Consider the following 51,267-nt stretch of genomic DNA (forward strand, 5'->3'; position numbering starts at 1 on the left):
TGGATGGAAGTGGATTGGAAGGGGGGTAGTTTTAATACAGAATCGTTTTTAAAGAGATTTAAAACACAAGCTGATTATTCTGATCACATCCAGACTTAGACAGCAGCAGTGGCAAAGACATGTCTCAGTAATGTGGAAAGATTAAATAACACTTCTGGCTCACAGTTCATGGCTGTGATTAGAATTACGACTGATTGACACCAGTGGCATGAGCCATCAAAATGCTGACTTCACGATCAGCAATGGAACAGCGAAAGTGTTTGTGGCAGGGTGAGGTCACAGGATTAGTTTTGTTTTGTTGTAGTTCAGCAGGGATCAGGTTCAAATTCCCTGTCCCTGCATGAAACCAGTCACTGACCCCCTCCATTCCAGTCATGTGAGAATGGAATGGAGGAAACTGGAGCCTTGATTGGTTAATCACTTAATCAAGTATGGACCAATCAACAGCTGGTGCTGTGCAGAGCACTACAGCATGGGGCACTTCTTATCTGTGAACCCCTTGATGGAACTACAGCGTTATTAAACACTACTCACCACCTATTATTCTCTATGCAGTGCACTCATGCTGCAGATGAGCCTGCGTTTGCATTAATCTTATTTATCTCCACAGCCTGACGTTGTTATTCGATCTCTTTTAGGATGATCCATTTTTTATTGGCTGTACTGGTTGTAAAAACAGAGACAAACAAATTGATTTGAATAAGCCTGTCTACTCAGCTGGCTATAATGGTCATCGAAAGAGCCATGAGATATGTTTGCTTTCCCTCATTAATTGATATGCAGGCTTCAAAGCTGATGTCCATCAGCTCCTGAGTTCAAGTCTTGTGAATTGGGGACACTAAAACATCCCTGTTGCATCTAGTTGAATTTTCTACAACAGGGATTCTCATACATTTAGATCGCCTTTTTAAAAACTACTTGCAATAGCGACCCCAGCTGGAAACTGAATAGTGGCTGACCTCAAACAAAAAAAGTTAAACCATACCGCAGTGAAAATAAAACAATCAAAGGGAGACTAATGACGACAGATAGAGGGCGCTAATCATCTAAAAAGATAGCTGTAATGCGCCCTTTAGACTAAACTGAAGATGAAGAAGAAGAAGAAGAAGAAGAAGAAGAAGAAGAAGAAGAAGAAGAAGAAGAAGTAGAAGAAGAAGTTGTTTCATGTACGGTATAGTATCACAAGAGGTTACATCAGTGAAAGAACATTTGAGTTTGTGAGTGCTCTCTGCAGTGCTCCGAAGCTGTGGAGTGGAGTGATCCTGCAGTGAAGGTGAAGCTGGCTGTACAGAAGAGAGCTGCTCATTAGCTAGCGCATTCCCCATCGCTGCCCCGCGTGATCACTCCCTGCCTCTGAAGGCAAAACAAACAGTGTGGCGCTGGAAAATCAGGATTGATTGTTTATTTCCTGGAAATAGAGCCTTCTGTAATGGAACCCTTCCATTAATTACTGACTTTTTACATGGAACAGTGCTGATAAATGAGGCGGCATGCTTGCAATATTTGTCACCAACGTAATTGCTATTTATTGTGGGCCTGGGCAGCTCAAAAATGTAATTATAATAAAAAGGACTGGTACAGTTTTAACTTCATACGCTACAAGGATTGCTGTTAACTTCATACACTACAAGGATTGCTGTTAACTTCATACACTACAAGGACAAGTGAAAACAGACAAGCACAGACAAGTTATTCCATAAATCAGTAGCAATTCCAAAAATAATATATACCACATAACTGCCACTGTTTTTCTCGTAATTATTTGATTTGAGAAAATGTCATTTTTCACCATTGCAACTTGCTCCCCGTTTTTCACAACGATTTAATAATACAGCCATCCCATTTACCAACATTGGCTAGTGTTCTGACATTATGATAACTCCATATATCATGATTATGTACTTATGAAGCCAATGACTAACAACTTTTTGTTCAAACTCAGTCAACCACAATGCTTTAAGCTTGCATTCAGAATGGGATGCAAACTTTCCTCTTAGTCTGCTTGCTGTTAGATTTATTAGCTGGTTATGAATGGAAAATTGTAGGAGAGTTGCTACATCTCAGTCCTTGGGGATCATTTCCTAGCTGTTGATATCCAAATTGCTGCCTGCTCTCTGCTTTCTTTCTGTGCATGTGTCACTTCGAGGCAGGCCAGACTTGGGAGATGCACTGCTGCAGTGGAAAATGTGGCGAAGGGGCTTGAGTAAATCATACCTGAGAAGTGAAGGTTATTGGACTGAGATGACAGGGAGGAAGGAGGAGGGCTTCGCTGAGGAAAACACGGGCAACAAGGCTGCTAATATGAAAAGCATAAAATAAGCCAACAAGCTTGCTTCACAACTCAAAAACATAAAAGCAAAAATTATTTAAGTAAAAACCGCCCTGTTGGAAATGTTCTGACCACTTGGGTATTGGAAGAATATATATAATCACAGACAAGGTTTACAGCATTAATGTAGATAACAAAAGTTAATATTACAGCAAATTGACCTACAGTTTAACCAGCTCCTCAACCAACACCAAGTCTCCTGAGCCAGCCTGACCAGCTCAAAACCAAAGCAAACCAGCAGCTCTGACCAGCTCAAAACCAAAGCAAACCAGCAGCTCTGACCAGCTCAAAACCAAAGCAAACCAGCAGCTCTGACCAGCTCAAAACCAAAGCAAACCAGCAGCTCTGACCAGCTCAAAACCAAAGCAAACCAGCAGCTCTGACCAGCTCAAAACCAAAGCAAACCAGCAGCTCTGACCAGCTCAAAACCAAAGCAAACCAGCAGCTCTGACCAGCTCAAAACCAAAGCAAACCAGCAGCTCTGACCAGTGCAAGTCATTGCTGGAATATCCCTTAGGCTTTGCTTTACCTTCAGCAGACTGTTTTTTTCACGTTCTAAAACAGAATGATTTTGAAAAGCTCCTGTGTGCTATCTCAATAAGGATATTGTACATCAACAGAAAAGTACAATGTAAACAGGCATGGAGACAGCAGGCCTCTGGGCAGGCACTAATTGAGCTAGTTCCCTGACTCCAGATTAGAACAGGAACAAACCCCAGGCATCTTAAGAGCCAAGTAAACTGCTGTTATCTCAAGAGGCCTCCATGGTGTCTCATTTGCAGGGGGCTCTGAGTCTAGTCTGGCCATCGCCAGGGAAGTTTCAGTGGGAGTCTGCCGCCACCCTGGCAGAGTGGCCTGCCATATTTCTGTCAAAGCCATGAAGAAAAATGGTGCTGATGACAAGTTATTCCTGTTAAAAAATTTCACGAGGCCCTTCAGTTTTTTTTTTTTACTTGATAATGTTCAGGCTGAGGGGTGTGGGGTATGTGTGTGTGTAGGGGGGTATACTACACTGGGGGGGGGGGGTGGGGGGCACTACACTAACTCAGTTATTTTTGCCATTTTGTGGTTAAGAGCTGGGTCCCATGGTGTCTTTTCCTGTGTGGAACGCTTCTGCTGATATGCTATCGGCCAGTTGCTTTAACGGGAGCCATCAGGATTGCTCGTCTGGCGGCTGCCTCTCTTATCAGGCTTCAGCGCAAGATAAATGCGGAGTCCTAATGAACGCACAGCCGCCTAGGAGCTTGGTATGCACTGGAAAAATATTTTGGGTGGGTGTAGTACAAATAAGGGAGGCACTTTGCTGTCGAGGAGGCATGCAGTTTTTACCTCTATGTGAGACACTGCTATTGCTATTACTGGACTATATTAGAGCCCACATAATTTCCAGTTAAATAAAAAGCAACAAATTAATTTTAGCCATGCTTCCAGTGCATCTAACAGAAAAGAAGCTTTCTGCATGATCAAACTCTTTAAAAGAATTAACAAGCAGTACACAGTGAAAACGACTTGCACAACTGTTACAGTTTAAACTGCTTAGTGAGTGCCACAAATTGGTCTGTAACTAATTCCATATTATGCAGCAGGGGGAAAAAAAGACATTGATAAAGAACTGGTGTTATTAGTTTAGATCTATTTGCTGTGAGGATGCGATAAATGATTATGTCAAGCTTTCAGTGTTTTGGATAAGTTAGGGTTAGAGTTAAAGGTCATTATGAAACTGGCAGGCTTGCTCCTGATTGGCTGGTGCTGGTGTACCAGTATGCAATGATACAGAATGCTTGAACCGTTGTACAACTCTTTACCAGATTAATTTGCCAAGTTTTCAGTTGTCTGTGAATCTGCTACTAAATGCTACAGTAAAACAAAATCGCATGAGGGATAAAGACTCAGCCTACACTGTGAAATAGCAGTACAGTAAGAAGTAAAAGGCAACAACTTGTCTGCCAATTGCAAATCCATTCTGCTGTGCAAAGCACATGAGGAAATGGTATAGAAACTGGTCAGATTAAATAATAATAAAATGAATCATAATTAAAAAGGAAACACGTTTCCTAACAGATTAGAAACATTTGCACATTTGCACTGCTTGGTCACTTTGGGAATAAACTCACAAGGTCCTGGAAGATGTCTGGATGAATCACAAGCTTTACAAGCCTTTCTAAGTGTCTATTCACTCTGTCTGTCACCAACTGTTTTTGGCCACAGCTGTCTCTCTTGGCCACCTTCCCTTGCAGTGTCTTCACAATTACGATCATAAGAACATAAGAACATAAGAAAGTTTACAAACAAGAGGAGGCCATTCGACTCATCTTGCTCGTTTGGTTGTTAGTAGTTTATTGATCTCAGAATCTCATCAAGCAGCTTCTTGAAGGATCACAGGGTGTCAGCTTCAACACCATTACTGGGGAGTACTTTCATATCGCAAGAGGATTTTCTTTAAAGAAAAACATAAATTGAGTTGTGCGTTTTTGTAGGACTCATGGCAACTGATGATTGTTCCTTCAGCACTGGTGGGCTTGCGTTGGGTGTGGCCGCTATTAGATGCAAAAGTGGAGTCCCACATGGACCGAAAGCCACAAAACCTACAGCAGGACTCTCAAGGGTAATGAGTCCAGCTGCTCTAACCAGAACCCTCTTTATACATATTTCCAACATTCAACCCAGCATAAAAGAAAGAAACGAAAAAGCTCAGCTTCATCTTAAACCCACTCAAGCAAAAAGGTTTACACGGTCATTCTTCATTATTTAGTTACTCATTTCACTGGCTTTAAAGTCCCACTCTCGCTCTCTCACACAAATGGGTATGGGATTGGTCTATGTTTAATCGCTGCTACTATGATTAGAAAATGTCAGTGATGTTTTAGGAGTGTCCATACTACTTGCACAAACTGCTCCAACTCATCGCATCGTTGCTGATGACAAAGATAAATGTTTAAGTCATTCCATTGAGAAGGGCCTGGGCGATTGGGGCAGAAGTTCATTACAGCCACTATCCAGTCTCAGACTGTTTCATTTACAGCTGCTGAAAAAAGCTTCTAGTTTTTCATCAAGCAGTTGAAGGATTGTTCGTGTTTTCCACAAAGAGGTGCAATGCTATTGATACTTTAGTCCAGCATGGGGTGGTACAATAGCCTGGCAGTGTTAAATCATTAGTGTTTCTGTCATAGTCCTTCTTTTTTCTTGAATGAGCCAGGCCAGCTCTTGACGTACAGGCTCTGTAGCATTAACACTGGTTTACATTTTGAGTGTCCATGACAACAGCTCTTTTCATTTTTGAATGTCTCCCAACACACCACAGCCCTTGACATGCCCCTTATATCACTAAATATGATAACGATGGCTCAATCTGATATTAGGGAAAGGTCTTAACAAAGTGGCCAAGCAGTAAAATATTATTTCCTATGGAAGGTTATAATCAATTCATGATAAAATCATCACTTCCAGTTATGAACACGCGGGTGAATCATTCAGGAACTCTGGTAAGGTTATATATATATTATATTATACACAATGGGCCGTAAAAGCCCGGGTATTCCGAGGTTTGATTTCACTAACACTTTTATGTGAAAGGGCATGTCTTCGGCAGAGAGTATATATAATATCATATATATATATATATAATATATACGATATATATATATATATTTATATATATGAATATATATATATATATATAGGTTTGTGCCTTTTAAAGTGTTTTACATTTTAAAAATGTAGGTTATTCCAAAGTTAACAAGTCAACAAAAAAAAAAAAAGAAAAAATGTTCTGGCGGATGTTAAGAAAAATAAGCAGCAGAGTTCTGAAAATACCACATGAAGCCCACTGTCACTTACACAGGATCTGGCGATTGCTTTTGGTAGCTATAAAAAAAGAAAGGCGCTCAGCTTGTTACGAGGTTGGGTTTTTGTCAAAAGTGCTGAGCAAAGTATTTTTCTGGTCCTGCTCAAATTCTGCCAAATGTCTTTTTTTTTTTAAAGATGAAAAAAATATATATAATCTAATTTGCGTGTTTTGTGATTTTTTTATTTTTTTGGTTATGCAAAAATAAAAAGTAGAAGCAAGTAAGGTGAAGTCATGTTTGGCAGCAACGTTTCATCATGATCTTTAAAGGATAGATTTATTGTGGCTCGGAACTATAAAAACATAAGCAAGTCACACCATCTGATATCCGTACAGAACTGCACTGTAATTCATCCTGACGTTTTCATTCCACACCCCACAATGTTTTGCACTTGTTTTTTTATTTGAATTATAATTAATAAAGAGAACTCATCACAAGCTGGACCAGGCTGCTATGTCGTCTATCACTTTACACATCTGGTTTAAGGATCATTTACTCAGTTTGCACAAGGTTTAATTGTGCAATGTCAAATATGTATTCTTCTTCTCTGCCACAAGATTGAATTAAAAACTGCTCTGCCACAATGTAATGGTGTGGGGTTTACTGTATATAGTACTGCATGCATATTATTAATGCAGGTTACACTGTGTCAGGCCAGGTGAAATTGGATGAATTGATTTCGAATTTAACCTGGCCATCTATGCATAAGGGTGATAGCTAGTCTTGTAGCTTGTTTCAACCTGGCCCTAAGCTGAACCGGGTTCTCCCGCATTTCTCCTGAACCCCGCCCAGAGAGAGTGGAATACATTGTCTGTGCTACGTTTTGATAGGTGTTGGCGGTTCTTTCCCAGCAAGCCTTGTGGCTAAAGACACTTTAATGTTTTTACAAAACCGAAAGAATGGATGTTGTTGCTTTGCTTCTGATAACAGTTCTTACGAGAATATTAAAGCATGGAAATACCTGCTCACCCTGCATGTGGATTAAAGGGTTACACCCGCTTGTCACTTGATTGCTCAGTGTTGTGATGCACTTCCGCCCATCCCACTTTGGCCCGCTTTGGGAAAGGATCATGAAACAATCCGGAGCAGCTCGGATCGGCTAAATGAACATGGAAACAGAGTATGAGGAGCAGCAGGGTTTTCAACCCGGGCTGAGTGGTGTGCGGAAACGAGGTAAACGAGAGCAGCTGTTCCAGCTCCTGGTCACCAAAAGGTTTAGTTGGGTGTTTCGATGTTGCTCCTGGACCAGCCTAATGGGTCAGAACTTTTGTTTTCCATTTTAGTTTTTGACTATTTAAAAAAAAAACCTTGGAACACTTCAAACAACACGGATAAAGAATAGAAAAGTGTGGTAAAACCAGAAAGCATGGTAAAGCATAGGCAAGCATGATTTAAATGCTGCTACAGCTTTAAGATGGATTACTTCATAAAGAGCCTCTTGCCCCAGCAGCAGGAGTCAGAGTGGCTGCCCATTGTTAGTCACCGCCGTGGGATGTAACCTCAGGGAGGGTCCAGCGCCTGGCGACTGGTGGCCACTCTGACTGAGTGGCCAGCCTGTCTCCTCTGCTCAGACAGCTCCCAGAGATCAGACGGGCTGCATCAAGTGCAGGGCAGGGCAGGACAGGAGAGGCAGGGAAGCACAGTGACAAGAACAGTTGCTGGCAAAGATGCCTTATGTTTTGAAAGGAAAGCAGTGGCGAGCTAAGGTGACACATTTCAATAGCACAGTGTTAGAAAAAAATGTAACAGGTCTTCGAATGCAATCTATGTCAAGGCGATAGAAATGTAAAATAAATACATTGAAAAGACTTTGTGATTGGGGTTGGTTCCAGACTGACAATCCTATTGTAAATCAGCAGTTAAGCTTTACAATGAATGTGTCTTTCCTATGATTCCCTATGATAAAATAAACCTTACTTTGTTTTGTTTTTACTTTGTGTAAGCAGAGCCTGTTTGAACTAATCATTAAAGAGCATGCACTATAGTCTTCTTTCTCTGTATCAGAATCCAGATTGCTTATTTGAACCTGCAGAGTCCTAGCTGCCAACTCCTTTTGAGTACCTCCTGCTTCCAAAGAAATCATATGATGTGGTGACCCCATGTTCTTCATACTATTACTGTAGCCCAGGTGGAGTTCAAAGGTCACGGCAAAAAGTGCTGTTTTTGGAAGCAACTGGTTTACTTTGGTAGAGGCAGGGTAGAATAGGAGTGCCATTTTATAAGCACAGTAACATGTGCGGATATTGAACTATATTAGAGAAAAAAAAGACCTCAGTTAGTAGTGTACTTCTTGAAGCATGGTGGTTGCTTATTCTGTAATAAATTATTGACGCGTTGTTGAAGTACTGAAGTATGTATATGAATCTGTTGAGTCACATAACAAGGAAACAATAAGCCCTGACTGGCTGAACTCAATCAGGGGGAGTTCTCTGCCGTGCCCATTAGACTTTGTCAAGAGATTTGTAACACACAGGGGTAATAAAGAATGCATTTGTATACACGTTTCAATCAAACTGGCAGGCACTCTATTAGAGTGAAATTATAACTTTGGGTTTGTTGTCTGGATCTCAAAGACAGACTGTCTCCATAACCCACTGAACAAATGCTGATAAAAGAGGGAAAATATTATTCTTCATGTTGGGTAGGACCTCCTGTAGCTGGGATCCCTTTGGTGGTTCCTGTGATGGTTGCATCGTTGTTTATATATATATAAAAAAAAAACCTGACGTACTGTGCATCAAAGGAAGAGTGTGCATTCAAATGGGATTCATTAGGTGGTTTTTTAATGGCCCTTTTACAGTGCTACAGAAATGATGAGAAGTACGCAAGAAGAGACAGTTTTCAATAGCAAGGCAGTTGAAACTCTTGTAGTTGATAAATGGGTAATAGAATATTGCTTCTATCTTTAACCACCTTAGATAGTAGTTAGACTGTAGGGATAGATTCTCAAAGCTATTTACTCCAAAACAATAGCAGGTTTTTCTTACAAATCTAAACGCACCTAAAGAAGTTATTAAATTTGAAAAAAAACAAAAACAAAACAGAGATTTAATGGAGGTGACGGAGTTGTTTCTTGTTTGCTTTGAGCTTTCATTGAACAACACCAGGCATTACCACTGTGGTTTCGATTAAAATCAGGCAGGTTTCATTTGAGAGATACGCAATCAGAAAGAGGGACACGAACAGACAAGACATCATAGTAATTTACAAAATGACATGTGAAGACAGACCCTCCTGGGTTCCTGGTCCAAGTCTAATGCAAGACTCCTTGATGTGCTATGAATTCATTTATTTCATTTATGGGATTTCATCTAGATGACCCGTCTGTGATTTTTACAGAAACATTGCTGAATGAGAGATGTTCCTGTGCCTGCCAGTAAAAACAATCTGGATGTTGAGTAAGGTAATAATTATTAGGCGGGGGTGAAATGGTGTGACGCGTTGCTTCACAGATGCACACTGGTTATTGGATGATAATGACAGAGATAGGAGGAATGCAATTATGGAATCTTTTGACATGTTGGCTCTGGGGCATTGATTATACACGGTGATACAAAGACAGCATGACCCAGTGTTGCCTTGAGCAGACTCTCCCTGGAATACAAGTCTCCAACAGCAGAGAATTCATTAAATTGCTTCTAATTAAGGATTTAACTGGTTTGTTTTTTTGGAATGTTTCCTATGATGAGATGTACTATAAATATTTTTAGTCAGTCAGACAGGATTATGTAGTGCGGCCAAATTTTAAATGGCAAATCCAGAGGGTCACATTTGCTTGATTTTAAATGATTTATAACACTCAATAATTGAGACGTTTAAAACCCATTTGTTTCAGTTATATATTACATTTAATGTTGTATGTAAGGTTTTACATAACTTTAAACATTCAATCATAAGATATATAGAGGCACATTTTTATATATTATATCTTGCATGTCAATAGCAAGATTACTCTGCTATGTAAATTGTAAGATGGTATTCCCTTCTTCATTACTTCAGTACAGGAAAACTCTAGTCACATAGAACTGTTCTGTAGTCTCCCTGGGGTAAAATAAAATCATTCTGTAGCACTAGATTATGGGGTATATACGAACCATTGCAGGAACCATAAAAATTAGCCAGTTATTCAAATGTAACACTGTGTCTAATGGTTGTTTGTTTGTTTGTTTGTTTGTTTCAATAGGAAGCCGTTGACCTAGCTATGGACCTAGGCTCCCAGTTGTAGACTTCTACAAATATTACTGTTCATAACTTTGAGAATATGCACTCCCTAACTTGGAATCTACATCAAGTGCATTATAAAAGCTGTGATTTGGCTTTTGACTTGAGCCAATATATATATATATATATATATATATATATATATATATATATATATATATATATATATATATATATATATATATATATATATATATATATATATATATATATATAAAAGGGGCAATATATGTAATGAAGAGAAGTTATTACCACTTGGAACTGCAGCAGTCTCATTGCACTCTTTGAATGATGTGTCCACTGTCCAGATTTGAATAGCTGTGCATTTAAACAGTTTTTTTTTCACCCTGACCACACCTCCCAGCCTGGAACATTATCATCAAAATGTTTTGTGCTTAAACATACATTCCCTAAAAGTATGCTTGTTCAGAAACTTTGTTCGAGCTTTCTGTGGGCACTCACTGGCATAATACTCCACAGAGTTACCAGTTTTGGGAGAATTGTTTATTAATGTCAGAACAAGAAATGTGACGTCAGGGATGAGGGAGGGCAGACAGTGCACCATAGTCTGCCTCCACCCTGTCTCCAGTCTGGAGTCTGTGTGCTGCCTTCTCTCTTGCCCACAGACATTCCACTTCAATGCTACTATTGAGGGCTCCTCACTAGCTACAGATAGTAATAAATACCCATTGAAACACATTAGGCAGCTACAACAGAGGTGCAGACTGGGGAACAAAGGAAGTACAAGAAAAGAACACAAATAGTCTGAAGTGTAGAGTTAAAGGGAAAAAAATGAAAGGAGAAGGTTTTGAGACAAAAGCTGAAATGCATTCTGATGCAAATATATTCTGATGTGTTGTGAGGTATTCCTGGATAGATAATCGCCCTGTGTTCAAACCCATGTAAAAAAAGTTGAACTGGAAAGTTGCAACAGAACCCAAAATATTATTAATTTACTACCAAGAATGACTAGACAGCAGGACATTGATTCTTTACACCAGGCAAATGATTTCCTGCAATGGAGATTGGTGCAACACATGGACGGTATATCGGAGACCCAAACGTGTCCAACAAGCTCTGCACTGCAGTCCTGAAAGGGTTAATAATCAAAATGCCTTTTAAGCAGGGAATCCAATTCCTCGCACTCCTGTCGGCCAACATCTTTCAGCTGCAAGTCATATTTAAGTTGAGTTTGTCTCCCCTTTTGAACCGGGGAGTCTCACAACCAAGCCAGTATGACCATTAGATTATTGCAGATCCTCTCTTGGGGGACCAGTCTGGCACCAGTCCCACCACAGAGGAAAGAAATCTCCTGGAACAGCTGTGATAATGGATTATTCTGCAGCAGCAGCAGCAGGAGCAGAGTCACTCTACGGCGGGTACATTCCTGTCCAGTCTCCCTCTCCTCCTCCCTCAAGAAACCCAGTAATGGACAGGCAATCTAGCTAATCATGAAATCAAACCACAGCTGAACTGGGGAGTAGCTTTAAGACGCTGTGTTGATTGGTATTGCACAGCTGCAACAGGACTTTTATTAAGATATCAAAAGTTATTTTATAAACTTTGATTCCTTTTGCGGTAATTTAGATTTATATCATAAGGTGACTTATCATCAGCGTAAATATTGCCCTTTTCAAAACCTTTTGCTCTATATTTTTTTATATAAAAAAACACCCTTTTAAGTTACAAAATGAAAAATAAACCTCAATGTACTTCATTAGTCTAAATGCCAAATTTGTTTATTTCTAGTTTTGTAACTTTTCCAATTGGAGTAAAATAAAGATGATAAGAACATAAGAATATAAGAAAGGCTAGTCCCTTCTTAGCACTCCCCTCCTTCTCTCGGTGCTAAATTTTAAGTTGTGTCTCAGGTTAACTTTATCTGGACCATTTACTATTTTAAAGACTTCAATCAAGCCTCCCCTCCTTCTTTTTTCCAGGCTGAAGAAATGTAGTTATTTTAACCTGTCCTCACAGCTCATGAAGTCCTGGGATCAGCCTGGTTGTCCTTCTCTAGTTTAGAATCCAGCAATATAAATACTGTGTACTGTAGACACACTGGGAGCAGGAACTACGCAGTGGCTCACTGGATAGTAAATTCCTTAATTTTATTCAGTAAAGATAATAAAACATATGTTGTCATTTATTGGCAACATCACAATAAAAAACAGGCTTATAAAAACAGCTTTCGGTATTCCAAGACTGTAGACTGAAAGTACAGTGAAAGAGAACGCCACAGTGGAGTTAATTGCAAAAAATCCTTTAATAACTAACATTACCCTAAATTACACAGACATTATCATTGGCACAATTACCTTCTCTGTGCCTTTCCCCCCATATTGCAGCAAAAAAAAAAAAACACGCTTGGGGAAAAAAACAAAACAATGCAGTATTGTTGGAGACGGTCTCCGTACAGTGTCTTGTGTCAAACTTTGAACATGACTGTTGCATACCAGCCATGGCACTTAGTGCTGCTGCTGTAAAAGTCACATTAGAGAGGTACAGTTTCAAAAACAAACCCGCCGGCCCCTTGTAATAAAGTGATATCTTTTAAAGTGCGTCAGGTCTGGCTGTAATTAGTGAGGGTCACTTAAACATAAAAGTTTCTCTCGCCATTTTTTTCAGCCAATTTGGTGAACATTGTGAACGTACTGAGAGAGTATTTATATGTTTTGAAACCAGATCGAATCAATGATGATTAAATAACACTCCAGCAGTAACAAGTCTGGCTGGAACAGCAGTGGCTGTAACCGTATAGCATGTTATCTTTATACTGCAAAACATTTTCTGTTCCACACTGTGATGCATTGATTTATTTCTTTTTTTATTAAGATGATTTGTGTATTTCTTTTAAATGTTTTTTTTAAGGGTTTCCTATAATAACCCTCTTATTTCTCCTGTTATGGAAGCATTCCCTGGTGAAGAGAGAAGGAAGTGATATAAAAGCATGGTAAAGCACAGGTAAAGCACAGGTAAGACAAAGCATTGGGAATGTATTTGGTTAGTGTTGGAAACCACAAAATAGGGAATTGGATCTGGGGTTTGAGTGAAGGACTCATACGAGCCAGGGTGTTAACCCCAGTGTCCTGGTTAAATCCCAAAATATAATACATCAAACAGGCCCCTGCCTCTACCCTTATAAAAGTGTCCCCCAGAAAAAGCAAAGTGTAATATAGCAGAGTGAAAGCGTGGCCAAGCATAGGGAAGCAAGATAAAGGTATGGTAAAGCATTTTAATAAACATGGCAAACCATGTTATCCCATTCATTTTCTTACCTCTAATTAGTTTATTAGCATTATAATTGCCCCCTTTTGACGTATATCAGCGTGTTCAGAGTAGAAGAATAAAATGCAAGCAAAGAACCACCTGACCTTCCCCTGAACTAAAGACAGTAATTCTTTACCTATAGTGACCAGAAGAGGTAAGAAGTATGATTGTAAGCCATGGTTAGCATTCCTTTGGCTGGAGAATGGCAGGTTCGCACTTGTGTAATGGCTGAATTTGTTTGATTTTGATCAGTCTCTGAATATTTTATAGCAGATAAATCTCTCTCTAATGTAGTACATTATAAATAAAGAGTATAATGCAGCAGGTATATTACAGGTTGTTTCTGAACAAAAGGGGCATTGCTATTAATGTATTTATCTTTTTGAATAAAATCTGTAACGGTTTAAGCTTGTGAGGGCTGTAGTGAAATAAAGAACTATAAAAGTGCAGCTTTGCAATAACAGTTTGCTTTGCCCTGAGTTTCCCGTGCTAGAGTTACAATGGGAAATGTATTTGAAACAGGTGTCTGCCACACTGTACATACAAGATGCCTCTCTGAACAGCCCCGCTGACCTCTCGATCCCTTAGGAGTAATGTGATTCCACGTTACACAGCGGCACAGCAATATGAAATCACAGCCGTCCTCCAAGCTTCTATCCAGGCAACTTCACTGTAAAACAAGGAAAACGAAGGAACGTCTACCAGCACTCTCTGATTATTGATCAGTGATCTGTCTGCAGTAGTGAAGGCTGCATTATTCCAGCACATTTGTTAATGTTTGATATAAATGTTTAATAGTGTATTTGTTAAAGGTGTGTATATTAAATTTTGAGCCGAGTTTAAAATACTTCATTTTCATGTGAGAATGTGGGTCTTGATTGATGTCCTTTGTCAACCCCTTCTGAAAGCTGGATTTCTGAAGTGAGGCGGTTTGACCACTAGGGGTGTGCAGCTATCATTCCTGCCCCCCTTTGACACCGTATTGCTGCCGAGATGATTGCTATCGTGCAGTGGCCTCCGTTCCCCACCCGTAGAAATCATTTCTAAAATACAACACAGAACAACGCCTCATTCACACACACACACACACACACACACACACACACACACACACACACAGCGGTTTTAGAAGCTGTTGTTAAAAGTCATGTAATTTTCTAGGCTGAAAGAACCAAAGAGAACAGCAGAGGACACGTGTAATAGGATTTGAATTATCAGTTGAATATTCTGACAATGTAGATGGTAAAAAAAAAAAGTGTACCTTTCATCACCAATAATAATAATATTAATAATAGTTTTGTCCCAGTGACAATGCAGTGAGAGTATTGCTGAGTTGAAGGGAATATACGTATATGGTGTGTTTTTCTTGTGCAAGCAATACTTTTTCGCTATGTATATGCTTCCCTTGGTCTCAGCAGATACTGCCGGTAAACACAGCAGACCACTTCGGCTGCAGGAGTAAATTGGCATTAATTTTCATTCACTGTCAACTTTTAAATGGGCGTGGCTATTTTCTTTTCTAAACCAATCATCAATCTAGGGGGCAAGGCTTTTAATTTCGAGGGCCAATCACCCGCTCCTAGGCCTGAACTTTTGCCACTCTGAGCGCGTTGATACATCCAGGAGGCGTGGTCGCGCCTCTCTGACTCCGGGTGCAGCATGTTAACGCTTTCCGTGCTGGATCAGTTACGGGTACACAAGGTTTTAGTTGAAGCTACAATGTATTTATTTGATTTTCTCAGATTTGGATCACAGACCATGTTGATATACATTCTGATTCTGTTTTTATTCAGTAAAGGAACACACAAATAAAATTGTGACACTGTTTCAATTACACAAACCACATTGTAATTAAATTCAAGAGAGGCAGAGTTAAATAAGTAAAATGCAGTCCAAAGATATTTCAAGATATTTTTAATAATACAGATTTCAGACCCTTTCACATATATAATGTGTTTTAAGTAAACGTAAATATGTTTTTTATTCTTATTGCGGATGTGTATTGTCTAGCAAATGCAACAAAATGATCTTTTATTTAAAAAAAAAAAATGCAAATAAAATAAATCATAGATGATCTGGAAGACCAGATATTATGTTTCAATCATAGAAATTCTGAATCGTGATAAAACCGTTCTAAAAGCAGGGCTATATTGGATCACAACACGAACAGGTACATTGCTCTTCAGAGTAATTTCATTGTTGTGCGGTGTGAGGTCATCGTGTGGACTCTACAGGTACACTGCGCTCCCCTATACTCTGGGTTTGGGGTTCAAACGAGAAAACCTGGCCAAGTGCACCCCAAACCAAATGTAAAAATTCATACACGATGTCAACATTATATTCCATCGACATGTTAAAAAAAAAAAACATTCTTGTTTCCAACAATGGAGGTGTTCTCTAAAAAAAAAGTTAGTCTAAAAGTGGACGATACGCCTTTAAGAGCTAAGAAACCTGAGACCCTGTTTGCGCAACAACCAGCTCAGCACAGAGTCGCCAAAGTGTCTAGACAAGCACGTGACAGGAGGCAGCCAATGACTCCAGCTCTCTCCTAGGGGGCCCTGTGTGTGTGTATGTGTGTGTGTATGTGTGTGTGTGTGTATCAGAAAAAGAAAAAAAGAGAGAAACGGAGAAAGAAAGAATTGTAGAGCTCTGTTTATTGAGGTTGGGACACACGGAGCCGGACACGCATTTGCGTGCAGGGATCGTTCTCAATTTAGTTTGGGGTTGTAGCAACGAGTGCATTACTGTCTCCGAGAGCACACTAGGATTCTAAATTTCTTTTGGAATTATTTTGCAGCGGAGTAGTTCCATTCATGTGCCGATTGCAGCTTCAAAAGGAAAGATCAGAAGGTGTTTCAAAGTCCAAAACCCTTAAGAGAGCACAGTAGCAGCTTTGCATATTGCTGCATACCATGTGTGTTCTTCACAGGCAGCATGAATGAAAGATAGATTAAAGGGACAACGTTTGGGAATTCCTGTTAAAGTATTTTATGCATGTTCGTATTAAGAATAAAAAGGAAAAATAGAATATTGTCTTCTTTTTTTTGCAAGGTTCTTAGTAAGTGAATGCATTTTGATTTCAATGTAGCTGTGTGCAACTGTGTTCGTGCAATTTATTTAGCAAGGTATTGTATTTGCCCCAAATCTAATGTTGCAATCTGGTTGCAAATACACTGCATTCGGCTGTGCAATCGTTGCACGGCATTTGCAAAAGCTTCATGTTTTACGGCGACCTTGGAACTAATTGGTATCCAGCAGGATCTGAACTAAAATAAAAAAAAAATATACATCTATAAATTGTCGTATGTTCAGGTCCAAACGCTCGGGTCTTGTGCGGCGACTCTGGAGAACCCGTTTGATTCCAGATAGAGAGGGGGGAGATGGAAGCAGTAAAAATAGCGAGGTGGATCGGGACGATCGGTGCAGCAGAAACCCGGAGAAAATCCCCAAAACGGAGCTCAGACCGATGACCCTCGGCTCGCCCAGGGACCGAGGTGGGGGTTGCATGAGAAATCCTGCAGAAAGCGCCAGGACAGGCATCACTTTGGATCAAGACAGAGATGCGTTTTGCATCCAGGGTCAGGATCAGGAAAGCCCCAGATCCTCGCAGGAAAGCGATTGCAAAACGGTGACCTGCTGTTTGTTTAAGAATCGGGACCACTCTGGACCCAAAACCCCAGACACGGCTCGGGATAAAGAGCCCAGGTCGTGTCACTTCGCGCCGAGGAGCCACCAGCACCGGCAGGACGCGCTTTCTGTGAGCAGTGAGGATGCTAAACCCCGCTCAGCAGTGGAGCAGGAGCTGAAATCCGCAACCTATTCTCTATTGAAAAGGCTAAAGGAGAAATCCTTGGATACTCTGGTGGAGGCCGTGGAATCGAAAGGGGGTATGCCGACCGATTGTGTGATGGTATTTCGGACAGAGGTGCGGGTGGGCGGCCAGGCGGCTTCCCCTCAGCTACTTCTGTGCAAACTCTACCGCTGGCCCGATGTGCAGCACCCGGCAGAGCTCAAACCGCTTTGCGACTGCGAGAGTTTTGGGGTTGTGGACAGTCCAGCGGTGTGCTGCAACCCCTATCACTTCAGCAGGCTATGCGGGCCAGGTAAGGACATGTATTATTATTATTATTATTATTATTATTATTATTATTATTATTATTATTATTATTGATGCATAACATAATTTACAAACGCCATCGTATCCGTGGAAGCACAGTCCAGAAGATATTCAAGCATTGATTTTTTTTTTTTTTTTCCCCAAACAGTAATTGTTCCATGTCATGAAGTTGGAGTAACTTTTCGGTACGAGTTTAATGATGATTTGTTGTATGTGTACAGTATTCACACCAACTTGCTTTTTTTTTTGTAACAGTCACGAAGCTAGCTAGCCCAGGAGAAATCTATTCCCCCCCGGGCAAGTAAATACTGTACACAAGCAAAGAATGGGTTTACTACCTGGGGATAATAATTTGCGAGTGCAATTCAAGCGGCATAGGACACGCATTCCTATATCACGTTCGCATATTTGTATTACTGTGGGATACAGAACCTAGTCACGTAAACACCAAGTGTGCGTGGTTCTTACCTCCGGTATCTGAGTAACCTTGAGATTAGACGGTGGTTTTAGCAGGACTGCCCTGCAGTGGTTAGAAAACCCGCAAAGCGTTGCACAACGGACTGCATGTAGACTGTACGAGGGATGATTGCCAGGGTCAAAGATAAGAGCCTGCTTGCCTACCTGCCCGCCTACCCCCACTTGGAAAAGCATACCTTTTAATCGTGAGAAGCAAACAGCTCAATCACCTTATTCAAACAACTCGGTGACGGTGCGGTCCAGAATGAGCAGGTCAAATTAATCTTGTAACTGGTGAGGTAATGATTGACAACCGAATGAAAAAAAATAAACATGCGCTTACTTGACTGGGTGGGGTACGTGACTGTGACCGGTTGCTCTTGGTATATTCTGTTCTTTAATGGTGCATCCTTATGCTTTAGCAATATTAACTTCGACTTTGAATGGTTTTCATCCTGTAAAACCCTAATCTGTGTTCAGGAACTTGGGAAACGTCAACATGATCAGTAATATTCTCCACATTATCAAAATAACATTGGGTTGAAAACTCGCATATTGAAAGAAGTAATACATTTCAGTGTGGTTTAATATTTCTGTGCGCAAACTACAGCGCATTGGAAAGCATTCTACAAAAGCATGGTATTGACCTACTAAAAGCCTTCATGGAATTCTTCTGTGACACGTCTGACTGGGGGAAGGCGTTTCTGTCCTGTCACCCGTAACCAAGTTTGATGTTACTCTTAACATCATTGCTCAAATGAAGCGATCATCTGTGGCTCCACTTTCCTCTTCGAAGCCTTTCCCTTGCAGTTTTGTGCACCGCTTCCATTGTGTACACCGCGATCTACTCGGAGTAGTGAAACACTTCAAAGGTTTATGTGGACATCTTGTTAGCGGTTTTATTTGATCCTTATTATCTAGAAAGATTAAAAATACTTTAAAGCAATCTGGATTACAGGTCTACAATGTGAGCGCCAGTTGTCTGTTAGCGGCCCGCAATCACGTTTTATTTGTAAGGAAACCATCAATGAAAGAAAAGAAACATTGCTCCTGTTGTTGTCAAAGTATCATTCAGTTTTAACCACACGCTGTACCAAGCCCCTAGCAAGCAAGAGAAGTACATCTTCAATCGTTGGTCTTTGATGCATTTAGCACATCGCTCATACGCACCGATGCATGACCTGCTAATGTAGTATTTATTTTACGTCACTGATGTAGAGGATTTAGACTCTTCCTCGGACTACATGAAGCATTACAAGGCACATGGTGAGGTTAAAGATACACTTGTTTTATTGCTCTGTTGGAAATGTGCTATATGAACTTAATTGAAAACTGTGCCTCCTATTCATGACATTTTATTACAATAAAACCACGTATATATATATATATATATATATATATATATATATATATATATATATATATATATATATATAGTATTTATTTTTTAGTATGTGTTTTGTAATTAGAATGTGTAAATTGGCGTTATATCAATTACATAGGGTATACGTCGTAGAAGCGGTTTACACCAACATTACTTTTTAGAACTGAGCAGTAGCGTGCAAAACACACACGCACGCACGCACGCACGCACACACACACACACGCACGCTAATGCTTTGTTTCAGCAACGAGAGCTAACATTTAAATAAGCAAAGTTTTTTCTTTCCTTTTTCTTTTATTTGGCCAGGCATTATTCCTTTGAAATGAGATCAGTTTCAAGTTGTGCTTTAAAAGCCCTTTTTTTCCTAAGGAGGTCCCCTCTGCTATTTAGGTAAAGGAGCGGTGATAATATGCAGTTTGCATACTGCTGGCGCCGGCCGGACTAGCTGTTTATCTGACTGACTGCGGATCCAGGCAATTACTGTTCCCTTAAAGCTGCAGCCGCTCTATTATTTCTTGACATGTCATTTCATAGCCTTTTGCTCACGTACCACATTTTCCAAATGCTGCAAGCTATTTTCTGTATAGAAATCGGATTGAAACGATTACTTTATTAAATGTAATTACTTATGTTGCACGTCAACACATTTTATTTAATAGGAAAATTACCTCTTGTGTTGCAATAAACAAGAAAAAAAGCAAACATACTAAAAATGGTCTTTTATTTTCAATGTACTAATACAACCTTATCATAATGCTATGATAATTTGACCCAGTGCTGTTGTAATTTTAGCCATGAGAAAATACTGCTATGTACAAATGATGTTTCACTAATCAATGTTCAGGTGCTTATAGTGTAGTAATGGGATTTTATAATTGATCGGTTTGTTCTTTTTTTAGAGTCTCCCCCTCCTCCATACTCCCGGCTGTCTCCTAATGAAGAGTTTAAGCCACTGGGTAAGTAGAAAAGTAGCCTATTTCAATTACTGTATCATACTGTTCCATCATGGCCATCTGGTCGCTTTCATTTAACGGACTGTGTGAAGAAGGTGATGTCACTCTAACTTTGATCCAGTGTGACTGAGAATGGCAGAACCAGTGAAGAGTCCCACTCAGAGTGTACCTGCAGGTCTGCACCAATCAGATGCATTTACTGAAAAAAAAATTCTATTAATGTAACAAACCCACATGGTGAACTAGCGTTAATATCATTGTGCTGTTGATATTATACACACTGTGAGGGACGTAACGTTGCAGGAAAGGGTTGCATAGTTTTACCTTTTTCTATTAAATCATATTTGGATGCACAACCTTGTGATGCATAAGTTCTTTCACATTTTTGATTCCCACGTACAACAACAGTCACTTAACATTTTGAGTGGATGATAAAGTTGTCATAGAGTATGATACCGGGTGGTTGTTTGTTAATAAGAGTAAACTGATAAACATGCCGTTTAGTTTAATTCAATGTGCTTTCAGCTAAGTCCCAAAGCAAACCGCATTTAAAGTGTTGGAGTGGTTCGGCTAGCCAGGGAAACAATGGCTGCTTACTTGTTATCACAAAGTTTTGCTTCAGTTTGAACGCAAAGGAAGGAAGCAAGGAAGCAAGAATAAACAACTTCAAGAATGTTAATGGTGGTAATTAAGTACAGTAGCTGTGAATTGTTTAGCTGCTTAACATAACCTCATCCAGTCGACGCCAAGTTCCAACCTGCTTTATAAACTGAACCTCCGTTCTTTTGTGGGCTTTGAGAGTGCTGCACTGAAGTTTGTATCCAGAAAGTACTGTCACGCTCTCTCATATATTTTGCTATATGAATGTTCATTTTATTATTGGTTGAGCAACCTGTCCCTCAAAACTAGCCATTTTACATTATGGATCCAGGTAAAGATTGCTTTAATGGCAATTTATTATTTCATTTTGTGGACTCTAGTGGGTTTTAGGGTATAATTATAATGATGAGCGTGCAATATGTATTTGACTAAAGGACTTATTATATTTGTCTTGCGGCAGGGCTTCATATGCCAGCAGGTACAGCACATGGTGATGGATTTGCTCCTAATATATTTCCTTTGTTAACAGATCTTTCAGATTCAACATTGTCATACACTGAAACTGAGGCTACAAATTCTCCCAATGTCACTCCCGGGGACTTCTCAGGTAAAGCGTGCTCACAGTTCTAACTCTTCCATGCCTTTGCAGTGCAGGGAGCTACAGAAAGGGGTGTTAGATTCCATCTGTTCTGTTTATATTCACAGTCGCTTCTTATCACATGAAGCCTCAAGCTATCCATTGAGAAGTGCTGAACACAAGTTATCGGCCCTTCCAAAAGGCAGAACTGCATCTGGCACTAAGTTGCTGTTTGTTTGTTGTTGTCTCTAGATCAGTGTTTTCATTTCAAACTTGAACTGATTTGAAGTCCACATGTTTCACTGTTACTCTGTGCCTTTGAAATGCGAGTGCAAAGCTTTTAGGATTTGTGTTGGTCATTTCATTTTTCAGGAGCTGCTCTTCAGTTCGTGTTGCCTGTAATAGATATATGTAACCCACGTTTCTATATAGAAGTCTGCACCATTTAGTGATATTCTACTTTGCAAACGAGTTTCCTTTATTTTTGCTGGCAATACTCTGCTGTGCACTAGATGGCGCTGGATCTTACTAATATAAAGACACTTTGGCTGATCTACCCTACATTATATATGTCTATGGCAACTAGCAGCTCCTGAACTAAGAGTCAGATAACCTTCACACAACCTATTAATAATAATAATAATAATAACAACAAGTTATGAAAAAAAAAAGTACTTTACTCTTTAGAATTCCAGTGCATTTAGAATTCCAGATTGCATCATTTGTTTTAGTTTTATTTTTGGGGAGGGGGTTATGAAATACTGTCTTATTTTGTCGTGCTGAAATGTGCAATTTGGTTTCGCATGCATCATGTTTTGGCAGTGATTGGGTTGGCTCTGTGTTTGTGTTCTCCGGTTTTGGTTGCTGCTGGTAATGCATTGTATTTGAGGTTGAGTGTGTGAGAGTAGCCTTGTTTGTTTCGTGCAATGGTTATGCTGGCACTGAATGAGAAAGTTATTTATTTTTAAACCAGCCAAAGGTGTGAGCTTTCTTGTGGTTTCTTTTGATTACTGGGATTGACATTTAAAACTTGAGCAATAGCGTATGAGGTCAGTGCCATGCTGGGGCTACACCTGGAGGTAGGCATGGGTACAGGGACTGTGCAAGCAGTGAAATACTCCAATACTTGCATTATGACAGGCGCTGCCACATAAGGACTTCTTGTCATGCCTTTTGTTCTGTACTGTACCCTATGTGGCAATCCTCAAAGTGGAGAGGTCACGAAAGGTTCACAGGGTCGCAAAACAAGCGCACCTACTATATTAAATGGGTACAAAGAATCGCAGCACGCCTTCATCAGAAAGTAGACATTGCATCTTGAAACTGTTGTCAGGTTTAAGAAGACGCTTTTTTCTGTTTAACTGATTCGCTGATATGGGTGGCATCTTGGTGGTGTAACCTGGGAAATGTTATTGGGATATTTTCTGTAAAATTTCTGTTGTGTTTTTTGAGCTCAGCATTTTGTTCACAGAGTGATGTAATTGCTTATGGGTAAGGCTGGATTTGCTTTTCTCCATACAACTTAAAGCAAATGCAAACAAAATGAGCTGCTTTCCGATTAAAATGTGGTTAAGCGTTTCCAGTGTTATTATCAGTACGATTATATTTTTAAACAAAAATGAGTCTGCTTAGTTTTCTTTTCCATAAAGCGATCCACAAAGCCTCAGTGTTTATCTTTCAGTGCGTGAATGTGGCCAAGCATGAAAATATGTTAAATCTTCAAACCTTCCAAAATTTCATAATGTTGAAGTTTTTTTCTTTACCTTGCTTAGTTTTTTTTTTACTTTTCTTTATCAAAAGCTATTTAAACTTCCCCAAGATAAAGGTTTCATAGTAAAAGCTTATCTCAGGCATTTTGTTTAAAACTGGAAGGGTATGATCAAATGTATTCTGTGGTGAAAGTGGTGTTTTTAACTGGAACAATATAAAGATAAAATGCGACCAGGCTTGCACTGTAATTGGATACTCCCTCTCCCGCAGTGCAGTTTCAAATAGTGCAACTCTTAATAACAGAGTGTGTGGCTGGCTGATTTATATTTCCCTTGTGGATGGACTTTGAACTCAAGGATAAGAGATAGACTAGAAAGTGAAGTCACGCTGTTAGTGAGCTGAGATGGAAGTCGGAACTCCTGCTGAAATGGGTTTCAGTTTAAAAAAAAAAAAAAAGGGCATTTAGACCTGCTAAGATGGTTTCTTTTTTGGACAGCTGATACTTTTTCTTGCACCTACAAATATGTTTTATTGTAGGTAGAATTTTTTTTTTATACACAAACACTGGGATGGAAGTAAAACTCCTATTGCACAGCAGTTTCACCCATTCCAGGTTTTGATATGAGCTTGATTAGCCACAGTGTATAGACAACAAGCTCAGGTGAGGCTTATTAAGCTCATAGTAAAACCAGGAGTGGATCAAACTGTATGCAATGGGAGTCCTGTTTGCAACCCTGCAAACATTACTGAATCAACTATTTTGTTTTCACAGACCTAAATACATTATGCAACATTATCCAGTTTTAGACTTCATACTGTGTTAATGGATCAATCCACAAATATTCAAGTAAAAAAAAAAAATTCTAGAAGCATCTGTTTTTTTTTTTTGATGAACGCACAGTAGAAACCAAGCCCTTGTTTACTGTTGCCGCAGGAAGTCTTTTGAAGAATGAAAAGGGGTTTCTGTGAGAGCTGGGATTTCTAAAAGAACATTGAAATTCTCTTAATTATCTTATTGAACACAAACTCGGATGCCTGTACAGCAAGGAGGTACATTCTTTCCTTGGCTAGCAGTGTAGGTCGAGGAGAATGAAGAAATGAAACATCAAGTATCTGTGTGGTCTGGCGAGTAAGTGCGTGCCCCTAAAGGAAATGGCTGAGATTAAACAGAAAAGCTCTTAAAAGCAATGCTTGGGGACATCTTCAGCCATCCTGGGACAAGGAGGAGATTCTGTTCCAAAACAGAGAAAAGCTTTATGGTTTTAGTGAAGCACCATTCAAAGTCCCTTCTGGGAAGCCCTTTGCACAACTGCAGCTTTTTAAACGGGCCCTTGGTTTCCAAGTCGGCATTATAGCGCCTCAGTGACGGTCTGCCTAGTTATACATAATGTTTGCTTTTGTCAACGGAAAATAAAATTGGTCTTACCGGAATTTTGCCCAAAGAGCAAAAACAAGGTGTCGTCTTCCTTTACGAAAGCAGAACAGTTCATGTTGTCTCGCTTCAGTGGAATGAATGCGGTCCTCAAACGAGTACAGTAAATGCTGGTAGGCATAGAAGGATGGTTTTGAAGAACTTTATTTGTAAATCAAGCAGTTTCTTGTGGCTTTCATGTTGTACTGCTGGGTTCTGTAGAAAACAGGTATTTGACTTCAAAAGCATTTTAGGAAGTAGATGTTTCACCACAAGCATTCCTTTGAGGCCCCAATAGCTTGTAAACAAAGCCAAACATTTAGAGGAAAGCTGTGTTTAACTACAGTTAACGAGTCTCCCCTTTTAAAACTCATATTTCAGGTTATGTTGCAGTTACATGTTATCCCCCACAAGGATGGCTATTCTCCATATTCAATGGAGATGTCTTCACAGGTGAGATTTTCATGCTTCTGAACCTAATTAGCGGAGTTATTTGGTGCTTGCTGTTTCTGACTTGCTATGTTTAGTTTTTTGTGACAAGCGTTAGATATGCCTTCAGTTAATCAGGTAGATTGAGGGATATGTTGGTATTAATTGGATAAGCTGCACTCTAAACAGCATACAGTGATTCTGTCCATCTCTAGCTTTGCACCTGTTTCCTCGCTGAGTTCCTGTGCTAGTTTTCAGATCAATCTGAATTGTCCATGTATTGCACTCCAAGTGAATCCCATTGCTTCCTGTATAGAGCTCCACATAATGAGTGCCGTGCCTACCGGGATTCCCATGCCAATTCACTTGTGGTCTCTTCCGGAATTCTCAGCTCTGCTTATGGAACTTTCATTGGCTGGAAAAGCAACAGGCTACATTTGAGTCTTTTGTTAAGGGTTAGTTAATTTATAAAAATACTAGTTCCACTTTCTTGTGGGATGAAAAAAACAATGATGCATAACTTTAAAAAAAAAAAAAAAAAAAAAAAATTTCTCTCTTTGATTAAGAGGAACAATTGCATAAGCAGACATCCAGTTTTCCTAGTTTTATTATTACAATTCCTGTATATATTTATTGATTTAATATTCATGATTTTATAATCACTCACATATTTGAATGCATTTATTGACTTTCATTGACTTTTATTCTCTTGCTTCTGAATGTACTACTGCCATTTGATTAAGTGGCACAAGGATTTAATGTATAATTCAACATGTTATATACACAGTGCTTGTAGTAACTGTACAACTCTGTAATGCGGTTTGGAGTTGACTGGCCTGTTATTGAAGCTTAATTATGGCAATTATCTGAAAAAAACCCAAACATTGACAGGGCCTTTTAAGGAAAACATAATAGAAATAAATGCAGGCTTGCTTCCTCCATCAGATTCTAATTGCACGCTTGGTCCTGCTCCCTTTAAAGACAACTTGCATGTTGCATTCTTAGAACCACTTGCCCTATTAGCCTTTTCTAAAGCGTACAGGATTCCAGGAGCCGAACATTGAGAAGTTGTGACGTTGTTGTTTGCTCCTTGGGTCATTCCCATTGATCAGAAAGAAAGCTAATGCTCTACAGTCCTGGAGGAATTCCAGTTTGTATAAGGACCGGCTGATAGCATCAGGACTGCCAGCCATAGCAAGGTACTGGAGGGACACGCTCCCTTTTGTGAGGCACAGTATATAATATTAAAATGCTGTGCTGTATTTTTATATCACAATTTGCTACCTTAAGTCCTGTTGCACACACACACACACACACACACACATTTCCCTGCTTGCAGTATATTAAAGGGCACAGTATAGTTTGTTTTTCTCCCCTTACCCATGCCATAGTTTTTTTACCATTTAGGATGGTTCTTTATTTCTTGAACTCTATAAAAGTTTGTTTGCACCCAGCTGTGCTGCATTAGGGCGGCGCTGTCCTTGGCATCTTCTCCGTTAATCTATTAAGTATTCCAACACTGCGACACTTTCGAAAATATGAAATAAAGGGCCAGAGGGTCTTTTGAACAATAGTAAGGAAATAAAAACACGACAGACAGCTGTCTCTCTTCATTCATTCGGATTTATATGAAGAGTGCCGTGATTTATGAAAACTCTTTGATAAGCTTTTAGTCCTATTTATTTTCTAAATCAAGTTCTAAATTTAATTTTTTTTTGTTTTTCCCCCTGAAAATAACAAGCGAACCAGAAACAGTGCAGCTAATAAATGGAAATAATTTCTGCTGAAAGTTGCCAAATGCTACTGAAAGTCTTGTGTTAACTTACACTGCTGTGCAAAGTTGGCCACTGCAAGGAGAGAGCCCATTATTATCACCCTCGCAACACGCTTGCTTTGAGTAACAGAAGCAGGGTTCATTTTATACTGCTTTGCGATTCTTATTCTGGATGTGAACTAAACTCTGAAGGGCTTGGTTCTTCTTGAAACATTACCAAGTCTGGTTTCTGTTGGTGTGGAATCAGAACACACACGCACACCCACTAACACACACACGCATACACACACGCACACCCACTAACACACACACACTGCTGTGTTGTGTCTTCAGCTGAATATTTCATTAGTGCATCTTGTTGTGATGACTTGGTTTTGCATGCATGTCTATTGTTGTCCTTCTCAGCCAGGTCACCTGTTCGGAACATGACTTGTGCCTGAACCCCATATTTACTGCCCCAGCCTTGCATTATTACATGCTGTCAACATGTTTTCTTTCCAGTGTGTCAGCTGGGCTAACATGTAAACTGCTGCACTGCCTACCTCATGAAAGATTCTATAGAGCGAGTTCAGTAACTAGCTGGCAGGAAGCTGCTTTGTTCTGTAGCACTTTAATTAAGATCCGTGGTCAGGGTGCATTCCTGTGCTTTGTGCCCTGACCTTCCCTCCTCCTTGACCAAGAGCCACAGCTGTCTGTTCCTTATCATGATACTTTTATGAGCTCATTAATGGGGGTCGCTTGCAAAGGAAATGAACAGATTTCATGAAGAATCCTAGGCGACTTAATTAATTAGCCTACGTTCCTCTAAAAGGTGAATCAGTTTATTCTGGACACTTGTAACCTGCTTGCGTATTCCATGTTATTACCCATAGTTTCATACACAAAATATTCTTTCACTGTTTCACTTTTGCCAGTTTCAACTCTTTGTTAGCGTCAGTTTCATCAATCCCTCTTTGTAATTTTGAAACTCTGCCAAGAAGTCCTAAACTCAAAACACAGTTTACTCACTTTAATAACGAGAGGGCTGAGAACATTTGACAACTCACTGTACGCCTCACTGTCCCTTTCTCAGGCCCCCCAAAAATATCTAAACTGTAATAGTTGTTCTAAAAACATTGTTTATAAAGCATGAAATCTGATAAGATGCTGTTTCATGCCATTTCTTTTTTTTTTTTTAAATGGCTTTTCTTTTTATTCTGTTGACAATTAAGTTGATTAAAAATACACGACTTTTGATTCCTTTGTTTTAATGCCAAATGAAAAGAATGCATTTTTGCACAAATTAGATTTTTTGCCAAACAAAAATGCAGGTTATTATCGGCCAGTAAATAGAAACCAGACCCTTTGTGCTCTCCTGCTGGAGCTGTAAGGAACTCATGTCGTCACACACACACACACGCACCTATCCGCACACTGCTTCACCAGCTTACCCTTTGACCTCCCCAGGTCCCAATTTAAAGGTCCATTCCTACTTTATGGGATTCCACTGACAATTCTGGGAACCTGCTGTGATTTATTGACTCTTAAGCCAGTGTTCTTCAACTGGGTGCTTATGAATGAAATGATAGACATGATATGAGGGGACTACAATTCCCAGTGCATTAATCCACTGCACCGCATTCTACTAAATATCCTTCTTGGAGGTGTTTCATAAACTGGTAACCCACACCGATCAGTAGTATCAATGAATAAGCTACAAATTCAGATCTACAAACCAACCCACATGGCCAGTTTTTGACGGCTGGCTCAGAAGGCACACGACAGATTGGGTACGCCCTGCCTTCGTCAGCCTCTTCAGGGGTGAGATGTAAACTAATGCAATTCACTTACCTTGCAGGGTGATCTGCACTGTGCAAATCCTTGAACAATATTCCCGATAGACTTGCTCGGTCAGCTCTATGCACAATGCATTTGACGTGTTTGTTTATTTATTGATTCTTATGAATATTTCAAAACACTCATTTGAAATGGAACATCTGTTTAAGGACAACAAAAATAAATGATGACTTTCTTACTTGCGGTCATTTTGGTTTTTTTTAAACTTTGAAAACTGAAGTTATATCATTCTAGCAGGGCCTTGATTGAGTTAACAGTGTACTTATTTGTATGTCTAAACAGCACAGTTTGGAAATTAAAAGTACACAACTAAACAAATTATATTAACAATCTAAAAACAAACAAACAAACAAAAAGGTCTTAACTCAAGGGGATTTTAAGAGGCTTGACATTTGAACAGGAGCCAGGCAGTGTTATGAGATGAGGAATGAACACGCAGGGGTGCAGTGGCACACCAGGCCCCCGCACACAGCAAGCTCCTGCCTTGAAGGGAAGACCCATTGAGGACCATCTGGTTATAATTGCCCACTCTTCATGGCTATCCTAATGGCTGACAGTTCCAGTGAGTTAAAACAGCATAAGAGAGCCTCTGTGCAGCGCTTCAGAAGAGGGTGAAGGAACTCCTGAGAACACAGCGCTTTTAACCATTTACCTGCCAGCTTTCAATACAGGGCTGGGAATAAGACTCCCATTGCATAGCTCTTTGATGGTACACTCAGCTGGCACCACCTATCAAGTAGCAGAACATACATAATTTTCACCAATATTTTGTGGATTGATTCATTAACACAGTATGAAGTCTTAAACTGGGTAATGTAAGGTACGTGTCTTTAGGTCTGTGAAAAGAAAATAGTTATATCCTCCAGATTTAAAATAATTAAATACAATTTAAATACAATAATTAATTGTGTTCTGTGTTTGGTGTTTAGTTTTCTTTTCTCTTAAAAACCACCATTTTAACAGTAGAGGAAAATATCCAAAATGTGGCACAATGAACGGGTTTCACAGCTTTTCAACGAAGCATGCGAGTCGACTCAGTAAAACCAAACCAGTTCCTCTAAGACACCAGCGGGTTTATCATCGATTGAATGTATTTGCAGGAATGTTGAAATGACCTCAGCACCGAAAGAGGGTGAGACTAATGGCCTTTTCCTGTTCATGTTCATGGCGTGTAGAAAACGATGTTGCAGCTACTTCTGCAACTGCAGAAGTAATCGATCACTGACTTTTACTATGTTCTAGTTTACATACAGTACAGGAATGTAACGGAAAGCAGAAACATTGCAGCTGCTGCTGGTGTTGTTAAAGAAGTCTTAACTTTGGGTCTACTGTGTGTTCCTGTCGGTCGTCATTGTGCCCTTCTCGGGGCAGCCTGGAGGAGAGAGCTGATAGACTGCTTGTTTCTGTGCCTTGGGCTGGGTTCAGTTTGCAAGGTACTCCGCAGCCCAGCAGCACTCCCAGTGGGAGCACAATGCATCAGGATACGGGATATGGAAATAGTGTGACTCGAGTACTTCCACATGGCTGCCTCTACACCTCAGAATAAGGTTGTTTATTTGAGGGGAAAGAGGCCTCAGCCAAACATCCTGTTTTAAACCTGACTGGCAGCAGTGCTGAAGTGCAGTAACTTTAATCCCTGTGAATGGCCTTTTGATTCGGGGGAGGGGACGGCTGTGGAATTCCAAAAAGAACTGCAACATTTTTTTGTATTTTTTTATTTAGGGAGCAGGTTAAGAGATTGTGCTGTGGTTTTAGTGCTTAGGAAGCAGATTTAATCACGCTGTGTTTTAAGCCATTTAAAACAGATCTTTGCTTAAAAGTATGCAAGTTAAGAGTTTTGTGTTGTTGTTGTTGTTGTTTTATTATTAATTGCAAATCAGTTGCTTGTAATGGCTGACTGCCTAAAACCCAGACTCTGGTCCCTGTTCTGTGCCTAAAGTTGGGTGAATAATTCATACCAACACAAAGCACTGAGTTCAGCAACAATCCCCAGTGAAAGGCTGTAATAAATGAGTGACTGGTGCTAGCATGGATGCCTGTGCAATCTCTCTCTCTCTCTCTCTCTCTCTCTCTCTCTCTCTCTCTCTCTCTCTCTCTCTCTCTCTCTCTCTCTCTCTCTCTGTCTGTCTGGCTGCTTTTCAGCTTCAACTACTTAAGGGTACTTTGGCGGTCTGCAAGGATCCGTCTCCCTGCCAAGGAGCCTCTGTTCCCTCTCCAGGGGCCCTGGGCAGACTGATTCCTTTCTGAGAGGAGGCTCCACACAATGAAAGCGCTTCAGGAGCGGAAGTGAAGGAGCAGTGCGGACACTTGATGATGCCGACCTGGCTGACACAGATTAGCACAGTTACAGGGAGCCAGCAGCAGAGCTGCTCTTCAAGTGAAATGAAGCAAGCAGGAGAAGAGCCTGGCTGCTTCACAGTGACTCTTCATTTTCTTCTTGTACAGTGCTGCGATTAGTTCGATTGATTATTATTCTTATTATTCTTATTTATTTGTATTTTCTTGGCAACCTTATCTGAAGCACTGTTTAATATTTGCAGTACCTTTGTCCCTGATCTGCTTCCTCGCTTACGGAGCTGTTCTCTGTGAAGCACATTCGCTGTGATACTGTTGCTTTTAGTCATGGTTGCGTAGCCTTTGTTTGCGTTGGTTTTGTTTGCCAGAATTACTGTAGTTTGCAGAGGCTTTTTTTCTTATTTTTTTTGGCTCGTTCAGAAATGAAAACGTGAGAGATTGCCCTGCTCCGTGCATTGGTATTGCTAAACCACAAAAAAGGGATTAGTATTGCAGGTGTCATTGTTTTCTGTGATCGGAAGAAAAGAAAATACAATTTTGTGTTGTGTTGATGTATATATATATATATATATATATATATATATATATATATATATATATATATCATATATATATATTGATCATACCAATTTAATGTAGCACTATCCCAGTGCTGCTTGCCAGTCCAGGATTTGTTGCCTCAAATAGAACCATTCATACTCCCAAGGCAAGGGGTTACATCAACAAATAAAAAGTGAGGAACGCCATTAAAAATGTGTGGAATGTAAAACTGTTAGTTTAGTGTTTTAATGTGCTTCATCTGCAGTCAATAATGAACAATAAGGTATTTCAGCTTAAAAATCTGGACGCTTAAACTAATGAGGAGAATGCATCGGGAGAGAACACTTGGGGATTTGAGGAAAGTTTGGCATTAAGAGAAAAGATGAAAAGACTGTACAGACAGGACTTTAATTAACAGTTAGAAGGAAATGTAATAACTGTGACACAGAGCATAAATATTAGAAATGTGCCATACAACCGAAATATTATGGCCAAAATAGCTTGTACTTGAAGGTATTCATTTTGCTTTTAAAGGGGAAGCCTGGTAGGTGTTTTTTCTGTTATTAATAACTCTTTGTTTTTAGCTCTATTGTGCGTGTCTTTTAATAAGCCACGCAAGCGTTTTGACAGGACCTCCCTCTCTGTGACTGGCCTGGACAGTTTGTTCCAGGAGGTTGTTCACTGGGGTTGACCAGCCCTGGTCCTGCTGCAGTGACCTCTCTCCGGGTCTGTCCTTTGTGCTGTGGCCGCGGGGCTCTGGTGGGAGCTGCTTCCTTTCATTCAGAGGCCCACACTGTCAGGGTCACGGCATTTGGCATTTCCAGAGAAAGCAGTGACGCCCGGCACTTTGAAAAACGGGGAGCCGCGTGACCACTGCTGCTCCCATCCTCTCACTCGCATTCGAAACATTTCAAGCACAGCTTCATTCCTCACATTTCATTAACCCCCTGCTGCTTCCTCCCTGCAAACTCTGTTTACTTCAACTAAGTTAGAAAGGAAAGGAAAGGGAGGGGGAGTTTGGTACAGAATAACACTTAAAAGGCAGGAGGTCAAAACTTCACTCGGCTCAAATAATACTGACCTAAACTAGGAGAATGTAGTGTAGTTGTCCATCGCAGTGCAGGACTTAAACCTAAAATTAGTGACAGATGTACTGGGTGCTGTGAGGTATCAAAGTTATTAAAAAAAATAAAATCATATTTTCTTGCTGAACTTCATAGTACATATGGCACAATTTTGCATGTGTCTACTACTAATGTATATTAACATATATAAGTGTGTCTTCCCAGTGGTAATGTCCCAACAAACCAAGCAATACAAAACTTTTAGCAATACCAGGGTCCTTGCTTGTGGGATTGCTTCATTCTGTTGCTCATTTTCAGCATTGAAATGGGTTACATGTTTTGGTTTTTTTTCTAGCTGATGAATCTGTCCACCTCATAATCTAGGAGTGTATGGAGGCTGCCTGGCTGACCATGTGTCAGTATGTCACACTTCCACACTTTTATCAAGAGAAATCCCATTCTGATGGAATTTTTCAGGGACATTCTTTAGCACTTGCTGCTGAGCAACGGTTTGACTGACTGTCTCACTTGGATTCTTAGATGTATCGAGAGATCTGTTTGTCAAATCACGGTGAAGCTAAGCAGCTTCTGTTGGATGTAGGCCGATTGGTTATCTACACCCTTGGCACTGAGAAATGTTTGCAAAATAAGTAAATTACAGTAGAAAACGACATGCTTCTTTCAGGAGAATCAGCATTTTTGAGTTTTGAGTGGAATGTCTCAGAGTGCACAGCTTTGAATTGTGGGCTGCCTACATTGTAATATACTTCTAAACATGCTGTAGACTTTTCCAGGATTTCAGGCTGTTTCTGTCAATTTAATTACAGGCGACAATGGTGACTTTGTGCGCTAGTTCCTTTTTTTCTGAGCGGCGATGGGAAATTTCGGAGTAACGTTGTAATTGCTGAAAATGTTGTGGTCTGCAAAGAGGGGACAGCTCGGAGAGGAATTTTCTTTTTTTTTGGGGGGGTACGTTTTTTGCAGTGCAGCTCATGTAGTCAGGCTGTCGCATCTAAAATAAGGTTTAAATTATAGGACTGGCTGTGGCTTTTTTCCTTTCTTTCAGAGTTTTTGCCAGCTTGCAATTTGCTTAATGAAATCCTGCTATTTCGTTTAACTTGGAAGATTCTTTGCAGATGTTTGCAAAGACCTGCTTTATAAATCATTTCAATTGAAGAGTTTTAAGGGCTTTTTTTATGCTGTTGTTTTAATCGTGTTTTTTTTTTTTTAGTTTTAAAAACATTTATAAAAAAGAATAATCATTTTGCTTTTTTTAAATTGTTATTATTGTTCTTATTTACTGTGCAGTCTCCAACCCCTGGCTAGGAGAAATTGAGCACAAAATATATAATTTAAGATTAATCTTAAAATTGAAGATGGAAGTTGTGCTTTAAACTCTTAACAAGGATAAGCTGACCCGACGTTCATCGGACACGAAACACTGCATTTCATGGTACAGTAGCAGAGTAAAATAAAAATAAATAAAAAATATGCTTTGGCAAGCCACGGATCTCCCCACCATCTCCGCCAAAGCAGGAAGTGGTTGGGATGGCCAGAAGTACAGCGTGCGTCTCCCAGATTAATTAATAACAAGAGCTGGAGGAGCGCCATTCCCGGGCAGCCAAGAAATGGTTAACTGGGTGGGGAGGGGTGGGGTGGATGGGGACTCTGCCTTCGCTCTGTCTAGCGGGCAAATGTACAAATGGATGATTCATTAGATGAATTGTCCTGGAACACGCGTATGTTTTTGCTTTATCTTTGGGCTGAGATGTCAATAGAATGCCGCTAAGTGGTTGATTGGAGCGTCTGTGGTATGCAATATGGAGAGCTAGGTGAATCTGTTAAGGATACTAGAATGGGGAATGGGGTTTTCCTCAGGTGTTTGTGATATAGTAATGCGTTGCAAATTTTTATAGGAAAAATACAATTCCAGGTGTTTCAAGGAAAGCCTCACTATAAGGTTAATCTTTTCTACCCATGGTTACAAGGACACAGTTGGACACACACACACACGTACCTTCTTACTGGTATGTACTATTGTATAGATGTCATAGCAATACTTCACTAGAGCAAACCAAAAGAGCTAGACCTGACAATGTCCTTTAAGAGGCGTCATCATTGTTAAACTTTTTAATCTGAAGTGCTGTTCTGGTTCATTGTTTATGTAATGTGCACCGACATTAAGATTTGCTGCCCTTTTGTTAAGTTGTTTGTATTCATGTATTTTTTGGTGGCAGCCTTGAGTTTAAAGTGTAAGATTGCTGCTTTGTAAAGCATGGAGGAGGAGGACAGGGTAGCTGTCAGCCAAAATGAAAACCACATGCACACACTCTTCTCCGCATTGGGATTCTTCCAGGAGTCGCTGCCCCTGGTGGATGTTCATTCACAGATAAGAGAGGCCTCCCGCTTCGCAATGGGAGCATGTGAAGGCTGTTCTTAACAGCTTTGTATGAGAGAGACTTGAACACATACTGTTAGATCAACTGCATTGCACAATTCTAGCACTGCTCTTCTGCTGGGTTTGAAAGACCTCATTTAGCACCAGAGTTGCATTGGGAAGTTTTGTTTTACTAAACTTGTCATACGGTCGTGTTGCTCGTGGGATTTGAAACCTCAGCGTGTTCAGAATCTACACCCTTGCTGATGCACATGTGACTGCCATCCACAAACCTGCCTGGAGCGCAGGGTCAAGACCCGCCCCCATTGCTGGTGCTAGACGTGAAGCAGAGGGGCAACAGGCACACACGTCAGCCAAGGAACACGTAACTCTGGAGCTCTGGGCTGTGTCTGGTGTGAGGCTGGTGACGGCCACTGAACAGGGAATTCATGCGATCCTGAAGATTATTAGGTGGGACAGCAGGAGGGCACAATATGAGGACCTTTACTTTTGGATAGAAACCTGCTAGCATGTATAATAACAGCAGAACAAACATGTCATGAACAATAATTTTTTTCTTTTCCTTTTGGAAGTTGGATACAATGTTTTTGCTCAGCTCAGGGGGCTACAACAGGGAGTTGTTCCCTCCCATGATTGCGGCTTTCTTTCCTCTTTTTTTTAAAAACATGTTTAAGTTTCTTTAAGTTTTCTCATGTTGTTGTATCTGCTAACAGGCAGCAGTTGCAAGAGAGGAAATGATGACTGCAAGGAACAAACCCATATATAAACAACAGCCAGAGTTTCAGTGTGTATGTCTGGCTGATAAAGCTGTCTTTGATGGGAGAGATAGCTCAGACGCCAGCCTAAATGTGGCTGTTATAAGATGTAGTTGCTCTGTAATGATAGTTGTTTAAAGCTGTAGCCTGTACCACTGCCAGAGGGAGAGGGGGGGGGGCAAGCTGTTTTTTGTCATGTACGAGAAACGACACCGACAAATAGGTCTTTGTCAGAAAGGTGGATATGCTGGCTACAGCTGAACAGAAACAGGATACTTATTTTAGTTTATTTAAGTCACAAGGCTTTCCATGTGCCACCCCCTGACAGTCTGGCCAGTGGTAGGGTCTAATGTCTGCAGGTGAAACTAATACTTGGCTAAGGATAAGACTTGGAGCAGGCCTCCTGTATTAGGGGCTGGGTAAAGTGCTCACATCATGTCAGGGCTGCACGCTGAGTTCATCTTTTCAGGATTTGCTTGAATACGGGGAGATGAAGAAGAATGAAAAGTAGTCCACCTCAGCACAGTCACACATTTTGTTCAGCCTTGGAGACAGCAGAAAGTGAGGCTGCTTGCAGAATAGAGACCCTTTTAAAAAGCTTTCCTCAGGCACAATCCTTTCATTTTTACTTTTTACTGTCTCGCTGATCTATTTGATTTGCCTTCTGGCCACTTTGTTCCTTTTTTTCCCACTGCATGTTGCTTTTCCAGCCATTACCAGATAATAAGGATTGCTAATGAAACTTTCAGCCCCTTTGTCTGTTTAGCTGTAATTACCCAGTGCTGCTGCCTCCAGTCTTTGTAGAAAGACAGGTTTAAATCCTTTGTCAGAACCATTTTTTTCTTTTTCTTTCTTTTTTTTTAATGTCTCCAAGAAATATAAAGTTTTAAAAGGGCATTAAAACAGAAAAAAAACACTTTCATTTGATCTGATGCAAACAAATTCTATGGGCTTTACAGATTACAGGCCTGCTTTTTTTAAAAAACAAAGGATCATTTTGCTGGTAATGATCTGTTAAATAGAAGTGGTCGTGGATGAAAATATAAAGTAGGTAAAACCTGGTGTAATCAGGGTTTTAGAGAGTCATTCATACGTGAAGCACAGGTATCAACATAAAAACGATAGACATAAAAACACATGGCAGGTTATTGCTTTCTTCACCATGTAAGAAACAGTAAACCACATTAGTGACAATAAAGGGATCAGTCGGGTTGATTGTGACTTAAACAGCTGACATTAAGCGGAGGTGATTTTGAAAATATAATAACAAAAACTGCTTATCTAATGGGCAAAGTGAGCTGTTACAATGGGCTGGGTTAAAAGGGGACAGAGCTTGGTAATTGCTACCAGGTTTTATACCTTGAACAGGATTCCTCAGAATCAGACCGCAGCCCGTTGCTGCAAAACTCATCTCGTAAACACAGAGCCAGAGTTTAGGCAGCGACTCTCACTGCTGACACCGTGTTGTAGTTACAAGAGCTTCTGCATATTTTACTGTTCGGAGTTATCGCTATAGATATAACAGTGCTATAAGCTATCAGTAACACCAATGCTATTTGGATCAACTCTTGAAGTGCTATACATGGATATTGATATCTGGCCATTTTTTTGATGCAATCTGTGTTCTTTCAATTTTAAATCTGCAAACCTCAAGTACACAGCAGTTGAGAGGGGAGTGAAAGCGACACTACGGGTAACGCAAGGTATGGAAATCTTGTTTAGCGGGTTGTTAGAAATGCTTTTTTTTTTTTAGAATGCCTTCCTATTTGAAGGGGTTACAGACCACTGCTTGTTTTCATTGAGTAATTGAGCTGCTCTATCCCCCCCCCGCCCCCCATCTCGAGCTCCTTTACATGTGGGAGAAATGCAGTGTGTCCCATGCAGAGAGTCTGTGCTCTAAATGTATGCATGGGCACTGAAGATTGTGTTTCACATTCAAATTTCCTGTTAACGTTAGGGAATCCAGTACAAGGGGTTCAGTTGCAGTATAGAGGCAATGTGTCCAGTGTGCGCTGTGCTCTTAGGAGCTATAAAACACATACAGCTAGCAGGGAGAGGTTAGGGTTTCCCTATATCCATTGATCCAGAAATTGACTACAATGAAACCATTTCTAAGAGAGGATAACCAAACAGCCAGTTCAGATAAAGACTATTGAAAACTGGGGATAGGCTTTTATGGTTGTAAAAAGGTCACTAAGAGGAGTCACCTGAAGATGACCTTAATGGAATTCAACATTCCACTTGAATTGTACAAGCACAGTTCATTCTGAACTTTACAAGCCATTCTGTAATTATGGGTTTGATCACATGCATTTTGACTACTAATGTATTTTCTTTTTATTAAAATAAACCCAACTGAGAATTTGTATTGAGCGCGTGTGTGTGTTTGTGTCAGTCGGGGAAGAATCTGGTTACTACTAACCAGGATTCAGCGAGCTTGGGGAGTAGAGATAGCAAGCTGCTTTTTCTGTGTAGAAAGTTACCTTTCATCAGGGCAAGCTGCCTGTTCTCTTCTCCTGGTTAAAAAAAAGAAAAAGATAGAAAGGTATGCGCTTCTACACACAGGAGAGAGCCCACATTGTTACAGGCCATAACCCCTTCCAAGGCTCTGCTTGCGCCTATCAGATACATTGCTGCTTTTGCGCAGTCCTGGCACTGTGAAACTAGAATCAGGAATTAGTGAGGCCTACGTTGGTGGGAGGGCCGTGGGGGTAGCACTGTTTAGTTAAGGGGTTTGGCAACAATTGCTAATGAGCATAGCCAGCACTAAAGTAAGCTGCTTTAGAAACAAAATAAAAAGAATACCACAGGCCACGTTGACGGCTTTGTCTCATTTCAGGGCATGCATGCTTTGCTCTGCAAGCAACCCTGGATTGAAGTGGTGAATGAAAACCCCTTTCCTTTGCAGCATCACTTTATTCTTTAGTCGTTTTTATTGTTCTGCCCTAACTGAGGATCTGGAAACAACCACTGCTTTTCTAATAAGGTTGTGTTTTTATTTTATTGCATATTTCTTTCAATTGAATAGGGGGCTGGTAAATACACGTGAAGTCATTATTATAGGTCACTAAGAGAGGTCAGCTTTAGTGGCTCAATGTAAGATTTACTTATCGCACACAAGTAATGAAAAACCAAGTTTTGCATTCTTATACAGGTAGCTGGGGATTGAAAAAACACAGTTTGGATTGTCTTTGGACATGAAATAGTTGACAGTCTACTGCCACTATTTAATATTTAGTAACCCTTTTTAAAATACACATGTATATATTTTCTTTGGACTGACATTTTGACTGCAAAGCGTTTGTGTTTGTGTGTGGAACTTGGGCAAGGGTTCTGAATATGGTTTGGGGAACACTGCAGCAGCTCAGTTTCCAATCTGGGTGATGGAGTCATTCGACAAGGTCTTGGCTATTCAGGATGGAGAGAGAATGAGGGGGGATTGGCTGACTGAGTCGTCTGCCGCTGGAATGAAACTGCAGCAATCCACTTTAAAGGAAAGTGTGTTACTGGGGAGGGGAGGCCATTAACTCCAGTGAGGTTTGAGAATGAAAGGAATGGGGCCACAGGCCTGGCCTTTAAATCCTCTTTGTCAATAGAGTCTCTGAAGCAAAATAATAGCATCACCCTGTGTGTGAGTTAATCAGACTCGATGGTATGAAGACTCGGGGGTCAGGAGGTCACGGGCTTGTGATAAGTTGTCAGGGAGCTGAATACTGGGCTGAGAGCCGGGCTGGCTCGTAGTGAAGACCCCCTGCCTCGGCCGCAGACCCAGGACCTTTGCCCAGTGCAGGAATGCGAATACGGGGGGGGCAAGTACTTCAAGCTCAAAGGACAAAATTGCCAATCATGGAGTGCAGTTTCGGATGACAAGAGGATGTGACCTCATGGTCGCTGTTCTCTCAGTACAACCTTGGCTGTGTTTCTTTAACCCTGCACCGAGGGTGTTGCCATCTTATTTTCCACATAAGCAGGCAGGAGATTAAGGTGCTGTATCGTAATGCACAGTTGGAGCTATTAGAATGGTAGTGATTTGTCATACACTGAAGTTTGAGGCATTTGTACAGCAATAACTTAGGCATGACTCATTTCTCAAAATAGGGAGGGGCACGTTTTATTAACTTATCTGATGTGGGGGTGGAGCGGGGGGGGGGGGGGGGGGGGGGGGGGTTGTGCTCCCAATTCCAAACGGACATCCCACATACAGCATCACTTCCACCCTGTCTCATACACAGTGTGCTATTGTCCTTTCTTGTACTGTGTTCTCATTGGACAGGAAATAAAAGGGGAGCTCTGATGAGTGCATGTGTGAGGTACAGTCAAAGCATGTCTGGGGAAATATAATTCATGTCAGCCTTGTTGGCTAGGGGCTGAGTTAAAAATACCCTCCACAGATAGGGTCCCATTATGCATGAAAGCTTCATTTCCATGGTGATTTTCTGCCAGTGCACGCTGTTTTTAATTTCACCTTGAACACTGCTGCTCTGTCTATCTTTTATTCTAAAGGTGTCAATTTAAATCATTGTGCACTTGGGGGGGCGGGGGGGGGGGGGGGGAGTTTGATCTATGCATTTTTTTTTTTATTCTAGACATCTGAAATCAATTAGCCAGATTTGCAGTAGAATTGAACATGTCCTTTTGAAGTTATACAACAGTGAAATCATTTCAGTATGAAAAGGTTAAGCAATGAACACCTGCAGTGTTTAAGAGCTGTAGGAAGAGCCAGTATGTTTAATAGGATCTCCGGGCACACAATAGACTCCCTAACAGTGCATTATCAATATTGAAGAACATACAGAGCAGGCAGATAGTGCAGTTACTGATGGATTTAATGACTAATTTACCACAAAGCGTATTTTAAAATGTGAACTATTATTAATACAATATCCTGATATTTCAATCTTTTTTTTTTATCTTTTATAATTAATACAATATCCTGATATTTCAATAAAATCTAGTTGTCACTTGTATTCTTCAGGGATTTTCTTAGAGTTGACTATAGGTTTCAACAATTTGGAAGCTTTAAGCAGTTCTGGGATGGAAATAAGACTCCCATTGCATAGTACTTTGATCCATTCCTGGTTTTGTTACTGAGTTTAATGAAACACACCTGAGCTTGTTGCCAACACACGATGGCTAATCAAGCATGTATTAAAACCTGGAATGGGTGAAACTGCTATGCAACAGGAGTCTTATTTCCTTCCCTGAAAATTGGTGATTGGAGGGCAGGCTTGATGAAGTGCTGTGCTTTGATTCCAGGTAGTAGTAATGAATACCTGATGGAATCGCTGTGGGCTTTTGGTCTCAGTTGAAGTACTAGAAGTGGGGGTTGTTTGTTGATTGCTGGTCTGCAACATCAGCGATGCATTTCATTGTCGAGGAATAACATTGAGTTATTGAGTTAAGACGGTGTTCTCATGCTTAGAAAGCAGGCTGGCTTCTGTTACTGAATCCTGCTACACCTAGTCCTAATAATACCAGCAGCAGCTGCTATAAATATGTTCAGTGTCTGGCCCTGCCTCTGCAGTGTGTGAGGACTGCCAGGTTTTGTGCATTTATGCTTTATTTTTTCTTTAATTACGATACAGTGCTGTTATACTGTATCTATAAAAGAGACACCTGTTCACAACAATAAACTACAAGCTAATCCTCTTCAACTTAATCCTTCCTGTTAGCCTTGCTATTAATCCCTCTCTGAGTAATTCGATCCTTCTTGTTTTGTGATATGTGTCTTGTCTGTTTTCCCCCCTCAGATGCCAGTATGTCACCCGACACGACGAAGCAAAGCCACTGGTGCAACGTGGCGTACTGGGAGCACCGGACCCGAGTGGGCCGCCTCTACACAGTGTACGAACACTCTGTCAGCATCTTCTACGACCTACCTCAAGGGAACGGCTTCTGCCTGGGACAGCTCAGCCTAGACCACCGGAGCGAGACCGTCCGAAGGACTCGGAGCAAAATAGGATACGGGATTTTGCTCAGCAAGGAGCCGGATGGGGTGTGGGCCTACAATCGGAGCGAGCACCCCATTTTTGTCAATTCTCCGACACTGGACGTTCCTAACTGCAGGGCCTTGATCGTGCGCAAAGTCATGCCCGGGTATTCAATCAAAGTGTTTGATTACGAGAAGTCCTGCCTTTTACAGCATGCCATGGAGCAGGATTACACAGACGGACCCTACGACCCTAACAGTGTTCGGATCAGTTTCGCCAAGGGCTGGGGGCCTTGCTACTCGAGACAGTTCATCACGTCGTGCCCTTGTTGGCTGGAGATCCTGCTTAACAACAGATAAAGTCAACCTCCGATTTAAAGGAAAGTCACGAGTGTGAGCAGGAAAAAAAAAAAAACTATCCCAAATATCATCTACCTAGATTTAATATAAAGTTTTATATATTATATGAAATATATATTATACTTGTAAATATGGAGTCATTTTTACAATGTAATTATTTATGTATGGTGCAATGTGTATATGGACATAAGAAAAAAAGAAACCAGAAAATGCACTTTGGTTTATGTAGAATTTCTTTCAATACTGATTTGAAAAATTATACAGCAAAAATAGGAGCCAAGCCTAGTTTTTGGTGTATAGTTTTCATATACTATTATTACCCAGGCAAAAAGCTAACACCAGTCACACATTGATAATAAAATATTCGCATTATATATTTTTGGGGTTTGTGTCTATTTGTAATTTGTAACTAAGCAGCAATGCTGAGGTGGGAGCCTACACACCTGTGAAGCCTGTGGGTGGGGTATGGATCCTAAAAACATGTTTTGCAGGGCAGGCAAACTGTCCACACCAAAATACTGCTTAGAATTAGTGTGCGACAACCAGAGTACCTTCCGCTATCAGATTGCTTTCAACTATTCTGCAGGAGTACTAGCTGTCTTTTGCACTGTGAAAAGTACTTGATTCTGTGGTACACTCACTGCTTGCTATTGCAAAAGGGCAGAACGAGAATAAGAATTGCGTTTCAGAACTGTTTTTCAAACACCTGCTGTCAGCTACTTCAATCTCTTTTGACTGGGCTCACAGATCCTGATTAGCAGCACTACTAATAGCGTTAATCTAAATGCATGAAACAAACCAAGAGTACATGAAAAAGGGAGTGTGAAGCAACAAGTTGCTAACTGAACACTCCTCTGTCAGGGGTCCAAACCGGGTTATAATCATGCCATTACTGTCAGACATATACCTATTAATAAAGCGCATGACTGGAGGCAACAGTATGTACTGAAACGGCCCACGAGGACCAGAACCCCAGGTTAATCTTCAAGTGTTATTACAAAGCCCTTCACAAGGGCATTGACTCAAGGCTCTTCACTGCTACGAGAACAGCTGTTGCTGGCAATGAGGGCTTCTTTTCTAAGTCCTTGATGTCCACGCAGGCCAGCAAAGCTTTCAGTTTTAACCAGGAGCAAAACATTTGTTTTAGTTTCTGAAATGTTTTGCGGCGCACACAAGGAGACACTCTGAAAGGCTCTCGAGACTTAGCTGCAATCACGAAAGAGATGTCACAATATGTTGCAATGTTCTAAAAGGCCACATTTAGTATGCTTATGTAAAACATTTATTTCATGTGGGTGCTCAACTATAAACTGGGAACAGTAAATTACAGTACTGAAAAGCACTGAAACTCCAAGAACTGCTTAAAAAAATGCAAAACAAATTGAAATTCCACATGCAGACAATACTTTGAAGTGTACTGTTGTACTGTTAATGGATATAATTTTACTTTATACACTATGCGTGCACAACATATTGATGTGCTAGACATTCAAATCGCAGTTACAAACGGCTCGTATTATATTTGGGGACGTTCAAATGCATTGATAGTAAATGGAGTGTGATATTAAACAGGTTTCGGGAGAGCACTAAAAAGGGGCGCTGGTTTTAAAAAATGAAATAAAAAAAGAATGCTGACGCCGCTGCCGTTATTCCATCACACGGTTCAGCATTCCTGTTTCTTTCACAGCTCTCTCAAGAGTCTATTGGAAGCAGCTGTTTTGAATGGCTGGGACTTGAGACAGCCTTTAAAAACGCAACAACTCAAGACAGACCCCAAGGGCTCCATTAATAAAGGTGTTTTCTTGTCAGGAAGAACAGGGAAGTCTGTCTTGCATATCGGCTGCCAGTGCTAATGCTTTATAAATACAGCACAGAGCCGTAACAGGAGGACAGATTATTTACTGTAACTGTAATTTTTATGATTTGATCCCTTGAGAAAGATATGTGATCGTTACCAAACTGTTGGTCAGCTGTCTCTTTTTTAAAAAAAAAATGTTTTAATAATAATTGAATATAGTTTTAACAAAAAATCATCTCTAACAGTTTGCATATTGGCACTGGGCAAATCTATATCTGCATTGACACATTTTTCCAGTGGTGCAAGACTCCCTCTCTCCCTCCCTCTCTCCCTCCCTGCCTCCCTGCCTGCGGTACTGACCCCTTGCTCTTCTTCTGTTGTATTCGATGGTTTTTCTAATGCTGCGCTGCAGAGCAAGCTCATTGTAACAGAGCCAAAACTTACTGCTTGTTTACTGCCTTCAGGGGGGAAATAAATCGGAAGAATTTTGTTTTCAATAAAGCGGCTGTGTTTGCTTTCAGAGAGACGGAAGTGTTTAACAGAACTGCTTTGTGTAGATTAGTTGTAATGGGGGAGGGAAGCACAAACCTAGGTGAACCAAGGATGGGATCTAATCCAAAATGTCCAAAACTGCAGGGATAATCCTGCGTGGTACTTCCACTGGTAAGAGCACATCGTTACCATGTGTACTTCTTAATCATGTTGACATAATGCATGAATCTGTCATCCACACAGATACAATTACACACTTATCTGAGAAGGACAAGGTACCTCCAGGCGTAAGCTTGTACTGTTCAGGTGATCAAATACTTAGACCATCTATCTGCAGCAGGTAATGTCATAGCAGCGGTACAATGCACACTTCATGGCAGCTTGCTTTGAAAGGGGGAAAATATGAATGTTTCATGATCTTTCTCTACGTTATAGAGATCTTTCTTCTTGTGCATGATGATAGCTGTACAAATTCCCCCAGCTATATATATGGGTTGAGGTCCCATACCTGTTTGCACCCATGTGCACAATTAAACTAGATATTTCCTTGGGTAAAGGAGGCACAAATTTGACATTTAAAAAATTTCAAAATAAAGCATTACACTGTTAAACGATTGCTATCAAAACAGAAAGCACATTTAAATAAACTCCCGCCCCCCCTTCTTTCAGTCTTTGCACACCCTGAAAGGGAGAGAAGGGAAAGTTTAGCTTCTTTCCTCCCCTCCAAGGGTCTTCAGTTACTTCTGAACTGCGTGACACAACTGGGAAAAATGATCCCACTTTTAGTGAAGTTTTGTGTGTCTGTGTTATGGGAAAGAGTCCAAATCACCACTGGAAATGAACTGGCAGACAATTATATTGGGTAGTGAGAAATGAAATTGCATAGCGCAAAGATTACACAATAAACCACACTCGTTTCATGGACCCAATTAGGTTTCACTGGGAGAAACTACAGTGTTTATTACAATTGCATCTTCATGGAAGCATCCTGTGTTCAAGATACATGTGGCACATTTGAACTGTTACTTGAAAAGAAATGAAAGAACATTGCATATATGTATCTGGGCTCAGGATTCAGGCAGTTGCAATGATGGCAAAGCTTTGTGTTTTAGTTGTGGTTCCAGTATGTTTGTTTGCTTCTTCGTTTATTAGTATCTGATCAGGTGGTTTTTGGATACTTTTTAATATTTGATCCTAAAAGAGTGGACTCACGTTTTTGTACATTTAATTTTGTTTTATGGTGATCTTATAACACGACTGAAGCTAGAAGTTATATACTTTGTCTACTGCTTAAAACTGAAACGGGTTTGGTACCTGTCTCTTCTCCACGTCAGTGTTCTTGTTATAGAACCATAACTTCAAAACACCCTATTAAAAGGTAAAAGATTTATTCAGACAAATGTTTCGTCGAGTGCGTTCATCAGTACTCTTTTTAAATGGTACAGCAATACACTGTTACCAACAGACACTATGAAACAGTAGAAGCCGGTTTACCTCTTTATGTGCCCCAGGGCTGATTAAGTGTTGCCTGTTTGCTGCAATTCCAATGGCAAAGGAAGTGGTTTTCGAAGGACGTTTTTCCCCGTAATCGGGTGTGACCCTGTTAACAGCGCCCCCTTCAAGTAGCGTCAACCATAATCTCCTGCTGTTACTGAGCGGGTGAGGAAGGGTGTATGTTAAGTGCAATGAGAGAGGGTGATGCTTGGGTAACTGAATGCAATCTTGGGCGCACCCCGCACAATCATGTTCAACTTTGGTGGCACCTAATAAAATGGCTCCTACAGCAGATTGCTGTGTGAGCTGCTCCCGTTTAACTGCGAAAACAGCTGGGCAAAAAAAAAAAAAAAACTAACTGTGAAAACAAAGGCTTTATAATCTAGCGGAATAGCTGCTACAAAGCTGCAAAACTTGCCCAGCTGTATTGCTATATTTATTGCAAATACTGTTCATTACAACATAGAAAGACAATGGTATGCAAATATAGTCGCAACTCTCACTATTCTTAGTGAAGATAAGATGTCTCCCAGAACTTGAAGTGCGATACAGACTATGTCTCTATAATATATAGTTATATAATATATATAGAATTATATAGATATATATATATATATATCTATATATATGAATTATTATATATATTATATTTTGCCATCTTAATGCGGTAGAATTATGAAAACCTTGTGATTAAAGGGTTTTCTCGCCAAATCCTCTAAGCATTCGCGGGCCATGGAATTCATGCGTGTTTCTCCTCCCTTATCAGCTTTTTACAAGTTGAGCGCTACACAGCAAAATCGGAAAAGTGTGGAAGCCATTTTCAATAATTCAGAACAGTTTTTGCTCAATTATTATATATATATTTTCTACAGCTGCACAAATGTAACTCCTCTTAGTGTTTTTTTTTTTTCTACCTAAAGCACAAACACGCTGGGTCTATGTTCCTTTGTTTTTAACCGTGTTGTTTTCATAAAGAAACTGGCTCGGATTCTGATGATGCAGGTTTTTAATTGTAAGTTCTGTTTAACATCTCAAAAATTTTCTGCGGTTAAACAATCAAGCATTTTCAGCTCAAACATTTTTTTGTTTGTTTTTTCTTAAAAACAAGCTTCAGAAGAATGCGACACTGCGGCTTGAACTCCTTAAAGCCCACAAGGAATTGTGCGGTTGCTGTTCAAACAGTTTCTCCTTGAAATACATTTGAGAGTGAGTCAAGTATCACATGGAGGAAACTGATGATCGGGATGAGCGACAGATCAAACCTGTCAGTAAATGTCAAACCCTGTTTCGTGCACCTCATTGCAAAAATAAGAACGTGATCACCATTTTACTTGTGATCCCTTTTACCTTTAAAGGGTTAGATCCGCGATGATTAGAGTATTCTGGATTCAGCAGCTTTATTGCTGTGTGGAGTACGCAGTGGAACAAATGGTCTACAGTGGGGCACTTGGCAGGTCACACTCCCATGGAAATCAAGTTCATCATGACTTTGACTTCAGCTCAGAAGCTCCTTGCAGTATAAGAAAGCCTGCGTGTGTGTATGTGTGTATGGAAAGCCTCCATATGTACGTGCGTGTGTCAGGGTGGTATGAAGATCGACAGAGAGCCAGGTCAGAAACACTTGGTTCAAACAAATGTAGTCATTTAATCACACAGAGAGGTGCATGAAAAACAAATATATATATATATATATATATATATATATATATATATATATATTATATATATATATGTGTGTGTATCTGATGTGACATAAAATAACAGTACCGCTACCTAAAAAAAACAAACAAACATTGTCCCTTAGGTTTTATAACTATAATTAAATAAAGATCTGATTCAACCCTGTAATGAAGTTAAAGGTTAAATTGTTTCAATGATGTAATTTAGGGTACAGGTGAGTAAAAAAAGAACAGGCAGTCTCTCAGAAACCTGGGGTCCATTTCACAAAGCACTGCAGGCACTTAGCAGGCTGCTAGCTAGCAAGCTATCTTAATTTTACCTGTTAAAAAAACAATATTTTAAGATAGAACAATGCATTTTAGTATGAATCCACTCAACAAGTGGATACATGTGTTATTTTCTTTCTTCATTTCTTTAGGGAAGTGAATTGGCTACCTAGAACTGCTTTGTGAAACAAGCCCCTGCTTTCTAGTGTAGGAGACCCTTTACACGTCAGTTAAATTGACAGTTCCTTTGTCAATTTAGCTGACGTGTCCTTCAAAATCAACGTCACATGTTAACATCACTGTGCCACCACGCTGGTTTTAGTGGTGCTTTGCAATAGTGCAACGTACAACACAACAGTTTCAAATATCTAATAGTCCTTCAATGTAAAATATGGGTTATTCCTTTTCAATGTGATTTTATTACGATTACTATAATGTTAATTAGTTATACACAAGAGCACCACATATTGCAAGAGTAGACTATACTGAAGGCCATTCTGCAAGGGTTTGATTAAGCAGTGTTGCTGCTGAACTGAGGGCCATATTTAAAGTCAGAGATGCTGGTTTTGTCAGATTATAACGAAAGGTGATTTATCATGTGAAGAGGTGGCTGTGTGATTTATGAAAGCGCTGTCCAACGGGTTCTGCTCGCACGGCGAGGACAATGTGGACGACGCGATCAGTGAGAGCAGAAGGATGGATTGCACCGCGGGGAAGAACAACATTTGGAAACAGCTGGATGACAAATCTAGCTGCCATTCCATTTGATGAAAAGATAAAGCACATCTGGTCCTGATACAAACATTATGAAGTAATAGCATGTATATATATATATATATATATATATATATATATATATATATTACACAGAAACAGAGTATGTAATGTTTCCTGTTGTCTCTGTGATGAGCGTGTAGTTTTAAAAGATAGGAGCCGCCTGTCACCTTGCTTAAAGGCTTTAATTACAGATCTCCCTCACACAAAAGATATTTATATAGATTTCAACATATACTTACCCAGGGCCTGCTCATACATGCAGCTCTCCAGACAGGCAGAGGGAAAGAGAACATGAAATACTCTGTCAGTTGTACCAGAAGCAGCAGAATCAGCTAGCGGATTGTACTCAAGCACATGTGAACTCAAATTAACCTTCAAGCCTGTATGAAAAGATCTATTGGTGTTCCATGGCACCGCACTGCCAAAGTGTTATAGTTTCCATCATTAACAAGGGAATTTGGCCTCAGTCAAATAATTACTCCAGCATTTTTGTTTCCCCCTAGTACTGTCGTAGTTTCTTTTTTTTAATATACCTTTCCTCTAGTGTTAGCAAAGCAATCAATTGATCAAGCCCTTGCACCTGAGACTCTAAATTAACATCCTGGTATGTTACTTTTTTTTTTTTTTTTTAGAAGTAAACTTTTCACTGGAGCAAAAGCTAAGTAAATCTGTCCCAACGTTGTGTGGAGGTGAAATAGAAGTGCGTCCACATTTCTGTAGCTCTACAGATGATATACTTTGTGTACCCAGTCCTGGCACTGCAAGAGAAGCTGTGTGTGTTCACTCTAATCACGAAAGCAGTAAGACCCCCCGAGCACTTGCTCTCCCACTGTGGGGGTGCACTATTCATTACACAGTTAAACCTGAGACTTCATACAGCTCAGCCCTGCTCACTGCTAGGTTCTGAGCTTATACTGAGAAATCTGCCTGGATAATTAATTTCATATTTCACAGCCTTCACTTGGAACCCCCTTCATAGGCATTAATGGAAGATCTCCCTTTCATCACCGGTTTTTCGGGTTTGACCACCCCAGCGCGAAGTTAAACTAAGAAATAAGTGTGGTTGACGGCCTGGATTTCAATTTCCTCCATCCATTTATCTATACTTGGTGTGGGAATGAAGCCGGAAGAGATCTTGGAGACCTATGGGCTTGTCTTAAACCAATCTGGGGAAACAGGGAGGGCACACAAACTAAAATCCCATTGGTTGTTTAATTGTGCCTTCTTTGTCTCATGCACAGTGGCTCTGGGTGGTTATCTGCTGTGGTTATATAGTCTTTAACACGCATTTCATTTGCGTGCTTTTTTGCTTCATATACGTGTTTTACATTGTTTTTTAACTTGTTAAGAGATACAGCAGGCTATTGATTCAATTGTTCTGGACAGTTGCAGTTGTTAACACAGCTGCAGCCAGTTTGATAATTTGAATACTCTGCACAGTACCTCGTTGGGTTGACAAGTGATAACTTCACTTGGCTGGCAGGATCCTACGAGCTGTGCCCTTAGGTAACTTGCTTTCGTCTTCACTGCGTTTGCTCTGTAGTATTGAGCAGAGAGAGAGAGAGAGAGAGAGAGAGAGAGAGAGAGAGAGAGAGAGAGAGAGAGAGAGAGAGAGAAAAGGCATCGGTTTAGTGCTTTTCCAATCTGTGCCAGGTTGTTTTCTTTGAATTGGACTGATCATCTCAGGTATGTGCATGTTCTAACAAGAGCCAGTGTCTGAGTCACATTCACTACCATCCTCTCTGAAAAGAGCCGGCGTTTCATTTAAATGACTGCTAATCCAGCTGATGCCACTGGCAACCAAGCTCAGCTTTTATTAATGGTTATTTATATATTATTCTTACTTTTAAGGTTATCGACTTCTTCATGTCAAGCTTGTTGTTATTATTATTATTATTATATTATTATTATTATTATTATTATTATATTATTATTATTATTATTTAAGTAATATAATAAAATATACAATGATGTTATGCTTGCCGCATTTTTTAAAAAATTCTGGTAAAAACAAAAATTTGTAAAAAAGAAAAAAAAAAAAAAAAATATATATATATATATATATATATATATATATATATATATGTGTGTGTGTGTGTCTGCAGTAGAGGTCAGTGTGAATGTGAAAAGTTATACAGTAGTTGTGTGTATTAGGTAAGTTGAAGTTCACAATTTAACTGTGTGTCTGTGCTGGTCTCCAAGTCAAGTGGAAAACAAAGCTGTGCAGTGTGATCCCTGCGTGATCCTGCCTGGCCGGCGTGATGCTAAAGCTTCCTGTTTGTGAAACAGCGCTCCTGTCTCATGAAGCCGCTCTTCCGAGCAATGGAAAAACATCCGACTCGGATAAACACTGCAATGTCTTTACTTTGCAAAAACAAGCACGAAATAAGCACAGCAAGCGACTCCCTGGCACTGCTGCCCTTGTAAAAGCTTACCAATGTATTTTTGCATTTTTCCCCAAGGTCACTCTGTGCATTTACCATAATTAACCACGGTTTGCCATGTTTTTA

At 40.2% G+C, this 51,267-nt stretch overlaps 1 protein-coding gene across 1 annotated transcript; it reads left to right on the forward strand.

Moving 5' to 3' along the window:
* The first annotated feature begins 16,264 nt into the window (after positions 1-16,264).
* LOC121298933 (mothers against decapentaplegic homolog 6-like) lies at positions 16,265-42,291 on the forward strand. The gene is made up of 4 exons (XM_041226271.1): positions 16,265-17,765; positions 20,519-20,575; positions 21,702-21,779; positions 41,712-42,291. The coding sequence occupies exons 1-4, from the start codon at positions 16,967-16,969 to the stop codon at positions 42,248-42,250; spliced, it is 1,473 nt and encodes a 490-aa protein (XP_041082205.1). The 5' UTR covers positions 16,265-16,966; the 3' UTR covers positions 42,251-42,291.
* The last annotated feature ends 8,976 nt before the right edge of the window (positions 42,292-51,267 follow it).

Source organism: Polyodon spathula, chromosome 24, assembly GCF_017654505.1.
Source record: "Polyodon spathula isolate WHYD16114869_AA chromosome 24, ASM1765450v1, whole genome shotgun sequence".
NCBI classification, from domain to species: Eukaryota; Metazoa; Chordata; class Actinopteri; order Acipenseriformes; family Polyodontidae; genus Polyodon; species Polyodon spathula.

Bases quoted from the DNA above. Each gene is read 5' to 3' on its own strand.
- LOC121298933 (XM_041226271.1), top strand. From the start codon at position 16,967: ATGTTCAGGTCCAAACGCTCGGGTCTTGTGCGGCGACTCTGGAGAACC. The intron at 20,576-21,701 runs GTAAGTAGAAAA...CTTTGTTAACAG, and splicing joins TGAAGAGTTTAAGCCACTGG to ATCTTTCAGATTCAACATTG. The intron at 21,780-41,711 runs GTAAAGCGTGCT...TTCCCCCCTCAG, and splicing joins CACTCCCGGGGACTTCTCAG to ATGCCAGTATGTCACCCGAC.